The sequence below is a fragment of the Dermacentor variabilis genome, chromosome 8 (genome assembly GCF_050947875.1).
Source record: "Dermacentor variabilis isolate Ectoservices chromosome 8, ASM5094787v1, whole genome shotgun sequence".
Lineage (NCBI taxonomy): Eukaryota > Metazoa > Arthropoda > Arachnida > Ixodida > Ixodidae > Dermacentor > Dermacentor variabilis.
The window spans coordinates 82,837,316-82,909,404 of NC_134575.1; the positions used below are offsets into that span (position 1 = coordinate 82,837,316).

Sequence of the window (72,089 nt, forward strand, 5' to 3'; positions counted from 1 at the left end):
TCAACCGACAGCTGTAGTCGAGTCTCCCAAAAATGAACTCCACTGTGCACCCCATAAATGAAAATAAGTTCATGCCCTTTAGTAATTAGATGCAGGCCGCAGTGAACTTTCTTGTTATTATTGAAGTGTGGGTAAGCTTGCCATAACAAGTCTTGTTGCCCCTTCTTATAGGCACACCCAGTCATATCCGTTGAACTGGAGGACCATATTTTTATTCCTACTGAGCATTATGTTTGCAGATATGATCTTCAAATTATGGCTTGAACAATGGCGCAACCAAAGATGGCGCGGGGGGCACACTGGGCACGTGCTTAGGATGTGTCACAAGGGGTGTTTTCGATACACCATACTAATGACTTACCTATGACATCTGACAATGACCAATATTCTATTTATTAGCAGGAGTGTCTTAACATTGGTGCCAAACGAGAATGAACTGTCGGTTATTTCTTTTTGTTTAAATCTAAAAATTGAAGTTAGTTTAGCAGTTGACTTTTGCAGTCATTTAGATGTTTCGCATGCATTGCCATGCAGTGCCATGACCTTGACTATTTTGATGTTGTTTTAAACCATGTCCTCGTGTTGACTTTTGCGCACGATATTTTTCAGGCAGTCGCTTTGTGTAACGCAAGGAGGGAAGTGCAAGGACCCAAAGATGTCAAAGAGACCAGCCCAGTGCGACTTCACATAGTGCAGAGGAGCGCACGTGAAAGAATCAAAATACATTGCCATGCATGTTGGACGAGAAAACTGGAATGTGGGTATGTTGTGTATAGAATCTAGCTAAATCTCAACAAAATCAAAATAGTGTGTGTCAAACCAAGATGAACATTCTCACGTGCTCAAGGCAGTCATCTTAACATGGTATAGATATTTAATGTCTGTGATGGGGAGGTCGAAATCAAGTATGCTGTCTGGAGACAAACACATAGGAGCAAGCGTCATTGAAAAGTTACGAAATGTGTTTGAAAAAAAGCTGGTTAGTTGTGAGAAGTGACTGCTTTTTGTTTTGCCTCTCAACAGATATATCCATGTGATCAAAAAGTAGTGGTACAATTAAATTGCATATTTGCTTAGTGACATGATACATAGTTGCAATGAACACGGTGCCTGTGTTCACTATAAAAAGCAACAGATCATGCTTGGTTAAGTGCCCAAGTACATTTAAGGCTTTAATAACTTACATTTTACAGCACGGGAATGCAAGGGTGCCAATACAAACCATTGTGATTCGGTATTTTAAATGCTGACATGAAGCAGGCAGATTTTCATGTCTTCCTTTTTATCTATTTTTTGCACCTAATTTTAGAATTATGGCTTCCATTTAGGTTCCAAAAAGGGGAAGCATTGGGGGGAAGAGAATCCCATGTTTAAGAAGTCATTATCGTCTACGTGCATGCTAACGAAACCAGTTCATTAGAACCGCTCGTGCTTCCCAAACCGAAAGCAATGAGCAATTAAGGCCTTTAACTATGTGCACCGTGGTGCACACCTTACGTCTTAGAAGCCGGACAGTCACATGGAATAAAAAATTATTTTAAAAATGTAAATTGTGGTTTCTTCAATCTACTTGCCAACGAAGTATGCTAGTGGAGGTAGAGATGCGTTCAATGCAATGAACGGAGAGCATCTGAGTAGAGCATTTGTTCATCAATTGGCGGATGTAAGCACATATTGTTAAGCAAAAGCCCCTTAGTTTCATGGCTTCCGTAGACATAATTATTGTGGACTTAAGATAGAGTGCACAGTGAGGTGATGTAATAATCTTCCTAGACACATATGTACTTGTTTTGAGACGAAGATTCTGCGAAGTGCAATCATTTTTCTTACTTTAACACATCTTAACCACTTCTGTAGGAAAAAGCATTGGTTCAGGTAGTTGGTTCATTGTGCAAGTATATGTATAGACGCATGCAAAATCCACGTGTATCGAAGGGATATGTGAAACAGGATGCTGCCATTTTCAATTTATGTATTTCTTCTTTTTTCTCTTTTTCGTGCATTTCTCTGCCTGTACTTATGCTTATGTCGCCTTTGATGCGTCAAATTCATCACATATGATTTTCGGTTGACATCTGAAACCATGTTAAACTTTAGTTAGATTGCATATTCAATGAGTCACAATAATTGATCATGTAATTATGCAAGCTGCTCATCAGAAGTACAGCATTCTTATCCTAATGGCAATAGAAAGCCGCCATATATGACAAGACGTTTCATGCGCAAGATTTTAATGCCAATGCTACTTGCAGTTTTATGCCCATTTGCTACATACTAGGTAATATTTTTATTATGATTTTATATTTTCTTAGAAAGTGTAACTGATGAAACCCAACAGCACCAGGAAAATACTTTTGTGAGGAGGCCAACCGAATAGGAAATATAATACGCCTCTGTACCTGTTTGAGACGGGGCAGGTTATTGTTGCAGAACCACGACAAGAAACTTAGAAACAATGGGGTGCAGCCCATACATGAATAACTTTATGTTAGCAAAGCTAGCTAGACCTGCGGCCTCACATGAGGATATACAACACATTTCTCATTGCACTGTGCTCTCAGTCAGGAACATCCATACGCTGTACAGGACGTTATGAAACGAGCTGCTGTCTTAGAATATGGCATACAAAACAAGTTTCTTGCCCAATTTACCTATATTTCCGGATCCGTGCTTAGCCGCTCAAGCGGTAGCCTCTACCATATAAGTGCACGCGTTTTGTGCCAGAAATGCGTTTGCTGGCCAGTAATGTGGCGCACATTTCTCTTCGATCACAGTGTCACTACTTCGTGAGCTTGCGCACTTTTGTTCTATGTTCACCATTCTATTGTACGCTTTATTTTTGAAAAGTAGGATCCAATTCCAATTAAAGGACATTTTTACTCTGTAATACTGATAAAGCTTTAGACAATATACCTACGTTTTATTACAAGATATGCTCTAAAGTTTATGGGCATCATTGTAATCTGATTTTGTGTATTTGTCAGTATGTTTCTCAAATTATTATTCAGTTTGTCTTGTGATTGATCAATAAAGATTTTGACCTTTTAAGAGAGAAAATGTTTCATTTGACTAACTTGGCGACTACAGATTACATCCCATTGACTAAGCATAATTACAGGAGCTGCTTATGAAATATTCCCCACATGTAAGTATTGCGAATGCGAATCCCTTCAAACGTGACTATGGATCTACATCGTACTTTCACACTATTCGGAAGAGTACTAGCACTCTGTTCTGAAGGAGTACAAGCCCTCTGTTTGGGGGAGTAGAAACACTCGGCTTGGAGGAGTAGAAGGACTTGGTTTGGAGGTGTAGAAGCACTCGGTCGGGGGGTACTATTACTCCTGTAGGGAGAGTATTAGCACTCTGCGGAATAGCACTGGCCCTCCATGTGGGGGGACTGTTCGCACTTTGCGGAAGAGTACTAGCACTCCCTTGCGGTGGAGTAACAAAAGTCTGTCGGGAGGAGTTGACCTACTCTTTCTCAAAGAGGGTCGATCTACTCTCGAAAAGAGAGTGAAACATGGCACAAGCAGATACTCCCTCAAAGAGAGTGCCCGGAACTCTCTTTGCTTCAAGAGTGTAGGAATGTAGAAAATATGGATGAAAACAGAAACTAAAGTGGGCAAAAAGTTAACTCGTCGCCGTTGAGCACCGAACCCACAACCTACTATATGTGCACTCAAAATGTGCTACGGCGACCGCTATCATTTGTTCACTAAATGGGTATTTATGTGTTGCTTATATTTCCTAGGAGTGTAAGTCAGTGCCACTTACAGACAAGGTGGGCGGATGTGGAGCCCCCTCTTCCGCCCGGTCACGTCACGTGACACCTGATCTTAGGAGGGCAGGCAAGTGGCTAATGAACTCTCGCATGCTACCTAATTACATAAAGGGTGCAAGATTCGACATACTCGCAATTAATAAACGTGAGAATGAAGGGAACTGAGGGTTTCGATGTTTCAATCATGACAAAGTAAAGCCAGCAGGTAATGAGGCCAAGAAAGATATCGGGGAAATTAACTTTTAGGTTGTAGTGTAGAAAATATTGAAGAAAATGAAAATTAAATTGGATGAAAAACATACCTTGTCGGGGGTGGGAGCCGAACCCACAACTTCCACATTGTGCGTGTGTTGGTGCAACAATTGAACTACGGCGACGGCTATAAGGAGGTTGCGATTCGGCCCCTACTGGTGACAAGTCATTTTTTCATTAACTTTGCTTTCCCTCTTTTTCATTATTTTGTACATCCCAGTTTAATACCACCGTTAATTTCGCTGATGCCTACATTGTGTGTTGCCTTTATGTTGTCAGTATGTACAAAATCGAGCCCCTCAGTTCGTCTTCATAGCTTCTCATCAAGCAAGAAATACAATATACTTATTACTAGGTTACGTCTTTTGCGTATGAGTTAGCAATAATTACATTGGAAACAATTTTGTTATTCATTCACATACCTGGTCTACATGATCTAAACACGAAATGGGAAAACTAAGTGTACTGCAGTAAATTTTTACTCTTAACTAAATCACTGTTAAGAAGAGCATGACATCAGTATAAGTCAACGAAATATCACGTGAACATAGAAAAATCCCAATATTATATCGTAAATATAAAGAACATTTTTCATTTAGTTTACAATTGTTGACTACATAGTATCCTAAAGGAAATTTTGAAGTTAAAGTGTGTGCATCGAGGTTTTAGAATCTAACATCCGGTGCTCTTGCATACTATTTCTCAGACATGGGGTAATATATATATATATATATATATATATATATATATATATATATATATATATATATATATATATATATATATATATATGCAAGCGAACATAGTGATGCTCTTGCCGTCTGCTAAAATGTTTGCTGATGGTGCCATTAAGGCCTGGTACCTTTCAAAAGTCTATAACAATACAACTATATATTGCGAAGCAGCTGTTAAGTCTCAACGGTTTATTTCGCAGCTCGCGCGCTGAAGACGATGACACTGGCCGTGATGATTACACAGATGAAGAAGATGAAGGGGTAATGTAATGCTCACACAGTTTCCCCCGCGCGTGGAAGCGGCCCACTTGGCCGCTGGTTATGGCGGGAAGCGCCCTATGAAAGACTTTAAACGCGAGACATGCACGATCTCTGTGACACGGCAGCGGCCGTCCAAAGGCGGAACAACTGCAGTGACACGATAGTTAGCTGACGAAGTCTGTTCTCGAACAATGTAGGGCCCGATAAAACGGGACTGAAATTTCTCGCACAATCCAGGAGCGCGAACTGGGGTCCACACTAACACTTCGTCTCCAGGGTGGAAGGAAACGATATGGTGAGATACATCACAGCGAATTTTGCGTTCTTGTTGACTGGCGTCGGTGTTGAGGCGGGCACGTTGGGGACACCGGGCAATGCTCGAAACGAACTGCTCAAACACTGATGGGGACGAAGGCACGGGGACACCGAAGCAAGAAACGCCGGGGATAGTGATCGGTTGGTGACCGTACACAAGGTAAAAGGGCGAATACTCCGTAGTACGTTGGACGGCCGTGTTGTTTGCGAAAGTGATGAATGGTAGAATGACATCCCAATTGGTGTGGTCAGGGTTGATGCGCTTTGATATCATGCCGGACAGCGTGAGATGAAAGCGCTCTGTGAGACCATTAGTTTGAGGGCGGTAGCTGGTAGTCGTTTTATGGATTGTAATGGACACACGGAGAACATCGTCGAGAAGTTTAGACAGAAAGTTCCCGCTGTGGTCACTCAAAAGCACACGTAGTGCTCCTTGCTGTGAGAGGATGGCTTCCAAGAAAAAGGCTGCAACCTCTCTGCGGATCCCGAAGACAGTGGGCCTGTTTCAGTGTAACGTGTCAAGTGGTCTAAAGCTGTGACGATCCATCGTTTACCGCGAGTAAGTAAGGATAGCGCTCTATAGAGGTCGATACCAATGACTGAGAAAGGAGCTTCAGCACATGGGACAAGTTGGAGCAGTCTAGCCGGAGGTGAGGTCAGTCGTTTGCGGTGTTGGCAGAGCGAACAGCAAGCCATGTATTTCGCTACGTTGGTTGCAAGTCCAGGCCGAGACAAGTGGCTGCGAATTCCCTCATACGTTTTGTGGAAACCAGAGTGACCGGCAGTGGGATCGTCGTGAAAGGTCTCCAGTATCTGGGCCCGAAGGAGATCGGGGAACTACAGGAACCCAACGGTGATCGAATTTTCAATCTTGAAGTTATTGAACTGGCGACGGAGCCGAGCGTAAGGTATGCCAGATGATCCGCGAATACGTTCCATAACGGAGTGGCAGTAGGAATCATTACGTTGGCCAGAGGCAAACTTATGAGAATTGCTGGATGGGAGCCGGCCGAGAGCTGCGAGCGAAGGGAATACAGGCGACGTGCCCGGCCGTTTCCCCACGGAAGGTGGTAAGCAAGCAGCGTTTGAAGATGATGGTAGGCGACAACGAGAGAGAGCATCGGCATCTTGGTGTTTCTTTCCAGACTTCTAGGTGACGTCGAAGTCATTTCTTGTAAACGAAGTATCCAACGACCACGACGTCCCGTTAAATTTTGTAGCGTCGCTAACCAGCACAAGGCGTGGTGATCAGTAACGACCGCAAAGTGGCGGCCGTGCAGATAAGGCCGAAATTTTTGGGTGGACCAAACAACGGTGAGACAATCTTGCTCGGTAATCGTATAATTTTTCTCTGCAGCTGTTAGCGTGCGAATTGCGTATGCAACCACACGTTCTTCCGAATTTTGATGACGGTGCAGAAGAAGAGCGCTACTAGTGGTCCAGGTGGAGGTCCGCTGGCGCCAGTACGTAGAAGAGTGGGTGCGGTGTTGTGGAAATGACAAAGCACAGGTGAGGACGTCAGGACACGCTTCAGGGCTTCAAAAGCAGTTGGGCATTCGTCCGACCATACGTAGGGAGCTGCAGAAGGAAGGAGTTCATAGAGTGGTGCTGCAGTGGTGGCAAAGTTACGTATGAAGCGCCGGCAATACGAAGCTAGGCCAAGGAAGCTACGCAAGTCTTTGGGGCGTTGAGGCCTGGGGAAGCAGAGGACAGCGGTAATCTTATCATGGTCGGTACGAAGGCCCTCCTTGCTGACAAGGTTTCCAAGCAATTTAATGGTTTTGCTGGCAAAGTGGCACTTCTTGTATTGAGCGGAAGGCCAGCAGCTGAGACGCATGTCTGGATTTCGTCGAAGAGCAGCAAGTGCTGATGGAAGGTCGACGAAAATGAGATGATGTCGTCAAAGTAGTATAAGCAAGTCTTCCACTTTAGGCACGGTAGTACGGTGTCAGTCATCCGCTGAAATGTGGCGGGAGCACTACACAGGCCCAAAGGCATTACGTTAACTTCGTAAAGTCCATAGGGTGTGCCAAAGGCTGTTTGCTCTTTGTCTGCTTCGTGCATGGGGATCTGCCAGTATCCGGAGCGTGATCAAGGCTGCAGAAACACCCCCTGCCTTGTAATGTATCTAACGCATCATCGATTCTGGGCAGTGGATATACATATTTGCGGGTTATTTTTTTTTCCAGACAGGGTAGTCTACGCAAAACCGCAATGATCCGTCTTACGCACCAAAATGACAGCTGACGACCAAGGGCTTGAGGATGTGTGGATTATGCTACGTTTCAGCATGTCGGCAACGTCGGTATCTATGATTTGGCGTTCAGCGGAAGAAACTCGATATTGCCGCCGGCGCACGATGGAAGTTCCATGTGTGTGTATGCCATGAGCCGTCGCACAAGTCTGTCCAGAAGAGGAGAGTGGACTTCGAAGCAGTCTTTATACGTGGATAAAAACACCACTAACTCCCCAGTCTGCTTTGGCGTTAGATGGGAGCTGATGGTATTAGCGAGAACAGAACCAGGGACGGTATCTATAGCTGTGGATCGTTGTGAAACAGCAGTAGTCGAGATGAGCACAGAGACAGGCCGAGTGTCCAAGACGCACATGAGAACGGCGCCTTTAGAAAGCAGGACTGGCTAAATGGTTGTGTGGAGTACAGCCAAAGTGGCCGTGCCGTTGGAGAAGCGAACAAGGCTGGGTGCCGGAGCAATCCTTTCGGGTAAGCAACGGGCTGACGGTACAACTAAAACGTCACCGTCGGTGATGTCAGAGTGAACTACAAGGCCAGGGGGCACGATACAGTCGTCAGCAGTTCGTAAGCGAAGGCGCGGTTCGTGTACGTCGTCGGAATTGTCGGTCTCTGTCGAGTTAACGACGCGTTGACGGCACGAGATGAAAGAAGACGCCGAAGAGAGAACGTCCTACCCTAGTATAAGCATCTGAGCACAGGAAGTCCACACTGCCAACTGGATATGGTGGCATATCCCGTCGATCGAAACTCTAACGGTGCATCGCGCCGATGGCCGTATCCCCAACATTATTTGCACCACGAAGAAGAGCTCCACTGCAAGATGTAGTAACTTTGCGTAGACGAGAGCACAAGCCAGCGTGAATAAGAGAAATAGCTGCTCCCGTATCAATCAATGCTAGGGCTGGTGCACCTTCTACACACATGAATGAAGTATTGGCCGGGCACGATGGGGGAATGGTAGTCTGCGAGCCATGCAGCTTTTCCTCCAAAAAGTGCACCATACAGTTTTGCGATAGGTAGTCGGGAGTGCGAGTGGCTTGTTGCAGGGGTGATATCCGGCGTCGGAGAGGGGAGGGTGAGCGGGCGCCCTGGACGGTTGTTGCGAGGCGCATCGGGAGGTGGAGAAAGTAAGCGCGGGGAGAGCTTGCGCTGGTAAGGACTCGGAGGAAGCAGCCAGTCTCTCTCATAAATATCATAGCCACGGCGTTCGTATTGTTGTCTTAATCGGCAAAAACGCGATATGTGCCCGTGAATACCACAATAATAACAAATGGGGCGCAGCATACGCCAGGTAGTGGAAAATGCTCCGGCAGGCCGATGGGGTGGTAGAGTCGCCAGGTGGTTGGGGGCAGTACCGGGAGCAGGAGGCGCTGTCGGAACGAACACTGGTTGCATACCCGCAACCTGAGCATACGAGGTGGATGGCGAAGGAGCGCCACAGCTCGCAGCGCCGGTCATGGAGGACAGCTCCTCTTTGATGATGTCACGCAGGTCAGGAACCGAAGGCTGAGGCTGGAGAACGGGAGGACTGAGCAGGCCACGCGCTTGGAGCTCTTCTCGTATGAGAGTCCGAATCAGCATACGCAGGTCCGTATCCGACTGAGGAGGCGCGTCACCAGCGACAGGTTGTAAACGGGTGGCCTTTAGTGCGTGCAGGTGTTGGTAAGTCGCAATCACGTTGTTCAAGTAGCTGAGGAGTTCTATAGAGATTTATACAGTACCAGTCGCACCCACGACGATAATGGAAGAGAGAATAGTCTAGAGGAATTTGAAATCCCACAAGTAACGCTCGAAGAAGTAAAGAAAGCCTTGGGAGCTATGCAAAGGGGGAAGGCTGCTGGGGAGGATAAGGTAACAGCAGATTTGTTGAAGGATGGTGGGCAGATTGTTCTACAAAAACTTGCCACCCTGTATACGCAATGCCTCATGACCTCGAGAGTACCGGAATCTTGGAAGAACGCTACCATAATCCTAATCCATAAGAAAGGGGGCGCCAAAGACGTGAAAAATTATAGACCGATCAGCTTCTTGTCCGTTGCCTACAAACTATTTACTAAGGTAATCGCAAATAGAATCAGGAACACCTTGGACTTCTGTGAAGCAAAGGACGAGGCAGGATTCCGTAAAGGTTGATGAACAATAGACCATATTCAGACTATCAATCAGGCGATAGAGAAATGTTCGGAATATAAACTACCCTTATATATAACGTTCATTGATTACGAGAAAGCTTTTGATTCAGTCGAAACCTCAGCAGTCTTGGAGGCATTACGGAATCAGGGTGTAGACCAGCCGTATGTAAAAATACTGAAATATATCTGTAGCGGCTCCACAGCCACCGTAGTCATCCATAAAGAAAGCAACAAAATCCCAAATAAAAAAAGGTGTCAGGCAGGGAGATACGATCTCTCCAGTACTATTCGCAGCGTGTTTATAGCAGGTATTCAGAGACCTGGACTGGGAAGAATTGGGGATAAATGTTAATGGAGAATACCTTAGGAACTTGCGATTCACTGATGATATTGCCTTGCTTAGTAACTCAAGAGACCAATTTCAATGCATCCTCACTAACCTGGAGAGGCAAAGCTGAAGTGCGGGTCTAAAAATTTATCTGCAGAAAACTAAAGCAATGTTTAAGCCTCAGAAGAGAACAGCAGTTTACGATAGTAACGAAGCACTGGAAATGGCAAGGGAATACATCTACTTAGGGCAGGTAGTGACCACGGATCCGGATCATGAGGCTGAAATTATGAGAAAAATAAGAATGGGCTGGGGTGCGTTTGCCAGACATCCTGAAATCATGAAGAGTAGGTTGCCACTATCCCTGAAGAGGAAACTGTACAACAGCTGTGTCTTACCAGTACTCACGTATGGGGCAGAAACCTGGAGGTTTACGAAAAGGGTTCTGCTTAAATTGATGACGATACAACGAGGTATAAAAAGAAGAATGATCGGTGCAACGTTAAGGGATAAGAAATAAGCAGATTGGGTGAGGGAACAACCGCGGGTTAATCACATCTTAGTTGAAATCAAGAAAAAGAAAGGGGGGGGGCATGGGCAGGACATGTAATGAGGAGGGAAGATAACAAATGGTCATTAAGGGTTACGGACTGGATTCGAAGGGAAGGGATGCGTAGCAGGGCGCGGCAGAAAGTTAGGTGGGCGGATGACATTAAGAAGTTTGCAGGGAAAACATGGCCACAATTAGTACATTACTGTGGTTGGTGGGCAGGACATGTAAAGAGGAGAGAAGATAACCGATGGCCATTAAGGGTTACGGACTGGATTCCAAGGGAAGGGAAGCGTAGCAGGGGGCGGCAGAAAGTTAGGTGGGCGGATGAGATTAAGAAGTCTGCGGGGACGGCATGGCCACAATTAGTACATGACCGGGGCTGTTGGAGAAATATGGGAGAGGCCTTTGCCCAGCAGTGAGCGTAACCAGGCTGATGATGATGATGATGATGATGATGATGATAATGATGATGATGATGATGATGATGATGATGATGATGATGATGATGATGATGATGATGATGATGATGATGTGGTAGTTGGAGAAGTATGGGAGAGGCCTTTGCCCTGCAGTGGCCGTAACCAGGCTGATGATGATGATGAGGTAAGTTTTCTGCTGGGTGCAATAATTAGGATTTATGTTTTATCCGATAACGAAGGATCCTACGCATACAGTCAAATCGGCACAGTCCTACGGCTACTCAAAATAAAGATATGCGGCCAGCCTAATAAAATGCAAATTAAATATGTGTTTACGTGCCGAAACCACCACCTGACTAAGAGGCACACAATGGGGGGACATCGAATTATTTTGACCACCTGTGGATCCTTAACGCGCGCGCGATGCGCGGGCTTTCAAGCGTTTCTCCTCCGCTGAAATGCGGCAGATGCGAGTGGTCAATCTTAAGGTGCTTTGCGCATTTTTATCCGCATAAGAATTTCGAATATTACCACCTCATATGGCGGCCATCAAGTAATCTCTGAATCGCTGTACACGCCTAAAATGCGGCCAGCTTCTTACCTTTTCGTCGGCTTTCTTCAATAAAATTGCTCACGCCGCTGCGCGAAGTTCTGCCAGTTTTCATCGGATGTATCAGCGAGACCTTGGGCACGGGAAGTTGTGTGTCCACTTCAAGAAACACTCCACATTGGCCCGTGATCAGAGCTGCTCCCTTAACATTATCAAATTTTCTTCAACACACTACGGCTTAATTGTTCGCGCTTCTTGAGTTAGCGCCTCTTGTGTGGCGCCGTCCTTGTCATCCCCATTTACCTTGCATGGATTCATGATGTTCCCAGCATGGAATTGAAAAATAACGAGCCAACAGCTCTAGTTGCCGCTATTGTAAATACAGTAGAAGTTGAAAATGCTTGTCCTCTACCTTCTCTTCCATAATGCTGTATACTTTCTCATATTCCGTCCGCTTTTTGTTGCACCCCTCTGCACCCCTGTGTGTGTCAGCTGCATTGCGAGCCGTCAGCACATGCGCTCTAAGCGACGCCTCCGCGTCAGGTCGCGTCCAATGGTGGAAAAACTGGCGGATATTTCTCGGAAGGTTGTTTCTTAAACAGACACCGATTGGTACAATAAAGGTTCTCTCAATCTCTCATACCTGAAATAGTGCGCGCTTGTCATATGCGTTCCGCCAGGGCTGACGCATTAGTGCCGCCACGATCTGTGCAAGCCAGCTGAGAGTAAACGTCAGGTGGTTGAGCGGATGTTTTGTGCTCACTTCAATAACGCCTCCCCATAGGCCGGAGAAAAAAAAAGATGTTGAGCTGTTCAAATTTATGGAAACGAAGTGTATTCACGATTAAGCGTGACTACAATGACGTGTCACGCCCACTAGTTCATGTGCAATCATAATATCCCATGCGCGTCCTATGAATATGCAGTGTTATGTACAGTAATAGGTGGCCATGAAGCTAATACATGTATACCTGGAGTTCATATTTTCTTTTCACCTCTCGAAAAAGTTTCAAGCTGTTTTCATCGTCTCTACTACGGTCACTTGTTCAACGTTGTTCAGCTGTTAGCCACCAACGGTGCGCCGCGAGAATTCTCCTTGTTCATTATATATGTCCACTAGAAATAGTAGACCATTATTGGTCTAGTATTGACGAGCCCATTCTAGCCTTCCCAATCTAGTTTTTGACGAGGTCGAATATTACGCCATTATTTTTCCACTTTGTTCTTGGCTCGAAGCAAAGAAATTTGCTGAGTATGGAGGTGGGTGAGAGCGGAAGAGGTGGAAAGAGATATTCCCCTTTCTTGCCTGCACCTTTCCAGTACCTTTTCCTTTAAGGTGACTACACGTCAGTATTTGGACGGGGCGCGTCCCGCATTTACCGCTTAGTGCCGCTATCCCAAGGCTTACGTGTCGGACATTCCTTTGTCGTGTTTTGGCCTCTCCGTGTCCCAAGTTGAACCGAAATGCCTGCCATTTGGAGGTAAATGCGCTTTCCCCTTTCTTAAGTGTCGCGTCGCCACCTACGAAAATACTAGAAACGCAAAAGGCAAACCGAAACACTGCAGGAATTCAGGGAGTGGCACATACGGCGGTATAAATGTTAAGAATGCCAATGGTGTGTTTCGCCTCTGCGTGATTGGTGTGAATGGCGCCTTTACTGAGGAAATCACGATTCCGATTAATCGCGCGAACACAGTCCTCCGAGGCGAAGCACCGAATGCAATAGCAAATTATTAGAAAGCTGTACGAAGTTAGGATTCTAGTTTTTCCAGCATAAAATGTTGTAAACGTTCGCTTGCTAACTAAACTAACAATGATCGAATGTGTAAGGCGTGACTGAATGAGGGAGTAGCAAGAAACAGACACACAGAGGCAGCGCTGTCTCTGTGTGTCTGCATCTTTCTACGTCCTCGTTCAGTCGCGCTTACACATTCTGTCAAGGATTCAGTCCAACTAGCTGGCGAACGTCTTTTAACCAAATTACCCAGCAAGGTGTCCCGTGCGCACAGGTAAACATGAACACATCTCGCTGTCAAAATTCGGGAGTGAGTGAGGAATAGCGGCAGCAGCAAGCGAATTGACCCTCATGCATCTTCGCTTCAACGCGAACGAAATGTCAAAAGCGGAGTGTATACCAAGCTACCGGCATTACACACACTCTGCAAACATTGCACATCGCTTTCAAGATGAGGCCCGCGTGGGCGCGCACTTTGGCCACGTCGCAGATTGCTTTCAAGACACACGAGCTCCGGCAACGCGTCCCTACTGCATCCGCCAAAGGTGTCTACTGAGGTGTCCACTATTCGCGTGAACAACGCCGCAGTAGTCGCCGCGGTTGTCTCCAATCTGTACCTAGCGGCCGGCGAGGAGGACATCGAGGCACCCTATCAGCCACCGGAGAAGAATGCCCCTCCTCCCTCGCCTGACCCCCTTGCCTCGCGCGCTAAAGTAGGGGCCACGCATCCGGTCCGAGTGCAGCGCGGTTGAGGTGTCCTCTGCTGAGAGACAGTAACTGCGCTGCACTTTACCCCAACCTTTCCTGCCCATCAACAAGAATCTCCTTCTCATACGGTCCGCGTTCCTCGCTCGCGCACGAGAGATTGTACTGCATTCGCCAGCTCACCTTCCCACGCATTCACTCATACGGGACCTCACGGCGCCTCCGACGGCGTCGGCAGGAATGGCCCTGGAGTGTCCATATGGTTGATAAATTATACATTGGAGACAAATTGAGCAAAGGAAGAAAACGGGGTACTTGGAGTATTACACCGAATCAGGGTGACGTTGTGGGTTGAGCGAATGTACACTGGCAGCACGAGGCCTATTACAATTCGGAACAGTGCATCGTAGAATTAGTGGAGCAAGGCCATCGTTAATGTCATCCAGCTCAATCTCCATATGCATTTTACGTGTATGCTTCAAAGCATTAGACAAGGAATTAGAAAGCGAGAAACGCCGGTGGCGTTTTGAGAGCATGACGTCGTTCGTTTTCTCTTCAGTAATGGAAGAAGAACCAAGAGGAAAGACCTTCAATGTTAGTTGTCGAATCACCGCGAAACAAGTTCGATTGTATGATGCCCAGATTGCGCCGCTTGCTTACAAAGGCAAGGCACATAAAGTCCACAGCACAATAGGGTAGTAATATTCCTGCGGTATAAAAAGCACAAGAAAGCTCCTTTTACTACTCTGAGCTTCAGATGTTTCGAGATAATGGGACAATATAATCGCGTAGTGAGGTCACGTCACACATGGGGTATTTTTTTAGCCTATACAGAATATCTAAATATCGTTGGTAGCGGATAAGCTGAGTTTAGTTCTTGAGCTTCGTTGCTTGAAGCAGCGGACATTAGCGTCACGAAAGAATGAGAAGCACACTGGTCTAACAAAGTTTATCGAGTAAGTTTGTTAAATTACTAATTCACGGCACACATTACCATGTTAGAATTGTAGGTGGCGAATATGCTACGCAAAACAACTTCCCAAAAAATTCTGAGAGCGCTACTGCTTCCAGGTATACGCCAACAAACATCTGGTAAAAATTATTTATTGTTCAGCCTATACTTCCTTTAGCATTATATTCCCCTAAAAGTAATATTCGCCTCCACGAGAGATCCAGCTCAAGCACTAACGATTATGTTTTCGGTAGCAGGCTATTTTTTTAAATATTCTGCATATTAAAGGAAAGAAAAAAGAGGAATCACCTGGAATATTTCACCATGCAGAAACACATGTAGTCGATCTGCGCTTCACACGATCCACTGTACGATTCCACGCGCAGGTTTGAGAGGCAGTCTTGACCTAACTGCTAGCAGCGTTCGACTTGCGTGTTCGTCCTCCGTGGCTTCTCAATCCATGTCGTTGCTGCGCCGTGTGCTGATGGTCCTGCTGCTTGCTGTGCAGGGCGGCGTACTGGCTGCTTGGTACATTGTCAAGTGCGGGCAGGTGTGCGGCGACGACTTTAATGTCAAGTGTGAGGCCGGATGTAACTGCGTCTACTACAAAGGCCTCTCTGTGGGCGCCTGTCGGCGGTCATCCATGCCCAGCGACAACATACTGGATTATGGTATATCGTTCTTCTGAGGGCCCACCGCCCTTTAACTCAAAGTAACTGTGACTAATAACGTCGAATCCCGCCATCCCTAACATCGTTATTCACACGCAAGCACGAATTTTTAAAATCAAAAATCGCACCTTGATATAAGTACACGGGTGCTTTGCACTTAGCCCCCATTGAAATTTGGCCGCCGTGACCGGGATTTGATCCCGCAACTCGCGCTTAGCAGCGCGACACCATAGCCACTAAGGAACCACGGCGGTTCGCATCGTTGCATATTATGATGGGAATGCATGTCGGGCGGCTGTCTTCTTTTTTTTTTCTTGGCAAAATGAGTCCGACGTTGTATTTTACATGTTTTTTTATTTACCAGGTATGCTTTGCGGTACTTTCCTCTGCATCGCTTTTGCATTGTCAATTATCTTCGTCTAACAGGTCTCGCTCATTTACACGCTTGTTCATTACCACTTTGTTGTGTCCTCGCGCAACAGCTACATATTACCTGTGTGCGTTTTTCTCTCAGCCTTTCTTCTTTTAAACAGCGTCGTGTTCACTTTTTAAATATTGCGAATAAAAATGTCCGACATTCGTCCGACGAAATGTCTGACGCTCATTTGTTCACGAGCAAAAAGCGAACCTTTCCCAGCCCCATATGTGCGGTCTGCTCTAATGCCGTCTAGCAAGAGGATATTATTTAATGAAGCACTACACTGGCCAAAATTAAACAAATTAATGTGCGATTACTTTCTTAAAAACTTGCTCAGAAATTTCTACATGAGTTACATAATATTTTTGGGTCTCATTATGGTTCTGACTGGCTTTGCAGTGTCATGCATATGCTGCTGCAGGCCACATCTTAGACATTTATTTAAGACTGTTTCACTTGGTTGGCTATTGATCCCAGTTTATTAGTAATGAGAACTGTATTGCTTTCATAGTGATTCTTTGCTGACTGATGCATTTGAATTTTCCACAAGACGATAACAAAAATGGATGAAATTTTAACTTTTTCTTGCTAACCTGCCATGTGCTTTTTGACAAGTTTACTATGGATTCTTTGTTAGCCTATGTTGTCTTTTCACAGTAGTCTTCTTGAGAACTAGCCGTAGTCGTGTGTTCTTACAGCAAGAGTGTTTGACACAATTTGAAAAGCGGCTCGACACTGCCATCGAAAAGTGAAACGGCTTACATGGGTTACTTATCTTACTCTATTTGCAAGAATGCTGCACCACGCACTAAGGGTAACTTGACGCACACTACTGGAGTCATCTGACTCATCTAGAATAGTTAATGGACTCCGACAGCTTCAGAGTCTTGTAACCCTTTTGAGAGGGTATAGACGAATACCACAACAGAGTATGTGTGACTATTGTGTGCGGAGTCACGTAAACAACTTGTATCGAGCACAGATAGTCTCGGGACTCTCTGCCAAAAGGGAGTTCGGGAGTCTCCCACAAACTCTCTCGTATACGTGACGAGTCCAGACTCTTCGGAAAGAGTAAGGGATACTCTTTTTTTTCTTAGTGTGAACTGCCTATGCTTTGTTCTGTGTCTTTACAATGTCGGATTTCGCAAAAGAATGTTTCGGTTCTTGCGCCCTTTCTTCAGGGAGCGGTGTGCTAGTTGGGGAAGAATGTCTGCCATGTAGAGTGAGAAAATTTGGTGGCAATTCTAGCCACCCATCACCAAGGCCAACAGAGAGAAGCTGCAGGGTTAGATAAATATATGCAAGCGCCACCAATGCATTGCCGTTACAACGTAATTTAACATACCCAAAATTGGATAACTACACCAAGTTAACACTTGCTGCCAAGAAATTCGCAAGTGAAAAGTGAAAACAACGCAGAAAGATGAGCACGCGACACTTAATGAAAAACAGAAACAGAAGAAGAGGGAGGGAGAAGGTGACTGCCGGTTTCTTCCTGGTGGATCACTCTGGAGGTGCCGTCTATGAGAAGTAGTGGCCAAGGAGGTGTATTGCCTCCGCAAAGGGGCCCTAAATTTCCAAACACTCCGCATCGGTTCAACACCGAGAATCCTTCTTTCTACACTCATGGAAAACACCAAACATGGAAACCAGTAAATGCCTGCATGCGCATGCGCCCCTGCAGGCTACCCGCCATACTGGTTAAAATAAGACGCAGCATAAATGCTTTTAATCTTCTCTAGGCTGTATTAATAGCGACACATCCTACGCAGAAAAATTGGAGGACGCTTAAGCTTCTCCTTTAAGAGTGGAACGCGATAGCGTTCAAAGATCCTTGACTGCTTTGCACGCTTCCCGGCAACTGCACGCTATGTAACCGTAATGTTTACCAGGAAACGCTAGCGGCGAACGCTAGGCACGAAGGCTAGCTTTCTGGTATAAACGCGGCCTCTTGCGTGGGCCAATCTCCTCTTACTGTTTTCCACTTTTATTTTTTCAGTCTAAGAAGATCTAACATAAAAAGCATGTGCTATCGGTGCTATCGGTACTTGTCATACTCAAAATTCCGAATAACTCTTTTAACAAATGGAAGACAAGGTATCAGCATATTTAGTGATAGAAGGATTATTGGCTATGTGTGGTACCACATGATCTTTAGCGAAACGACGGTCGACGCACGCGGGACGTCGGATTTTCTGAGACGCGGGACATGTAACGCAATCGCCTTAATAATATCACGAATTCTAGAGCTCGTGGGCATAGCCTCCACAGAGGACACTCGAGGTAGCGCCGAGCGCGCTCTTTCGTGTGCCGCTCTTGTTTAACAACAACGGTTTAAAAGAGTGATGCGTAAGCTGTCGACGCCTTCTCACTGATACGATACACAGAGTGCGAATTCAACGCAGCGAAAGTTGATTGCGAGGCGCTACTTACTTATTTCCCTTATGCCCGCTTCCTAAGCGAAATTGTAGAATGTGATCACTTCGTGCAGTTACACCATATTAGCACAAACTTAAGCTTTCCAAAGAGGCAGCATCGATAAAATGAAGTATTTATTAAGCTGATGGCTTCGATTGCCATTTGCCTGTATGATAAGGCTCTCCCCAAATGTGACGCAAATTCGTTGAAATTTCCACGCCAATTTTCTTGCCAATTTAACATTTGAAATGCGACACAGTGGAATAACATAACCAAGCGAAGCTTATAATGGTTATATCGCGTAATTATAACCTGTAACAATAAAGCTTAAATGGCCACCCGGTCAGCGAGCACCTGTTCATAGTTGTAAAGGAGACGCCGTAGTCTTTCTGCGTGTTGTTATCACAGATGTGCACACAGCAAGATCGTTCTACAACTTTGGTTATTTAAATTTTTACAGCTGAACGTAGCAAAATGTTTTGCGAACGTTGCAACAGTTCAATCCAGCAGGCGGCAGCTTCTAAATAAAGGTAAAAAAATTCAAGATCGACCGTTTCCCAGAAAGTTTTCAGAGCCGCGCAAACCAGAGCTGGCCCGCGCACCCTGTCGCAAAATGACGCCACCACGTGACAATGCGGAGCTGCATGCTACTAAAAAACTCTGTTAATTTTAGTTGCAGGTCCTAACCCGAACAATCTTCAGCATCCGGCGTCCGCTCACGTTCTCGCCTTGGCCCGTTCACGCCTGGCGTCGTTTAAATGAAAGTGAATCGTTGGCTTCATGATAAGGTGCATTCAAAAATACAGTAGTAAGAGTAGCAACAAGCGCACTGATAAACACACCTCTGTTTATTCACATCAGCTATTTGCGAATAGCAGCCACGCATAGAAACTTATGGTTGACTAAATATGGCAGCACCTGAAAGAATGAGGAGAAGCGACTGCGAGTGTTTTAGAAAAAAGTGACTTCGTGCTTCGCGTGCGAGGCTCACCACCGCCAAATTTGGCTGATAAAAAAATTAAATTATGGGGTTTTACGTGCCAAAACCACTTTCTGATTATGATGCACGCCGTAGTGGAGGACTCCGGAGATTTCGATTACCTGGGATTCTTTAACGTGCACCTAAATCTATGTACACGGGTGTTTCGCATTTCGCCCCCATCGAAATGCGGTCGCCATGGCCGGGATTCAATCCCGCGACCTCGTGCTCAGCAGCCAAACACCATAGCCACCGAGCAACCATGGCGGGTAAATTTGGCTGATATGTTGGCAGCTACGAAAGCTGTTTTTCCACCACCACCAAGGCCTCGTTAAGGGACCCTTTTAAAGGCGTGTATGCGAACGATAACGGAATCATTTTGTTCACTATTGTTCACCGTTCCGGCCCTGAATTTTTTCCCTTTCGGCAGAGATCTTTCACTTGACATACTTATAATGAAAAAAAAAAACTCTGAGAAGCATGCTACCAAAAGAAACATCTTAGTTTCACAATTTTTAGCAATGTTACGGATCTGGTGTCAAATCACCCCACAAAGGCTCCATGATGGCCAATGAACATACGATGCTTTGTTAGAAAACATAGAGTTCTCCTACATATTGTATTGCAGCGGGAGAAAAAGGTGGATTTTGTTTTCGTCAGATGTCATATTGGCCCGTGTAATGTTTAAACAATGGAATAGATAGACCAAAAACATGTCCTTATCACAGCTGAGAATACCCTCTGTTCTAAGTAGCAGTTCACGCTGAGTTTTTGATATTCGTACGCCAGGCTTCTCGAAGCGACCTTCCGTTTCTTTCTTCGTATAGCGAGTATGTTGGGCGCACGAGATCCATCAGTCTTCTTTGTTTTTAATAGTGAGTATACTACTTACACCAGAATGGTCAATGTTTTTTTTCCATTTTTATATACTTAACAGTCCCGAAGCAGTAAGTATCCCGAAAAACGACAAAAAGGTTATGTTTCTAGGAAACGCTTCGCGAAACACGTGATAGATATTGAATTGACCACTCCTTATCACAATTTCACAACTACTCAGCCCTTGTGGCATTAGATTCGTTCATGGCAAAACAAGCAATCATTTAGACACGAAAATGACTTCGATCACATTTTTTGCTTCAGCTGCTATTCATTTTATCTTTGTTGTACAATATATGCATAATGCCAGATGCACAAGTTGTTCGACGCTGATGACGTCTTCAAGTGAAACGATAAGTCTTGCTGCTACTCAGGATTTTCTTAGCTTCTTTTTTCCACAGAACAGTATCGATGCGCAGTATCGATACGCAGTATCGAACAGTATCGATGCAGTATCACTTTCCGCAGTATCGACGCGCGAGGTCGCCTTGTCGAACAATTCCTTTTTTCTTCTGGTGCGTGCCTTCTGAAAAAGAAGGAACCCACATATTACTGTCTGCAAACACAACCTTTTCCTCAATTGATCTCAGCAAAGTTTCCCCGTCTATAGTGCCTGAACTCGATTGGGAAGTTATGAACACTCCTTACGGGAACGACCACTTCCCCATGCTGCTAAGAACATATAAAGAAAACGAATATCTACCACATGCTCCTAGGTGGTAGATCGATACAGCCGGCTGGGAGAATTTCCGGACTCTAACTAGTATCTCATGGAATGATATGGTTTCTTTAGGAATTCATGCTGCTGTGCAGTATTTTACAGCCTTCATTATAGATGCTGCATCTACATGCATATCAGAAGTAAATGGCTTGGCATGTAAACGGCGTGTCCCGTGGTGGAGCGACGATTTTAGGATCGCTTGTAAGAAACAAAACAACGCGTGGGGGTTGCTACACGCCTTTCCCACTGCGGAGAATCTTATCAACCTTAAAGAAGTAAAATCCCAAGGCAGGTGAAACCGCCGACGGGCCAGAAGAGAGAGTTGGCAGAAGTTTTTATCGGGTATCAACTCGAATACATATGAGGCGAAAGTCTGGAACAGGGTTAATAGGATAAGAGGGCGACAAATATACTCCCACCCTTTGGTAAACACACAAGGCGATACCCTGCAAGACCAGGCAGGTTCACTTGGGGAGCATTTTGAGAGCGTGTCAAGTTCAACCAATTATTCACGGTCTTTTCTCAAATATAAACAAATAGAAGAACGTAAGCCATTCCCAAGAAAAAGTCGAGAGAAAGAGCCTTACAACCGTCCCTTTAGTATTGCCGAGCTGAGAGCTGCCTTGATCACATGCAAGAGCTCTGCGCCAGGACCTGATAGAATTATATACGACATAATTAGGAACGTACACACTGATACACAACTGACTTTACTTGCACTTTTCAACACTATTTGGGCTGCTGGATATCTTCCCCATGAATGGAAAGAAGCGACTGTAATTCCCATTCTGAAGCAAGGTAAAGATCCTTCGTTGGCGTCAAGTTACCACCCGATAGCCCTCACAAGTTGCATTTGTAAGCTGTTTGAGAAAATGATTCATCGGCGACTCATACATTTTCTGTAATTAAACCAAATGCTTAATCCCTTTCAGTGAGGCTTCCGAGAAGGGCGGTCAACAACCAATCCCCTTGTGCGCAATGAGGGAAACATTCGCGCCGCCTTCCTACATAAACAATATTTCCTATCCGTATTCCTCGATATGGAGAAGGCGTACGACACAACGTGGCGCTGCGGAATCTTGAGAGATTTGTCGGGAATGGGCATCCGTGGCAATATGCTCGCCCAAATAGAAAGCTATTTGTCCAACCGTACATTCCGCGTGAAAGTCGGGAGTGTACTTTCACGTCCATTTATACAGGAAACTGGTGTACCCCAAGGAGGTGTGCTCAGCTGTACCCTCTTTATACTTAAGATGAACACACTCCACGCTTCGTTACAAGCAGTTACATTTTATTCCATCTACGTATATGCCATACAAATAGGTTTTAAATCCTATAACCTTGCAGTGTGCGAAGGACAAGTACACCAAGGATTGAACAAGATATTTAAGTGGGCAGACGAAAATGGGTTTAAAGTCAACCTCCACAAAAGTTTTTGTGTTCTTTTTACAAGAAAGAGCAGCCTGGTTCCTGACCCGAGCGTGGAACTATGTGGAGAGCAAATACCTGTCAAGAAAGAGCACAAATTTCTAGGTGTAATACTTGACAGTAAGCTTGCTTTCATCTCGCACAGAAAATATCTCAAAACTAAATGTCTAAAAACAATGAACTTGCTGAAAATGCTATCTCACACAACATGGGGTAGCAACAGGAAATGTCTTCTGAATATTTACAAGAGCCTCGTTCAATCACGGCTAGGCTATGGTGCCATAGTATACAACTCTGCCGCCCCGAGGACACTGAAAATGTTGGATCCCGTCCACCACCTCGATATCCGTCTGGCGACAGGCGCATTCAGAACTAGCCCGATTGAAGGGTTATATGTAGAATCGAATGAGGGGTCACTCCATATGCAGAGATCATATATCAACTTCACATATTTTCTTAAAATGCACTCTACTCTTGATCATCCGTGTTCTAAAACCAGTAGTAATTTGACGTACACTGCCCTTTACCACAATCGACCTTCAGTGAGAAGATCTTGCTCACTGCGCGTGAGGAATCTTAACGTGGAAACTGATATCCCACTCTTCGAACACCGCTTTATGCCTCCAGCGAAGTATCTACCTCCGTGGGAGTGGCAGGTGATTGAATGTGATATATCTTTTGTAAGGCTTACAAAACATGCACCAGAACTCGAACTTTGGATGCGTTTCCATGAACTCCAATCGAAGTATTCTTGTCCTCAATTTTACACCGATGCATCAAGATCGCATGTTGGCGTGTCTTACGCGGCTGTTGGCTCCTCTTTTTCTGAATCAGGTTTATTGAACCCCCATACCAATATATTTACCGCAGAAGCCTATGCAGTACTGTCTGCGGTTAAACACATAAAGAAATTAGGACTAGAAAAAGCAATTATATTTACGGACTCGTTAAGTGTCGTAAAAGCGCTCATGTCCTTAAGAAAACACAAAAATCCTGTTCTTATTCAGCTTTACTCGTGTATGTGCAATATTTATTCAGCTCGTAGACATGTAATATAATGCTGGGCTCCTGGCCATAGATGCATCGAAGGTAATGTGCTGGCCGACCAAATGGCCACATCAATTACATCGCAAGCTATCAATCCTACCACTGCTACACCTATCACAGATCTCAAGCCTTTTTTGCGAACTAAACTGCGAAGACACTGGCAACGCTCGTGGGACAGCGAAACAAATAATAAGCTCCATCTGCTTAAGCCAAAGTTAGGCTTCTGGCCCTCCATTACTAAATCGCGAAGAGTTGACGTCCTATTCTGCCGACTCAGTATAGGACACATATATGGTACTCACAATTTTCTCTTGACTGGCAATGAACCTCTAACCTGTGGTAGATGTGGTGAGCGGCTCACGGTCCTACACGTCCTCGTGGAGTGTCGGGAAGCCGAAAGAGAAAGAAGGGAACACTTTCCTCTAGCATACCCGTATTGTCTCCCTCTCTATCCTGCTATGTTTATTGGTAAAGAAACCCTTTTTACCTCCAAAGCTGTCCTAGGTTTTTTAAAAGAGGCGGTCTTGCATGTTAATAGCCCAAAGGTTTTGTAGCGCATCTTCTCTACAGAGGATGCTGCTGCGATAGTGGTCCTTTTTTAGCACGCCCCTTCAGGTCCTTGCGCTTCAAGGACTCTTTTATGGCAGTAGTGCTTTTAGGAAGTTTTTTTAGCCGGTGATCAATTTGAGCACATTGCAATTCTTATCACAAGGTAACTTTCGCGTCCTTGGCACCCTTCATAGTCATTGTCATTATTTTATTACATGTCTTCTAACGTCTTTTAGGCCCCTTTACAGCCCTGTCCAATCCTATGTTCGTAATTTATAGCTCCGCATTGAACACATTCACACTGGCCTGGCGCTCTTTGGTCCTATTTAGCCCTTGCGCAACAAAAGGCTACACTCATCATCTCATTTCTCCGAGATATTTTAATGCCTCGTCCAAGAAACGCTTGATTTGTGACATATCTGAGCACGTGGCTGAGTAGGTGCCACAATAGAGGCTTACTATCATCACCACCCATTCCGCCCAAAATTCAAGTGCGTGGATTGATTCTTCTAAAAGGGTAAAAATGCTTTCCGTTATAGGTATTGCCTCTTTTCATGGTGATAATGATGCGAGAATGAAAATGTGAAGCCTCGCAATGCTCTCACGCTAACCTTCCCTGCTATGTTAGCTGTCATGTCAAGAACGTTTGCTAACTGTTAGTACCATCACTGACATATCACTGACAACCTCCTAGTCCGACCATGAGCACGGCTGCGACCTTATACTAATTACAGGGCATTTTAAACTTATGTTTGGGATTAGTGACCATGTCCTCACGGACGCCGATGGGGCGTGACTAAGCGACCAGTTTACAGGAACTTCCTACATCAACGCGAAACCGATCAACTCGAAAATGGAAACGAGCGGGTACTTACCTATCGTCAGATAAAACAAAAAAATCGCAGTTCCCCCCGAAAGGCGAAGCACCGAATGCGATAGCAAATTATTAGAAAGCTGTACGAATTAAGGATTGTAGTTAATCGACCATAAAAATTTGTGAGCGTTCGCTTACTAACTAAATTAACAATCATAGAATGTGTAAGGCGTGGCTCAACGAGGAAGTAGGAAGAAACAGAAACACAGAGACAGCGCTGTCTTTTTGTGTCTGCTTCTTTGTACGTCCTCGTTCAGTCGCGCTTACACATTCTGTCAAGGATTCAAACCAACCAGCCGGCCAACGTCTTTTAACCAAATTAACCCAGCAAGGTGTCACGTGCGCACATGTAAACATGAACACATCTGGCAGGATGAGCGCGGAAACTCGCTGTCAAAATTCTCGAGTGAGTGAGGAATGGCGGCAGCAGCAAGCGAATTGACCCTCACGCATCTCTCGCTTCAACTGGAACGAAACGTCGAAAGCAGAGTGCATAGGAAGCTACCGGCATTACGCACACTCTGCAAACATTGCAGCTCTCTTTGAAGATGAGGCCCGCGTGGGCGCGCACGTTGGCCACGTCGCAGATCGCTTTCGAGACACGCGAGCTCCGGCAACGCGTCCCTACAGCATCCGCCAAAGGCGTCCACTGAGGCTTCCGGGATTCGCGTGGCCAACGCCGTAGTAGTCAGCGCGGTTCTCTCCACTCTGTACCTAGCCGCCGGCGAGAAGGACATCGAGGCACCCTATCAGCCACAGGAGAAGAATGCCCCTCCTACCTCGCTTGACCACCTTGCCTCACGCGCTAAAGTAGGGGCCACGCATCTGGTCCGCGTTCCTCGCTCCCGCACGCGAGATATTACCGCTTTCGCCCGCTCATCTTCACGCGCTTTCACTCACACGGGACATCATGGCGACGCTGAGGTCCCGTAAGATGGAGATACAATAGAGAGAAATTATAAAAATTATACAATGGACAGAAATTGAACAAACGAAGAAAACGGGGCTACCTGGAGTACAACACCGAATCAGGGTGACTTTGTGCGTTGAGGGAATGTACTAGGCAGCACGAGCCCTATTACAATTCGGAACAGTGCAGCGTAGAATTATTGGAACTTGCTTAGCGGCTATGATGTTGGGCTGCTGAGCACGAGGTCGCGGGATCGGATCCCCGAAACGGCGGCCTCATTTCGATGGGGGCGAAATGCGAAAACACCCATGTGCTTAGATTTAGGTGCACGTTAAAGAACCCCAGGCCGTCCAAATTTCCGGAGTCCTCCACTACGGCGTGCCTCACCATCAGGAGGCGGTTTTGGCACGTAAAACGCTATAATTTAATAATGGGAACAAGAGGATTGTTAATATCGTCCAGGTCAGTCTCCATATGCATTTTACGTGTACACTTGAAAGCATTATAGACAGTTTTAGGAAGCGAGAAACGGCGGTGACGTTTTGAGTGCATGACGTCGTTCGTTTTCTCCTCAGTAATGGAAGAAGAAGCAACAGGAAAGAACATCAATGTTAGTTGTCGAATCACCGAGCAACAATTTCGATTGTATGATGCCCAGATTGCGTCGCTTGCATACAAAAGCAAGGCACATAACGTCTACAGCACAATGGGGTAGTATTATTCTTGCGGTAAAAAGCACAAAAAAGTTCCTTTTACTACTCTGAGCTTCAGGTGTTTCCAGATAATGGGACAATATAATGGCGTAGTGATGTCCCGTCACATACATATGGAATGTTTCTTAGCCTATACAGAATATTTAAATGTCGTTCGTAACGGATAAGCTGATTTTAGTTCTTGAGCTTGCTTGCTTGAAGCGGCGGACATTAGCTTCACGAAAGAATGAGAAGCACACTGGACTAACAAATTTTATCGAGTAAGTTTGTTAAATTAATAATTCACGGCACACATTAGCATTTTATAGTTGTAGGTGACCAATATACTAAGCAAAACAACTTCCAAGAAATTCTGAGAGCGCTACTGCTTCTAGGTATACGCCAACAAACTTGTGGTAAAAATTATCTATTGTTCAACCTACACTTATTTTAGCATTATTCTCTATGAGATTAATGTTCGTCCCTATGAGCAATCCAGCTCAAGCGCTAACGATTTCGTTTTCGGTAGCAGGCCATTTTTTAAAAATTCTGCGTTTAAAAAAAAAAAGAAAGAGAGAAATCACCTGGTATATTTCACCACGCAGAAACACATGCAGTCGGTCTGCACTTCACATGATCGACTATACGATTCCACGCGCAGGTCTTGAGACGCAGTCTTGACCTAACTGCTAGCAGCGTTCGACTTGCGTGCTCGTCCTCCTTGGCTTCTCAATCCATGTCGTTGCTGCGCCGTGTGCTGACGGTCCTGCTGCTGGCGGGGCACGGCGGCTTGCTGGCCGAGCTCTACATTGCCAAATGCGAGGATGCGTGCGGCGGCAGCGTTAATGTCATGTGTGAGGTCGGATGTAACTGCGTCTTCTACCAGGGCCTCACTGTGGGCGTCTGCCGGTCAGCCTTGTCCAACGACAACATACTGTATTATGGTATGCCGTTCTTCTAAGGGCCTACCGCCCTTTAACTCAATGTAACTAAGTAACTTTGACCAATAACGTAGAATCCCGCCATTCCTAACTTCGTTCTTCACTCGCAATCACGCGTTTTTAAATTTAAAAAGCACACCTTGTTACAAGTAGACGGGTGCTTCGCACTTAGCCCCCATTGAAATGCGGCCGCCTTGACCGGGATTTGATCCCGCAACTCGCGCTTAGCAGCGCAACACCAAAGCCACTAAGCAACCACGGCGGGTCGCATCCTTGCATTTTATGATGGGAATGCATGTCGGGCGGCGGTCTTCTTTCTTTTTTATCAAAATGAGTCCGAAGTTGAATTTACATGTTTGTTTACTTACCAGGTATGTTTGGGGCAATTTGCATTGTTAATTATCTTCGTCTAACAGATCGCGCTTATTTGCATGCTTGTTCATTACAACTTTGTTGTGTCCTCACGCAACAGCTAGATCTTATCTGTGTGCGTTTTTCTCTCAGCCTTTCTTGTTTTTCATGCGTCGTGTTTGCTTTTTCAAAATTGCGAATAAAGATGTCCGACATTCGTATTCGATCACTTCTCCAGTTTAATTTTTGTAGCACAGCTGTATTCCTAGATAGTCACCGACCGATAATTTTTTTTAATTTGCCCGTGGTACTACCGCTTCCGCCATATTATGTATCTATGAACGTCACCAATACTTCCGATGCCTTACTTTGCCTCGCTCGATTATCACCTAGAATATGAACCGGCGCGTGTGACGTCACAAATGTTGCGGACCTGCGCAGATTTGCCGCCAATAAATTGTACCTACGTACCCCACGACGTTTGCATCAAAATTTCACCGCTGTAAAAATGCCGCACAACTCATACAAAGAAAGCTCTACTTACGTCGCCAGATGCCAACGAACTGACGCTTGTTAGGACTAGCTACATTAAAAATTTACTGAACGGGTGGCAGGTGGGCAGCTGTCATGCAAATCTCCTCGTTAGTAAGTTTGGAGCAGCAATTACTTCCGTAAATCTGACATGAGATAAGCTTCAGGGTGTATCGGTAACGTTGGGAATCGAGATATATCGTCCGCCGATGATGACGTGCTCCAAGTACCTCAATCTACAATGTTGTTTGCTCACTTTGCAGACGGAACGACCGAAAGCACTTTTGCACGCAGTAAGTTTCGAAATCATTTCGCGAAATACGCTCTATCATGATGGTTTCGTAGAGTTCTATGCATTAGCAAGGTGTCACGCTGATGTGCTCGCATTGGCGCACCGCGAGCAAAAAGCGAACCTTAACCAAGCACCATATATGCGGTTTGCTCTAACACGGTCTCGCAAGAGGATATTATTTAATGCAGCTCTACACTGTTCAAAATTAAGCAACGTAATTTGCGAGAACATTCTAAAAAGCTTGCCGAGTAATTTGCCGCTTAACGTCGTTATTTTTTTTTAATGTCCGAGCATTGCGACGTTTCAGCGGTCTCTCTCAAAATCTCTCCGCAACTGTATGCACCCTCATTGTTGACCCTGTGCACGATGTTTTATAATCGTAGGATGGAGGTTACTGAAAGACAACCCCACCACAAGACGTAGGGGTGTTGTAGCACACGAGAACACTGTAAAATAAATGACACTTGTAAAATTGAACAAGGGTGCGAATCTGGCTATATAGAAAGGACAGATTTACACCCGCCATTCTATTGCAATGGTGTAAATTATTTTAGTGTGCATAAAACACAGGCGAAGCTGGGAGCAGCTGCGCTTTGATCTCGGTTTTAAAAATCAGACTGATTTCTCTTTTACGGCCGCAATAAGCTACATCGACGGGTGTTAGTGCTACTATTGGTTCTCTTAGCGTTGCTTTGTCGCAGAGCAATGGTTGTCTTGCACCTTCCGATCTAACGTTCTGGAAATTCTCTAGAGACTGCGCTGGCTTCCCGCCCATACTCCAGTTTTTCTATTTACAATGTGTCTCGAATTGTGTGAGATGTCTTCTGTAACGTTGTCGCTTGAAATCACCAATGCCGAAAGGCTTAACTTTGAAACAGATGCAATCAAAGGCGATAATTCGTGCCCTTCACCTTTCGTAGTGCATTTGTCGTGGATAAGAACACTTTGTAAGGACAGTGCACAAATGGGCTGGTGGGGCCCAAACATAGGTTGCTTCGTTTTATGGTGTTAAATTTGAAGAAAAGTACCAGGAAAAATCAGTTTTGTTTTGAATAACTGGCACTTGAACCGGGCAGAAATCTGTGGTTTTCTTTTTCAGCAGCCTAAATTGGGAGATTTTTCTTTTAATATTCGCAAACCGCTAGCACAAGCAGTGGATGTTTTTGGTCAGAAGCGTTCTTTAAGCAATCATAATTACTCTCGCGTTGCTGTAGCGTAGCGCCTAGGGTAGCGCGGCCGAGCACGAGGTCGCGGAATCAAACCTCGGCCGCGGCAGCTGCATTTCAATGGAAGAGAAATGCAAGATCGTCCATGTCCCGGACATTGCGGCAACGTTAAGAATCCCCTGTTGGTAAAATCTCGGAGGCCCCCACTACGGCGTGCTTCACGATTTTGGCACGTAATACCCCAGAGTTCATTTCCACTGACCAATAAGACTTAAAGGGACATTTAATGTTAGAACAGCGCCTCTCCATTCATGGGAGGAACTCATCTCTACAAATTCTCTTAGTCGGACATTGTTAATATATTTGAAACAAACCATGTTAACAAAAACAACAAGTACAGGTGGGCTTGGACATCTCTGTTTTGTTATCTGCTATTGAATAAGAAAGAGAAAAGTAAGAAAAAGGTAGTGCATACGGGCAGGCTTCGCAGAGATGGACGCTTTTTCTAGTTAGAGAAGCCCTTGTTAACTTACATTTTCTCATGCATTGACAGCATTTCTGTGGCCGTCTGTATTGCCTTCCATCGTCGTCTGTTGTCCTATTATAGTCGATTCCAATATACGTTCTTCCAAGAAAGGAATATAACACCTACGCGGATGGACTACCAACTTCATGGCGAGCCAACGTCCTTGAAAATACCTTCTCAACCTCATTTAGCAATGAAGAGCAGTGTTACTTTTCGGCGTGATATGCTTCCTAGCGCCTTGCCGCCACTTGCAGTTATCGGACCTGTGGAAAATGCGACGTGACGCATCACTGTCTCGTTCATGCAATCGAGGCTCCTAAAAAAGCAACAAGCTTTCGGTCATTAGGGGCCTCCAGGCACCGAAAGAAATATAGTCGCCGGTTTGCTCTTGACCGCGAAGCGAAAACGAGGTTCAAATCATATTGATAAAATAACAATAACAGATATTCTCCATTCAAATTATCCCACAATGTGGACAGTATTACTTAGTTTGGCAACAGCTGATTTTTTCATTATTCCTCAACGAAAGGTCAGACTTAGCGGAGCAATTGGGATTAACTAGCTTTTTGTAAGTTTTCATCGGGGGTACAAAGATTCGTAATTTTTCTTTCCTGTCCGAAAACAAAGACCTTCATACGTGCACAGCCTAATCGGTACACTCTTACGCCTTCAGAAGAAAGTAAATAGGATGTCAGTCTTATCAAACTCAAATTATATTCAGGGTGTTATGTGCCAAAACCACCATCAGATTAAGAGGCACACCACCACCTGTGCATGCTTAACGTGCATGTAATGCACAGGTGTTCATGCGTTTTGTCCTCAATGAAATGTGCAGCCGCGGACAGTTAGTCTCATGGTGTGTGCAGTGCGTTTTTAACCGCATAAAAATGTGCTTACTACCACCTTTTGCAGTGGGCACCACGTAAGCACTGTAATGCTGTAGATGCCCAAAGTATGGGCAGTTTCCCGATTTCTCCCCGGCTTTCTCCAATAAAATTTTAACACAATAGCGCTAGGGGTCACGCGTCGCAGAAAATCCGGTGTCGGCGTTCGCCGTCGGCGGCGTTCACCGTCAGAAAAAAAAAGAAACTTCTGAACCAAGCCCCTCCACGTGGCGCAGCGGCGTTACTGATTGAATTGAATTTCTCCAAGTTAAATGCGTCAAAAAATTTGCACGAAGTCCGACACACACTCAACCTATAACGTCGGATAGTAACTTGAATGAGAACATGATATAAATTATCGAGAAAACATAATTCTGTTGCGCTGTAACTCAAACACAAAGCGCTCTTTCCTTGCTTACGGGGGTGTGAGCCACTGATGAGCCGATGCTAGCTGCCTCTGCCTTAAACAGGTATGAACCATTGCTCTGCCCTACACAGCCGCAGGGATTGGCGCAACGTTGATTTTGTATCGGGCCCCGCCTGCTTCTGCTGTCCGTCGTACACGCAAAACTGTACCTAGCTCGTCTTCGCAGCGGTCGCTCGACAGAAGCTCCTAGACTGAGGGCAGCCGACCATTGCGATAGAGGACGGAGAAAACAGTCGGTGAAGACCTCCGGGGAAAGCGCAAGGAGGAAGATTCGTCTGAAGAATCCGCCCCAGGAGCAGAAGAACACAATTACTAGAGCTCAATAAAGTTTCCATTCACTCATTCACTCTATCGGTACTCGTGTTGCATATTATTGGGTGCTCGTGGCGGTGTCAACGGGGCCCGATACAGCTATAGGATTACACTCACAAAACCAAAGCGTAAGCGTGCTCCAATTTTAAAGCATGATATAGTTTTAGGTCCCGCTGTCGGCGACCTTCAAGTTAACTTGAGCGAACACCCACAGCCTTTATCCGAGCACTCTACTAAGAACATCCGGGCAGTTTGTGAGAACAAAACGAAATCGTGAGCGCAACCGGTCAAAGCTCTTCAAAGTGTGGTTTCTGACCTCAAACCCTTTGTACAGGACCCCAAGTACACTTGTTACTGGCCTAAGAAGTAACAATATACATTGCTTCCGGGTTATTACGAATGTTTGTTCACGATATATCTCATGCCGTAATGTCTGTTAAGTTGAAGTTTTATTTGTCATTTCGAATAGCGACGCTCAAAAGGCCGATACAAGGCACCGTACACTAAACTCACCCCTTTTGCCGCTGAGCGTACCGCGAGTTCCGCGGACCTTCTACATGCACTTCTACCCATCGCTGCCATTTAGCGCTTTACGGTGTTGCCCTGTTGAGCACGAGTTCACGGGATCAAAGCCTAGACGCGGTGACCGCATATTAATGGATGTGATGTGCAAATACGCCCATGCCCCATGCATTTGGGGCACGTTAATGATCATCTTCCGGTCAAAATTATTGCGGAGTTTGTCCGCACGGCGTGCCTCAATTACATTTTGGTTTTCGCACGTAAAACCACGGAGTACAATTCATTCTTCTAGCTATAGGCAGTACGCTCTGTCTCCACGGCGTCTTCCGCCGTCTGTCGTGCAGCCTTCAGCCGGTTTTTTTTTCTTTCTAGCTGGACAGCGTCCATATGGACCTGTGCCCAGTTTGGCGTGGGGCGGTGTGGTATGGTAGGGTATGCCGTTGAGAACATGCACTACAAGTGTTTTAAGATTGTGGCTATTATCATCGCCAACCAGTCTGCTTTTGGGGTTGCAATTTCATGCTTACTTCGGCTATCAATTTCGGGAGAGGGAGAATTTTTTTTCTTTCCACTCTCCTAATAGATGCACACTCACGCTTATCAATACGTGCCTTGCGAAGTCTTTCAGTATGCATCCGAAATATCAGCAGGCGCGCCTCCTTGGTAGAACCAGGCGCGCGAATTTTTATGTTCACTACAAGAACCCCTCGACACTGGCCCCAAGATCAGCCCCCATAAACTTGCTAGGCGCTCCTTCTATACACAATGACTTACTGAAACGAGCCTCTTGAAGTAGTGTCTCTTGTGCGGCCACCCCAGTTGTTCCCACTTGCCAGCATGCGTTCATGACGTCCTCTGCAGCGCAACGAAAACGACTCAGTCAAGTACTCAAATTGCCGCTACTGTAGACAGAGTACACCTTGAAAACGGTTCTCTTTTTTATTTTCTTCCAGAACGCTGTATACTTTTCCCATTTGTCTCCCTTTTGTAGAAGCCCACTTCACTGCCCCATTTTAATGCGTCAGCTTCACTTACGGGTCATCACCACATACGAGCAAGGCTGCGCGTCCGCGTCAGCTCAAGTCTAGTTGTGAAACAAAGTGACAAATTTTGCTGGACAAAAGGCTGCTTACAAATAAGCAAATTTTTACAAGAAAACATTTCTCTACCTGTCTTCCCTGAAATAGCGCCCGCCTGTTACATGCATCTCGCTTGGGCTGACGCATTAGTGCGGTCCAGATCTGGGCAAGGCAGATAAGAGTAAGCGCCAAGTAGTTTGGTGGAGGCTGTGGGATTAATTCAAGAACGGAGGCGTTCTTCTCCGATCTTGTCCGTTCTTGTCTTTCACAGGCCCGTGAAAAAAACAGATGGCGAAGTCTTCAAATTTCTGGAATTGAAGAGTATTCACAATTAAGCATGACCACAATGACCTATCATACCTGCTGGCTCATGAGCACTCATAATATGCCCTGCGCAACATTAGGAATATCGAGAGTTATGTGCGCTAATAGGCGTTAATGTAGATTCTGGAAATACATGCATAGGAGTTATTACTTTCTTGTCGTCCTTCTAAAATTTTGCAAGTTCTTTATTTCTCCTATACTACGACCAATTGTGGGCCGTTCTTCATCTGCTACCCACCACTGGTGCGGGATCTAGAATTCTCCTCATCCCCCAGTTCTGCGTACCAGAAATACTGGGCCATTTTTTTTTCGGTATGAGACTCGAGCTAACAAGGTCATGTCGCATACCGGTAATTTCGCTAATTTGTTCTTGGCTCTCAGCAATGTCATATTGTGATTACGGAGCTGCGGTGTGGGGCAAGGGGTGCAGAGGGATATCCTTTCTTTTTTTGTTACTAAAACCTTCCTAGTAAATATTCTTCTACGGTGACGAGAGGTCTGGATTAGGACGGGGCACGTCCCGCTTTTACCGTTACTCCCGCTTTCCCACGGCTTAACTGCGGACGTTCGTTTGTCCCGCTGTGGCCTCTCCGTACCCCGCGTTGAACCGAAATGCTTGCCATGTGGTGCCACATGGGCTTTCGCCTTTCTTATGTATAGCGGTGCCACCTTCGATAAGACTCGCAAGGCAGGCGGCAAAGCGAGAGACTGCCAGAAGTGAGGCATCGGTACTTGCGTTCTGAAAGCAAACAGTTTGATTTTCCCTCACGTGATAGGTTGGAATGGTGCTCTTTCTGGCGAAAGCGCGATTCTGATCAATCACCCGATCGCCCTCCTGCTGGAACACACGTTGGCTTATAGGCTTTTGTCGATCCAGCTACAATCAACTACTCTATGCGTTGGCCAACGAGCTGTAGCCATGTCTAGCGTACATGAGCACGCCGCCTCCATGTATTCTTACTTGCCATGCACACGGTGTTGGAAGCACGTAAAATACTGCCTAAACGCACGTGAAACGCTATTGATTAGATTTTGGAACTTTCTAGCTGCCTATAATCAAAACATTGTTGAAGTGTTTTCTATACATCATTGATGTTCTCTATACCCCCTCCCCTTTCCCAGTTCCCCGTCCCGCTTTGGCCTCCCTGAAATATGGTCACAATACGTTTATAGTATTCTTTGTCTGAGAAATAAAAGCTTTCTTGATCTCTTTTGGCTGTTTTCAGTGTTTGCTGGCAGTCGGAATGCCAAAAAAAAAGAAAAAAATGTTTCGTTGGCTCTTTCGTTCATTCGCTTGTTTGTTTGTTTGCTCGCTCGTTTGACTTTTATTAGTTTGACAATCATCATAGATAGTTTCTACGCAATTTTTTGTCTCATCAATGGAACGCTTGATTTGTGACCTATCTGCAGTAGTGGGTACGTACCCTATTTGAGAAGCATTGTCATCACCTCCATTCCAGACACATCTTTAAGTGCCCGCAGTGATTCTTCGAAGTCGTTAATTTCGCTTCCCGTGGTAAGTGTTGCCTCTTTCCATGGCGATAATCATGCGAGGCTGAAACTGTGAAACCTCACGATTCTCCCAAGACCAGTCTCCCTGCTATGTTAGCTCGCACCTTAAAGGGGCTCTGAACCACCCCTCGGGATTGGTGAATGGCTAAGCGCACTGTGGCTTGCTAAGAACAACCACGTTTCACGTATGTTTAGCGCGTCGTAGGCACCAAAGGCGGAAGTCGTGGCGTCTACGTGAACACCCAAAATGAAATTCGAAATGTGCGCCCCGGTGACATTGTTGCGGCCACGTAGTGCAAGGCATTGAAGAAGGAACGGGAGCACAGCGGATGCCATGTTTGATTGGTAATAACTCCGCTTCGGCTGAACGCACTGATGTACTTTTAACGGAAAAGTATTCTTGAAATAGCCTATTTTCACTTCAAGTGCCTTTCCCCACTTCGATGAAAACTCAGTGCCCTGCCTCTCTGTGAACAAGGTTGACCAGCGAAGTGGTGTATGGGCGCCCCTTAATGTAGAACTGCACCTCAGCCGCGGGTCAACCTGGCATTGCAATCTCTACGTGATGAGAAAATTTAAGGGGGTTGCTTACGCCACCTCCGCCGCGGGTCGTTTCGGCATTACTCAACGTTCGGAATCTGCCCACGTATAGGGATTGCTTAATGTGTGCTCTACCTACGCTTGGGTCGGCCCTTTATTGCACAATCTTCGCTATCAGCCAACGTATGAAAAATTCTTGATCAGCGCGCGGATGCGATCCACCAGATCACTGCATTAGGCAGTTTCGCTGTACAAGTGGTTCGGCCCCCTTTAAGAATTTTGCACTACCACTGGCACTAGTGTTGACCATGTCGCCGACAAGCTCCTCGTTCAATAATGAGCAAGGGTTCAATGCTATAATTATTGGAGCGCATTTAAAAGTTCTGTTTCGATTTAGTGACCATGCCCTCGCGAAGACCGACGGGGCGTGGGTTACTGACTGGTTTACAAGTGCGTCCTTCATACACGTGCACCAGATCAACTGGCTAATGGAAATGAGTGGGAAGCTTGCCTTTCGACAGCAAGCCAATCAGAGAGAGAGAGCAACCAAATAAAAGAGGGCTACTTCGAGCATAACACATTTCCTGGCGACTTTGTGCTTTGAGCGAATGTACGCGGACAACACGTGTCATATTACACTTCGAAACAGTGCGTCTTAGAATTTTTTGAACAACAGGCTTGGTAATGTTATACAGCTTACGCTTTATATGCTTATCACGTGTATACTTCCAAGCACTGGAGATAGTTTTGGAAAGCGATAAATGTCGGTGATGTTTACAATAGCTATCGTTCGTTTTCTTTTGAATACAGGTAGAAGAAACAGGAAGGAACTTCAATGTCAGGCGTCAAATCTCAGCGAAACAAGTTCGCTTGTATGATGCCTAGAATGCACCGCATTCACACAAAGGCAGGGCGCCTTACGTAATGATTCCTACAGGGTAGTATTATTTTTCCGTTAAAGAAGCACATAAAGCCCCCTTTGATTGTGCTGAGCTTCAGGGGTTCGGATATTATTGGACGATATAATTGCCTATTGATGTCGCGTTACAAACCTATGGGATGTTTAATTTCTTTTATTATTTCGTTTAAATATGTTTAAAGTAACTATGGAATAAATATTGATGTTTGTATATTTATTTAAAGTTGAAATGTCGCTGGTGGCACATACGCTAATGTTAGTTCTTGAGCTGGACTACTTGATACGCTGGACCTACCTACAGGAAAAACTGAGATGCATACACGACTAATTAGAAAAATTTTCCTGGTTACCTTGTTAACTAAATAAATGAGGGCACACAATGCAATTTAGGAATTGTAGGTGATGAGTATGCTACTCAAATCCGCTCGCAAGACATTCTGTGTACGGTACCGCTTCCAGATATGCGCCAACAAAGTTGGAGTAAAAAGTCAGTAATATTCGAGTTTCATTTCTTTATGAATATGCCGTTTCATACATTGAAGCATAATATTATTTGGGGTGTCCATCTATTTTATCGCAGCTATTTAGAATGATTATCTGGAAACTGACGTCATATTGAACAGGCGTCCTTCATTGGACACACGTTGCACACTCGTCACCCACGATTTGTAAAAATCAACATGTGCCAAACAGTGAATACTGAAATCAGTTGTTTTTGTTAATAGGTCAATTATGCATTTCATCACCTCTAAAAGTAACGTTGAGAAATCTATGAGCAATCCAGTTCAAGGACGAAAGAATACGCTATTTGTCACAGGAGATTTTTTCAAATCCTGCATAGTCAGCAAAAAAGAAAAGGAGGAATCTTACGGTGTAATTAAAGTATTCTTATATAGGGCAGGAGAAAGCGGTCTTCGCGAACACCAGAAAGACGTGCAGTAAACTGAATAATGTCGTAAAGAGAGCGAAATCAGAGTATTGCATTTAAAATTCTTAATTCTTCCGGTAATTCAAGAGTGATATCAGAGCCATTCGGGGAAATAACAAACAAATCTACAAGGGATAGTAGGCTACAATTGAAGAAACCTGAGGCCTCCGACAATGAGATCTCAAACTTCTTTAACCAGTTTCTTACCGTGGGTACTTCCCCAAAAGTATGTTCTCATATACTTTGCGAAAGTTATATCGATGGAAACTCATTTCCATCAGTGTTGCTATCTCCACCAGATCGACGCTAAATGCAGCAAGTTATTGTGCCCCTAAAAGGCAACTGTGCCTGTGGTCCGCATCAAGTGTAAGAGAAACCTCGGAAAGCTGGGAGTTACAGTTTCAGTTCCACTGGCACACACCTGAAACCTGAAGATGATGACAGCCAAGTTTCGAAACAAAATAAGAGGCGCTAGAACTATCTCACGTCAATAAAAAAGAAGCAAGGTTCCTAAATGCTCCCAATATAACAGCAAAGGAGGAATACGTATTTTGTAAGAATAAATTTGTAGAGACAGCCTTCCTTGCGATTAAAAAAGTTCTTCTTAAGAATGTAGAAAATAATCTCTCCACCAAAGTTGTCTTATCAGATTTTAAAAGGTTGACTGTGTAAAACAGGAGCTTCTTTTTCGTAAGCTGCCCTTTTACGGTATCCCTGGTGTATTGTTGTATTTAGTAAAAAAGTAATTTACGGGCAAGTCCCAGTTCGCAGGAAATAATAACGTTAAATGGGACGCTACCCATATAAATACGGACTACCTCATGGGTCTGTCCCTGGACCTGTACTTTCTTTATTTTCATAATTAATGGTGTCAATATTGAAGGAAGTAAAAATATGCTACTATACACTAAGATGAAACACGAATGAAATCTTTACAGAGGGGAATATGTGGCTAGAAAATCAAAGCTTCTGGTTACACGCGAATGAGCTTCAAATCAATGCCAAAAAAAAACACACAGTACGTGCTATTCAAAGCAAAAGGAACTACAAATCTACCAACTTAACCTTTGCAATTTCAGGGAACACCACTTCAACAGACAAGAATAATCCGATTTTTGGTTGACGCATTTCATGAGAAGCTTTCATGGATGCCCCATGGATGTCGACTCATTAAGATGTGACGTCTCTAAACCCAATGGGCTTGCATGTAAACCAAGGCACCTCCAGCCGTCAGGCGCTAAGCGACAAATTTAATATGCCCTTGTGCACTCACGTTTCCCATACAGCTATCTGGTGTGGTCTACGATCGCCGAGACAAACTTAACTTCTCTTTTCTTTTTTAGAAAAGCGGGCAATAGGAGCAGTTGGAAACATTCTTTACGCTGAGAGCATAATTCCACATCTTAGTTACCATAACATACCCGCTCTTGTCCCGTCGTCTTGCGAACGAAGCTCACAGACGTCGGACGACAGCGCTCGTTAGCTCTGAAGTCTCTCCCTTTAAAAATCAGCTTCCAGCTACAATAGCCGCACGTGATGTGACTGCACTAATCCTTTAAAACTAACTTGCCGAGGATGACGAGGCCGCCTTTGACGAAGATAGGTCCTCCTATCGAAACGTTCGCCAGTCTTTCTGAGGCACCTTATCCCTGTTTACAAACTATACCACAGTGTGATATACTCCATCTTTCAGCCCCTTTCTCGATTTTTAACTAACCATTTAGAGGAGATACTTCCGCAGTAATATTTCAGAAGTAAGTTAAATATTATTTCCCGAGGTCAAGGTTTGTGTTTTGCGTTGTAGTATAGAGCTCATTTTGCTGTATTATGAGTCTTTTGCTATCGAAAATATGGTACAAGTGTAACATTGCTTTATTTGTGCTCCTTCGTATTTCACTGAAGAGCAGAAAATAATAGCTGTTGTATTTACATTGATGTATGTACCTAATTGTGAATGTATGATGTATACGTATGATGTGAACGCATGAAGGCATAGCCTAGTAGGCCTCTTCTAGGCGTTTTGCTATTCCTCCCTAGAAAATTTGTGTAAATTGCCTAGGGAGCTGAAGGAACTATATATATATATATATATATATATATATATATATATATATATATAAATTGTCTTGAATAAAGAAATGGTGAATGCATGAATTTAGCGATGCAGCGATATCTGTACTCGATTTGGGCTTGACTTGATTCTCTGTAGGCTTCCACGTGCAGGTCTTGATAGGGGTGGTTGACCTAACGGCCGTCGGTCTTCGACTTCCGTCTTCGTCCACGATGGCTTCTCACTCCATGTCGTTGGTGTGCCGTCTGCTGGTGGTCCTGCTGCTGGCGGGGCATGGTAGGGTACTGGCCATGATCAACTCTGAAGGCCTGGCGGGGTGCGGCGATCACTGCGGCGGCTTCTTTCAAGTCATGTGCGGGGCCGAGTGTAACTGCGTCTTCTACAAGGCCAGCACCTATGGCGTATGCCGGCCATCAATATTCAACGAGACTGAGCTGGATTATGGTATACCGCATCTGTGACGGGCTACTACCCTTTAACTACAGATAACTTTGAATGACGTCATTCCTATGTCCTTTTTTTCACTCACGAACACAGATTTTTAAAATTAAAGCTTTCAAAAAATTCTGATACAATTACAGGGGTGTTTTTAGATTTCGCTCCAATCGAAATGCGGCCTCCGTGGCGGGGATTTGATCCCTCGACGTCGCGCTTAGCAGCCCAACATCAAAGTCACTAAGCTACCAGGGCGGGTCGCATTCTTGGAGTTTGTGATCCGAATACACGCCACCCTGCTGCCTTACCACAGGATGGTAAGAACTCGAATTAGCCTAGACCTGAGGAGGGAACGGAAGAAACTGGTACATAAGAAGCCGATCAGTGAGTTAGCGGTAAGAGGGAAAATAGAGGAATTCCAGATGAAGCTACGGAACAGGTATTCAGCTTTTACTCAGGAAGAGGACCTTAGTGCTGATGCAATAAACGACAATCTTGTGGGCATCATTAAGGAGTGTGCAATGGAAGTTGGTGGTAACTCCGTTAGGCAGGATACCAGCAAACTATCGCAGGAGACGAAAGATCTGATCAAGAAACGCCAATGTATGAAAGCATCTAACCCTACAGCTAGAATAGAACTTGCAGAACTTTCGAAGTTAATCAACAAGCGTAAGACAGCTGACATAAGGAAGTATAATATGGATAGAATTGAACATGCTCTCAGGAACGGAGGAAGCCTAAAAACAGTGAAGAAGAAACTAGGAATTGGCAAGAATCAGATGTATGCGTTAAGAGACAAAGCCGGCAATATCATTACTAATATGGATGAGATAGTTCGAGTGGCTGAGGAGTTCTATAGAGATTTATACAGTACCAGTGGCATCCACGACGATAATGGAAGAGAAAATAGTCTAGAGGAATTCGAAATCCCGAAGGTAACGCCGGAAGAAGTAAAGAAAGCCATAGGAGATATGCAAAGGGGGAAGGCAGCTGGGGAGGATCAGGTAACAGCAGATTTGTTGAAGGATGGTGGACAGATTGTTCTAGAGAAACTGGCCACCCTGTATACGCAATGCCTCATGACCTCGAGCGTACCGGAATCTTGGTAGAAGGCTAACATAATCCTAATCCATAAGAAAGGGGACGCCAAAGACTTGAAAAATTATAGACCGATCAGCTTACTGTCCGTTGCCTACAAAGTATTTACTAAGGTAATTGCAAATAGAATCAGGAACACCTTAGACTTCTGTCAACCAAAGGACCATGCAGGATTCCGCAAAGGCTACTCAACAATAGACCATATCCACACTATCAATCAAGTGATAGAGAAATGTGCAGAATATAACCAACCCTTATATATAGCTTTCATTGATTACGAGAAAGCGTTTGATTCAGTCGAAACCTCAGCAGTCATGGAGGCATTACGGAATCAGGGTGTAGATGAGCCATATGTAAAAATACTGGAAGATATCTATAGCGGCTCCACAGCCACCGTAGTCCTCCAAAAAGCAAGCAACAAAATCCGAATAAAGAAAGGCGTCAGGCAGGGAGATACGATATCTCCAATGCTATTCACAGCGTGTTTGCAGGAGGTATTCAGAGACCTGGATTGGGAAGAATTGGGGATAAAAGTTAATGGAGAATACCTTAGTAACTTGCGATTCGCTGATGATATTGCCTTGCTTAGTAACTCAGGGGACCGATTGCAATGCATGCTCACTGACCTGGAGAGGCAAAGCAGAAGAGTGGGTCTAAAAATTAATCTGCAGAAAACTAAAGTAATGCTTAACAGTCTCGGGAGAGAACAGCAACTTACAATAGGCAGCAAGGCACTGGAAGTCGTAAGGGAATACATCTACTTAGGGCAGGTAGTGACGGCGGATCCGGATCATGAGACGGAAATAATCAGAAGAATAAGAATGGGCTGGGGTGCGTTTGGTAGGCATTCCCAAATCATGAACAGCAGGTTGTCATTATCCCTCAAGAGAAAAGTATATAATAGCTGTGCCTTACCAGTACTCACCTACGGGGCAGAAACCTGGAGGCTTACTAAAAGGGTTCTACTCAAATTGAGGACGACACAACGAGCTATGGAAAGAAGTATGATAGGTGTAACGTTAAGGGATAAGAAAAGAGCAGATTGGGTGAGGGAACAAACGCGATTTAATGACATGTTAGTTGAAATCAAGAAAAAGAAATGGGCATGGGCAGGACATGTAATGAGGAGGGAAGATAACCGATGGTCATTAAGGGTTACGGACTGGATCCCAAGGGAAGGGAAGCGTAGCAGGGGGCGGCAGAAAGTTAGGTGGGCGGATGAGATTAAGAAGTTTGCAGGGACGGCATGGCCACAATTAGTACATGACCGGGGTTGTTGGAGAAGTATGGGAGAGGCCTTTGCCCTGCAGTGGGCGTAACCAGGCTGATGATGATGATGATGATGATGGTGGTGATGATGATGATGCCCTATTTCTTCGTGAAAAAATTCAGCAGTTGTGTTTTATTTTCGTTTTTGATTGCCAGATTTCTTTTCGCGGCAATTTCCAACGAATCGCATTTGCATTGTCCAATATCTTCGTTTTTCAGATCGCGCTTGTTTGCTCGCTTTTTCATAATTTTGTTGTGACCTCGCGCAAGAGCTAGGTGTTATGTCTGTGTCTGTTTGGCTAATCCGTTGTTTCTCGTAGAGCCTGTAGGCCCTTTACTTTATATCTTGTGAATAAAAAAATCTAAGCCCCTTTCTTAAAGAAAGATTGTTCAACGCGAAGCTTTCCCCTACTCAAACTGAATCAAAGTCAATGTCCATAGCCAACGATGCTATGCATATGCGATTTGATTTCTTGTCTAGAAATGTATTTTAAAGGGAAAGCTTTACTGGCCGCGATCTTCCGATTTCACAGTGACCGTGCTCCGAGGAGGCACATGACGTCACACCGCGTTCCTCGTCACACCGAATTCCTTGTCGTTGCGTTAGCCTCCGCTCGCTTTGCCAGCTGCATCGCATACCTGATAACAGGTCGGAGGATTAAAAAGGAGAGCTCGCGTGCGCCGCAACCACAGTTGAGGCGGCACTATGGACGGCGACAATTCTGATAAGAAGGAGGAGGCCTGGAATCGACATCGGAACGACATGAAGAGGAAACGAATCGCCCAGGCAATAGACGAACTGTGCGCCGAATGATTGGCTAAGCGCCGCAAGATAGCTAGACAATTAGACTAACCTGGACTTGCAATCAAGATTAACCAAGGCTAGCCATGCTATTCCACGTATATACTGGCATAGCCGAGCTAAGCCACTGCCAATTTTTTTTAGCCTTCAAGTTGGATGAAGTTAAATTTCGCTAAGTTTGCATAACCTTTATTTTAGATCATGTAGCCATTGATTACACGCACACACTTACAGTTTTACGGATGACTCTACGCTTGGACAGTATTGCCTTGTGATCGTTGTGATGGACGGTCGCAGGATCTGCGATCGTAACGTGACACAGCCTGCTTACAAACGCGAGTTCAATGCAGAAACGTCGTAGCGTCGTGGGCCTCTCTAGCGTCTTCAGTTTCACAGAGTATCGACCTAGGGTGCAACTCGGAGTCCATTTGCCGTGCTTTTTCGCCACATCGATGTGAAGCTCATCGCATACGAGGATCGGTGTATTATTTGGCTTTGAGTTTTCATCGTTGTGTCCGAGTCACAACCGCTTGTGTTCGGTCTCATGTACGTGCACGCTGACGATGATGTGCAGATATACACAGTTCGTCTGGATAGCGTGGCGTTCAACAATCTTTCTTCAAGAAAGTAGCTTCGACTTTTTTTTTCCAGGTCCTAAAACGAGCCCTTGTTCACGCACACTTGCTGTCTGTGATAGGCCGGAAAGCTCAGGTAATCGTGACAGGAGTGTTGTCATGCCTAGCAGCAGCAACTTACCCTTCCAGTGAACATTCTGCGCATGAGCTACTCTTGCTGTGCTCGTCGCTTCGGGCCGTTATCAGGCACCAACCGGCCGGCCAGTCGACGCCGGCGTGGCACTGAAGGTGGATTTAGAATGGCGACGAAGGCAAGGCCCAAAAGCGGTTCAGCGCGACTGCAGCATAGCCACAGGCTGGGGGGTAAATACTCGTTTAAAGAAATATGACTAGAAATTGGAATACTTTGCATGAACAGAAAGGCAATAAATCTTTTAGAATCCTATTTCATGATAAGGTAAATATTGTTTTCAAGACAATACGCCAAATAAGTTTTTCCAACACTCTTGTTGCAACCCCTGTTGATGAGAGTGAGGTGCATTGGCAGCGCGGCCTGGCAGGCCTTGTTTCGGTTCCTGGGCCAACAGTGGCGGGAGCTTACGAAGCGATTTCTTATCGCCAGCCGTCTGCGACGGCATGCCTGGGAACCTGTATAAATTGGGCTCGCTGGTCTCAAAATACCCCTTTTGCGAAGTTTTTGTCGTCTTTGCTCGTCCCTTCTCTGTCACCGTTTTGTACGATTTGCACACTGCTGTAGCGCTGCGGCAGATTTCTTGCTCCTGCCGTTTCCTTCGGCGTGCGGCTGGTGCGAAGTCTTTTTGCGTTGTTGTATCACGCTTCACTCTGTTTGAAGCGCTTAGCGTTTCATTTCAAGATGAGCTTGCGGCATGTGAAGAAAACATTGAAGAAACTATGCTCGGTGGCACATTGCGACTGCGTGGATTGTACCGTTGGTGTCTCCGCTGCACCGCTTCCCACTGTACTTTCACAGGTGAGTTTTGTCAGTGTCATCTGCTCTAGGTATACGCAATAGACCGCGATATGCTTTGGTCGGGCTGCGCGCGCCTGCTTCATAGCTGTAGCCATTTCGTGTGTACTTGGCTTCATGTTGTCGGGGATATTTATGTAAACACATAGGGCAAGAACTTGCGCTCCTCAGGTGTGCGTAAGAGGTCTACTATAGAGAAAGAAATATAACAAGCGGAAACACTCGGCGAAAAGCGGCAACGGGAAATACGTCACGCTATAGTATTAACGCCGACCGTTTGCTGCCGCGAGCATAGAAAAAAAATCTGAAATGAGTTTAACAGAAATTGTTTTTTTTTATTCCTTCCCGGCAAAGTAAAAATATCTGCGTATAAATTAAACAAACCTTGCGGATTACTTCCGTTGCCTAGCGACAGGCGAATCGGCGAATGACGAGCCGGTGCATGCGTTATTCGTCAGACACACAGCTCAAGCGAGTTACACCGGCCGCGCATCTGAGCGTTGGCGTGTTCGGTCACCCGTCTGCCTGTTTTTCTGTTTTTGGATTTAGCCTCGTTTGGAGGGCTGCCGGCGAATTCTTGCCTTCCTTCTGAACTTCGGCATCGCTCCACTGCACTATTGGACCACGGCAAGGTGTGAAACTTTGTTCGACAGTCTGCGAAGCATTTTAAGCAATTAAGCTTGCGGCACGGCAACTAGGCTCTACTTGTGGCGCAGCTAACGAAAAACAGCGCGGCCGTCGTGGCCTACCTAATTTGAATTGATGAATCGTTCTGGGAGATGTTTGAGACGCTTTCTACGAGCCCCAATATTGTTTTAACTTATTTCGGTAGCTTCTTAGCATGGTTGGCCAACAGGGTGCTTTGAGGCTGTTTCGCGTGTACTGAATCTTACTGCGACAAGTTTTGGCGCATTCTCTGACCCTCAATATTATTGTGACTAATTTCGTTACTTTTGGGGGTACTTTTCAAGCGCAGTGGGCACGCCTGGCACTGTGATGCTGTTAGCGGAAAGCTGCTCGGCCGTGGTGCGCAGTTATGTTTTGCGGTTTAATGCACAGGCAATTCCATGGCGCTTTCTCTGACGCCCAACATTGCTGAAAACTATTTCCGGTACTTTGTTTTGTTACTTATGAGGCACGCTCGCCGCGCCTGTCCTGACGCCGCGATGAGGTCGCGGTGACAAAGTTGGCGCGTACTGAATCTTATTGCGACAGGTTTGTGACAATTTTTACGGTCCCGTAACAATTTAAGTCTTCTTTCCGTAATCACGCTTATCGAAAACGCCACGAGCAGTTGCCAAGAGTGACAACACGGGAGCGTGTTGCTTGCGCCGGCAGAACGCGCAAAATATAACGCTAAGGGACTCAAGCGCCAGGAACCTGTAACTCAAAAATTGTCTTCTGAACAACTTAAGAAGTGCTTTGAATTTGTCTTTAGTGCGTGTAGAAGGAATTCTGCGAGCGTCCAGCATGGTCTGGTTCAAAGGCCGTGGTGTTGTGGCCACGTCTGTGTATTCGTAGCGTACTATCGCGTTGATAGTAGCCAGGTTTATGGAAGCGCGCAGTAGCCCGTGTATTCGCACTAATAAAGTGCAGGAAATAAGATCTTGGAACAGGGGAATTCGCGGAAATAGATTGTTATCGTGGTATGTACGGTATTGTTTGGGATGTGTCGGCAATTTTCGACGCCGCGGTATGTAAAAGCGAACTCTTTTTGTTGGTAATGCCACCAATTCACCACTTTCGCACGCTTCGCCTCTATACGAATGTGCTTGCATGTTGATACCAAAACGATACATGCTTGTAATTTCATTTTTTCAGCTGACGTCGTCTGGCGGAGCTTCCTACCGGTGCTTACTTGGTGCCATAACGTTGGATGAATGCACAAGAAACCCGCAACGAGCATTTATATAAAATATCTCCTCATTTCACAAGGCGTCTTGCGCTTCTTAAAATTGCACGTGACACATATTCCATGGAGGCTTCTAAAGTTCGTTCGCATTCAATTTTTCTTAAAAATGATTTCGCACGAATACCACATGCGGTAGAGCAGTAGAAGCAAAGAAAAAGCGCAGCCGGCGTGAGGCGTACCATCTAGCATTCAAAACGCACGCGCATAAAACAGAAACCGGAAGTGTGGTTCAAGTATTAGCGCCGATGGTTTGGTGCGCTGCAGTCAATTGGGCCTCTGGGCTTTATGGGAGTGTCCGCTCTTGTTGTATTTCTTTCTGTATCGGTCTACCATCTGTCTTATTTACAGTGAGTTTCGTGCAACTGACTGTCAGCAACGTGAACTTGATACCGGGATCTCGGGAGCAACCACGCGCCTGCTACTAACCGCAAGGCCAATTTAGGACCAACTGCTCTGCCTGACAGCTCTGAGCACGGTATTATTTGATTTTCGAACTCAGTGAAGCCAATTTGTGGATCCCCTCGGCACCGGGAGTACCGAAACTCGGCCACGTCTATGCGCACGACCTTGAGGGCGCCTTGACTCAATGCGCTCAGCAGGAGTATTGCCTACCTCCTACATTTTAAATCCTAATTTTAAAGGCACTTTGCTGCTTCACTCTCGTGACTCTTTGAGCATAGAAAATCAGCTAGCCGCGTGATATGGGGACGAGGTTAACCGCACTCTGAGGAGCAAAGGCTTGGCGCGACAATTTACTGCCATAGTTCAGATATAGTGCACTGCAGTTAGCAGTCGAAGGAATCATGGCGTTTGGAGTACTTGGTATTCATTCTTGTGCAGCTATATAACGAGCGTACTGTATCATATCCAGGTGCAAAACATGGGTGCAATTCTGCCGCAACGTCAACCTGGAGAAGGCGCTATGGCAGCTGCGAGACCTGATGGTTTGTTCCATGCCCTTCCAACCGTCTCCGCATCTGCGGTCAGGATGGCTGTGCCACAGTGCTTTGCCTACTCATGCAACCATTGACAGTATATATTTTCAATGCACCCTTTGAGATATACACCGCTCTTGAAATGCCGACTTCTGTCAAGAAATGATATTTTTTACCTTTTTTTGTAACTGTACACACTCCAGCGCCTACTGTAAAAAAAATATTGCACAAAATATTCAAAAATAGGTGCCTAACGAATCCCGGTGGTAAACAGAATTTTATTTCATAAGATAAGCATTTATTTCAAGAATAATGTCATATCTTAACCGCATTCTGTGCAAGGTAGTGTTGTTTGCAAATTATTAGCCGTGAAATTACCGACTTTTCTGTTCTCTTAGCAATAATATTGCTATTTCACACACCTCAGGCGAACGCCATAGCCACATGGACTGTGCACCATCTTCCTATGATAGCTTCTGTCTCAGGTGAGCCTGCTGCCAGGGGGTACATCCACAGCGAGTCGTCCCAGTCGCTACAACTATTTCAAGAAAGTGTGTTATTTTGAATATGTTCCTTGACTCTGTGCTGTGTAGACTCAGATGGTGCCAGTTCTACGGCGAACAAAGCTGGTTCCACGCCAGTGGCTTGATGATGGTTCAGTGTAAGTTTTACTTCAGCTTGCGGAGCTTGGTTAGTTGTTCGGTCTCTCGCTTCCCTTTCACAACTGCGGTGTCACTGTATGTTGTGCTCTTTATTCTGTGGTCGCAGCTGACCACACGTATGCACAACCATTCTCTGAAGCAAACACTTCATCTCTGGAACCTGACACAGCAGGCGAGGTTAAAGCATTGTAAGCGAGTGCTGCTCTGTCGCCAGTAACTCCGCTCGGCACTTCGATTCTTACTTTTGAAGGTTAGTAATTGTGAGACTTTCATATTACTGCCCACGTTTTTACGTTACAAGATTATATGGAGCTATGACTAAACCAGACGCAGCAACTTAATGCTCTTCTGTCGATTCTCTACCCTTCATGTTTTCACCAGCACCATCAAGCAAAGGCGGTCTCTTCAGAAACTTCGAACCAAGCCTAGATGGCTCCGTGACCACGACAAGAGGCTACAAGGACTGCTGCTTCAACGCCACCTCATGAACACCACTGTCGAACTGGTAGAGAGCCTGCGTGAGCATTTAACTCCCGCTGTTGCTGCTTTTCTCGAAGCTCAGCTGAAGATGCGTAATGTCAGCCGTTTAACCATCGATAACACAGCCAAAAGAAAGCCTTTCTTTAGCTTTATCCTTCCACAGTCCAAAAGAATACATATACTGTAGGACACTATTAAGATTTCCATCTGGTAGGTCTCTGCAGCGGTGGCCTACTGCTGAGAATTGGGTTTTACACTGAAGTTTTTGATTTGATCAGCAAACGAGCAGAATCTTTTCCAAGGCTAGACAGAGCTTGCACAGTAATGTTTGATGAGGTGCATGTCGCCAAGGAGCTGTCATATAGCCCAGTGTCCGAAAGATTTAAAGGCCCTGAAGAGTTCATTACAACACAAGGTCCCAATCTCGCTACCAAGGCCCTTGTTACTGAAATACTAAGCGCCAAACAGACGACACAAGAAGAGACACGGACGAGTGCTTAGTACTGGCGCTTAGTACTTCAGTAACATGCACCAGCTAGCCCAACAAAAAGTTCTGCTCGGACAAGGCCCTTGTGTTCATGTTTAAAGGAATATGCACGCCGTCAAAGCAGCCTCTTGACTATTTCTTTCCAGATAACGCAGCACCTGCGAATGTTCTGCATGACGTTCTTTTCGAATGCCACAAAATGCTGGTTGGAGCTGGATTGCAACCTGTGGCTGTGGTTTTTGACCAAGGGAACCAAAATGTTTTTTTTTCGGTGCTTTGAACTCCTGAAAAGGCGCACCTAACTGTCAGCGGTGAACCAATTTTCTTTATTTTTGATCAGCCACATTCGCTCAAATGTTTACGTAATACGTTGTTCAAATACGACTTCAATGTAGGCAATGACACAATTAAAAGCTCTTGCATATGACAGATTAATTACAGGGATTGACAAATGCAAATTCCTTCCGTTCCCAAGCTCAGTGCCCGGCGCTTTAATTTGTCGTTTTCTTGTAATATGTCGGTGAAACTCTCAGCACAAGTATTCAGTAATCATTGCGCTGTTGCATTGTGCACGCATGTAACGTACCGGTAATTGCCTGCAGAGGATATCCACACGGCCAGGTTTGAGAGGATTGACAGGCTCTTTGACAGTCCAAATATTTCACAGAAGCGGGGAAAGTCTCCGTATGCATCTGTAATGCGTACAGAATCAGTGCATAAAGAGGTTTTGGAGGGGTGCATTGCAGTTTTCGAGAATATCAAAGTTCTAGGCTGTGCACGCCACCCTCTTTTCATCCGTAGCTTCTGCCAAACTATGAAGGCTTTGCGGCTGTTATAGAACCACCTCGCCTCTCGCGATTGTTTGACTTACCTCCTTACCAGGCACCTGATCCAGGATACGCTTGAAAACACCTCTGCAATAGTTATATGCTACAACTATGCAACAACAATAGCTATGCAATAGTCAAAATCTGGAACGAACAGCAACTTTTCTTGCAGGTAGTTATAGGCGGAATTTAGACATCTTTTAATAAGCAACCTTTTCCAACTGTCGGAAAGCAGCAACTGCGCTGAAGACATGTCTAGTATTCTGGCCACTCTCCCAGGTTGTTTTTTCTAAATTTGCTCCTTCTCTCTGTACACCTAGCACATCTTTGCCAGTTGCAGTAGAAGTTCTTCCTTATGATTATACATCTTCAGTGGTAGATAACATCGTCTATTTTGCGGGCTGGCTTGCCTATAAGTTTATTAATGGTCCCAGGTGTGCTACAGGGTCGCAAGAGTGTGAGTTGAGGAAAGAGAACGCAGTCTTTACCGATCAAATTCAAGTTCTCTTTTACTTGAGTGTAAAAAAAAATCTCGAGAATCTGACTTTGGGAGTCTGCTAGTTGCTGCACCTACCTTTGTAGCATTCATCAATGCTTGCGAGCAGCTTTTTGTGGCATCTGCCTCAGATATTGTGGGAAAAGAACAGGTAGGGCATGATCAGTGGCAAGGTAGAAAAATCTCTAACTGTGCGTGGTGATGATATTTATGATGGTTTGTTTGCCCTGTTCGTCAGGGTGAGGCTGCATGAGCTTGCGCGCAGAAAAAAATATTGAACTCCACAGTGAAACCAGTTAACGGAAAGCTACAAAACCAGCACTGAGGCTACGCAATTGAAAAGTATGCAATCCCCCAGGTAATGGCTGCATGTCTTGTGAAGTTGCGAGCTGTTTACCGGTGTGTGCAACAAACCTGTGTAGGCTGGTTTAAGGGCTGGAAATGGCTTTTCTGGTTCACAGCCTCGCTATATTCTATATTATTTCGTTTTTATGTATTCTGCTTTGCTGCGACGCGACATGGTTGCTCGCGGGGACAATGGTTTAACACTGCGGCATCTTTCATCCTTCATTTCACTATGTCACTCTTTTACGATACTTTGGTGCAATGTACAGCCTTTTCAAATGTCCCATATGTCCTAGAGTGCTACTGTATAAAACTCAATTCCAATAAATCGAATGCCTGCCGAAGGAGCTCCTCTCGGCAATGGATTCAACTGGTTTCCGTGATGTTGGGGTCAATCTTTCCACATTCCCGCCCCCTGCGTTTCCGTGCTGACAGGTATAACTAAATCAACCGCGTCTTCATAACTACGACTCAGCACCATTGGCTACAAAGCCACCGTTAAACAGGCTTGCCGCGTCTTCGAGTTTTTAGCAGGATCTTTTGCAGGACAATGAGATGACAGAAAAAAACACAGAACAGCATTTGAGCTTTACCTTGTTATATTGTAACGTACGGTACGGTGATATATGATTTACTGCCATGTGAATGTACTTGCATTTGACTGGAAGGTGTACATCTTGTACGCTCTAGTGGGATTAGAATTGCTTCAATACTCTTGTTACCGACGAGAAGCAGGTCTGGAGGTTGTACGCCGGCTCAGTGTATGGTGTAATGCTAATGCGTTGAGCAGCTTTGTTGATGCTAAAACTGGCTTTAACATTGCCTTGCAGGTGTAAGCATAGCTGCTTTATTCCTCCAGATGAAGAAATGGAATGCGAAGAGTAATCCCGCTGCCTTATGCTACATGTATATCTTGATGCACCTACTTATTTCACATCATTTTTGCCTCAATTGAAGCTGTCGTTGCGTTGTTTTTCATACATTTCAATTTCCTACCTGGCGATGTTGGTGGCAGTTCAGGGCTTTTTCCTATCTGCACTGTGACCATTGGGAGGATTAGCCAGCTTAAACAGTGCTACTGTTCTTGCTGCCTGTGACATGCAACTTCTGGTGTGCTTTATCACTGTGTTTGTTTGGTTGATGTAATAAATCATAAAAATGAAAACCACGCTTGCCGCACACTCTATCGCGAGCTCTGCACTTGAGCCAGTGCTTTGTGGGTCGTACCTTGCTTTACTCGGAGACAAAGTACTTGCACGAGTACTTGCGCTACGAATTATGCATGCTTAGCCCGTGTCTGCAAGCGTTGCTGCCTTTCTATGCTGCCTTCTTTGCCAGTTACTTTCATTGGGTTCACAATTGCGCATAAACGCATAAACAAGTACTTAGCCAGCAGGAACTCGAGCACATCTGACTGGCAAACGTTGGCGCCCACTGAAAGGAGGCAACATTCAATACGGATTCAAAAATAAGGATTCTATAAAAAGGACTGGCTTATAATTCGCGCCAAAGCATTCGTAACTGTGACGTAAATCGACGTTACGAATACGTAAGCATGTCCCCCAGCATCCAGGGGCACTCGGGTGCCTATGAGCCCCAATTCTTTGGACGAATATGTGTCTATGGAGCCTTCGCTACCAGTGTACATCCACCTTCTGGCACTGCGAATGCAAATTGTAGCGTTCTACGCAGATGAATAATTTGGCTTTCCTGCAGTGCGTCTTCGGCGCTCACGGACGAATCAGTGGGACAGAGAACGCTTCGCTTTAAAACGTCGGGCATTCTTATCCTGTGACTTCTCCAGTTTTATACTTGTAGCACTGCTTGTGTTTGTACATTGGCACCGACCGATGTTTAAAGCGAAGCTTCCTATGTCTCACTCATTCGTCCGTGAGTACCAAAAACGCACTGCAGGAAAGCTAACTTACACATCTCCACAGGGCACTACAGTTGCCATTCGCAGTAGCGTGCCAGTGTCGAGTGGCCGGCCGGTCAGTGCCTGATAACGGCACGAAGCTACGCGGTCTGTAAGAGAAGCGCATGCGTCCAAAGCTCACTGGAAGCGGAAGTTGCGTCTGCTAGGCATGACACCACCCCTGTCACGAAAAACTGAGCTTCCCTGCTTATTGGAGACAGCAAGTCAGTTGAATTGTTGAACGCCACCCTAACCAGGCAAACTGTATATATCTCCATTGCTTTAAGCGCGCCACGCAATGCATTTGCGGCCGTCACGATGGGTATGCTGCGGGTGCAGCGCATGGCAGATGGGGCTGAAGAGGCGCAAATGTGAGAGCGCGATCGTGTTCATAAGGCAAATCCCGTGCATCGGAAACGGCGTGCTGAAGCCATGTGAACGACGCTAGTGGAGTCGAGATGCCTACTGGTCCTGTGATCCCCAGCGTGTACTTCAGACCGAACACGGCTCGTTGTGACGCCGAACTGTTCAGGCAAAAATGATGAAGACCTTAAAGCGGCATACATGCCGACACTCGTGTGCGTTGACTCTAGCATTGATGTTGCGGAAGAGCACGGAAAATGCATTTAGAGCTTCATGCTAGATCGCTACTCCTTGAAACTGAAAAAGCTACAGAGACCAACGACGCAACACCGTTCCTGAAATAATCTCACGTTTGCAAGCAGGCTGTGTCACGTTACGCTGGCGTAGCCTCTTAGTGACTACCGCAGTGATCACAATGCGGCACTTGGCAAGTGTAGAATCGTCCTTGAAAGTGTAAGTGTGTGAGCGTAATCAACGGCTACATGAACTAAAATAAAGGCCATGCAGCTTAACCAAATGTGTCTTCATTCCACTTCAACGCTCAAAAAAGAATCCTAAACAAGCAATCAATTCATTTATACATATGATCAGATCGCCCAGCATTTCTTGGGCTCGTTGCGTGGTAGTTGATATTGATTCAGTTTCCATTTAGGGAAAGCTTCACGTTCAACCATCTTTAAGAAAGGGGCTCTGATATCTTTCTTTCTTTGGCTTTCCCTTGGTACTGCCGCTACCTCCATATTACGAATTTCTGAACGTCACCAATATTTTTGATGTTTTACTTTGCCTCGCTCAGTTATTTGTTAGAATATGGATTGGGGCGCGCAATTTGACGCAAGCGCAGCGGCTCTGCACATGTTTGCCGCCAGTAAATTGCCCTTACGTGTCCCACGCAGTTGGCATTAAAATTTCAGATGTTTAAGAATGCCTGGCAACAGCTACAAAGAAAGATAAACTTTCTTCGCCAGATAACGAATTGACGCCTGTTCTGACTAACGGTATAGTAAGGCTTTGGCGAACATCTGCAGAATGAGTGGCAGGGAACGAGACAGGTTCCTTGGGTGATCTGCTCTGCCCTGCCTCGAGCTCCTGTAAAGTTTGTGCACTCTCCAGACGGAGCGGCGAAAGCACGTATGCACGCAGAAAGTCTCGAACTGATTCCACACAACACACTCTATTACGACGGTGTCGGACAGTTCCGGGCTTTGCCAATGTGACGTGCACGTGTTCGTGATTGCGCACGGGGAGCGAAAGCGAACCCTCCCCCAGCCCCACTCTACGCTGCCGGCGCTACCACGGCCTTACAAGCCGACATTACTTAACGATACACGACAGTGTGCGAAATTAAGGAAACCAATCTGTCATTTGATCCATAAGAAAGCTTCAGAGTTTAATTTACTGCGTAAGAGCGTTTTTCTTTGTTTGTTTGAATATCGGGCCATTGGGAGGTTCGAACGGCCTCCTGCAAGTCAAAGAATGTGTCGACAACTGCATACACCATAAATGTAGACCCTGTGAACGATATTCTCTATTCACAGGCGCGAGTTTATTGAGAGACAATTCCACAACACAACGCAGGCTTTTTTTTAGCATAGCACGCGCAAAGACAGTAATATAAGTGGCACTTGTAAAAATGAACAAGGGCGAAAAATAATGGCCAAGTATCATCGGCAGATTTACATCCCTGATTCAGTTACAAGGGTGCAAGTTATTTCACAGTGCATAAAACCCCGCCGAATCGCCCTGCAGCCGGGCCCAGTTATCAGCTGGGAAAAGCAAAGTGGCTTCCTCCTTTGCTGACAATAAGCTAGATCACATTGGGAACAGTTTTTTGTGACTGTACTCGCGCCTATGAACTCAAAACTTAGGTGTGTCAAATTGGATGGTAACTTGGAATAGAGGCACTTTCAATGTTGACTCTGTGCTTGTGTTGAAAAGCGAACTGAAGTTGACTTTGCGTACTAACTTCATCATGCGTTTAATGAAAGACTACATAACTGCGGAAACGTGAAAACAAACTTCTGTTACACACCTGCTCAGTCTACAATTTCAGGATATCGGGTCCCCTAGGTCTTTTTTACCGCATATGCAAGCAGCCATTTCTGTAGCTAGTCCAGCAACTTCATAAAAATACCGATAACTATAGCAATACGGGATATGTGTATTATTAAGCATGTTTCGGTGTAGCGATAGCACTAAAATAAACTAAAAATTGTTGATGAGATTTAACAGTGAGAGGATAGGCGTGCCTATAGGCACGCTTTGTTTGCAACATATGTTCTTGTTGCAAGACTGCAGCATGTAAAGGATACGCTCTGAGCGACAAGGCCAGGTAACTGTCCAAAAACACCTCCAAAATATCCACGCAGCCAGTCGAAATTTCTCATGCTTTTCGAAGCCACTTGCTTCTTCTTAAGCACACCATCGGGCACCACCAATTTGTTGCAGCCCATAGTGTCTGATAGACCGCCGATGTCATCTTAATGTTATGCTTAACGATATGAAGAAGCGGCAATGTACTGTAGTCACATCAATTCCCCACTGTCAAGGCTATGTGTAACATGCTGGCAATTTATTTCTTTAATGTGCTTGAAGAAAGCCTATTACTGCTCCAAAATGAATTTTGGATGATTCAAAAGCTGCTCCGAAACGGAATAGGCCAGTAAAGTCGCATAGCCTCGGCATTTTGCCTTCTTGATATTTTTGTAACGTGAAAAGGCAGAACATTAGTTTTGTAACGGGGCTTGCTGGTTAATGATGGGCTATTTTCGAACATGAAAACCACAATAACCAACAAGCGTGCCAAGGCGTATGGTAGTGTGCTCGCTCACGGATACTATGGTCTCACGTTTAAATCTATTTTGCGCGGAAGCGATCGAAGCAGATCTCGACGGCTCAAATAACGGCTTACCTGGTATATTAACATGGTTTAAGGCATTATCTCTGTCTCTTCCGTGGAGTTAGTGCTGGTCTATGTAGCCAAATTGCAGCGGAAAAGGAGACACAGGAGAAAGCATAAGTAAATGCAGAGGGCGGCGGCACTCCAAAGAGGAAAGCAAGGCGGGATCTAAGAACGCGTTCACAGGTCACGTGACATAACAAATAGGAGAGGCGGGGAGCAGAGGTAGCGGAGGCGACGGCCGAAGTTTTGCCAGAGTACAACAGCACAAATTCCCAATACCCAGCGCTCCCACTTCGCGTCAAAGAGATTTATTGAACTATGCCACATGCACGTTGACCCAAGTTAGTCGGATGGTTGGCTCAGTAACTTGTTCCCTCTGCAAAACAACCCCATGAGCACAACATTTGACTGTGGAAATCCTAGCCAGCGATCGAAGTTGGCGGCTAAACGGTTAGAGACAAAGATTGATAGTCAGAGGGACAGTCGTAGGAAAGTTGAGAATGCTAATTGAAATAATAGTATTCGCTTAGCAACGCTGTGGACTTAGTGCACAGAGTTCATCCATGTGTCTATCAAGTCATAAAGGAGCTTCCACGTTGTTTGACACATATTACAAATAGAGCTATAGAAACATCTGTACCACACTCAACTTATCGAGCTTGAGATAAGGTAAGCATTTGGTCAATAGGTCGAAAGACACGTTTATATTTATTGAAAACATTCTACGACTTCGCGATACAGAGCATGACACAAGACGCACATATCTCCAATTGCGTGAACCACTTTGTTTTAATAAGAGAAACTTCCAAGCTAATCGATTGATCGCATAAACGAGAAGAAAGGGGGTTAACCGACGGGCCCGATTTTTATTAGTCATGTCATAAGAAGCCAACAAACACTGACAACAAGTACTACATTGGGGAAAAAACTTGTGCTTAATGAAATGAAATAAAGAAACGATAAATTAATGGAAAATAAAGTGGATGAACAAAACAACTTGCCGCAGGTGGGAACCGAACCCACAACTTTCGTATTTCGCGAAGGCAGCCCACAACTTCGCATTCCACTTTAATTTCTATTAATTTATCGTTTCTTTACTTCCCTTTATTAAGTACAAGTAATTTCCCCTATGTCGTTCTTGGTGTCAGTGTTTGTTGGCTTCTTATGAAATGATCGCATACAATATTATAAAGCTACTTCCTCCGTCTCCCTTACATATAATCGAAAATTCTATGAAGATATATTTCCCAGAGGTAAAGAAGGAAATACAGCAGAATAACTAGGCGCAAGTTTCCGGTTTAGTGATTTGCCTTTTGTAGTTGTGGAAATTCAGGAACGGCCTGCAAAACCGACGCGCGAGCTGGGATCTGGGCTGAGTGCAGGTAGAGGGTGGAGGTGCGATCACCTATTCTTCAAAGCAGGCTGTACAGCAATACGGCCACTTTAATGAATCTTCCGTCCGCACCGAGCGTCCGATACCACATGATTTTTCATAGGCGGAGCACCTGCACGGAAACAGTCAGTGACATTTGATCCCTGAGAGTGCAACAAAGAACCATATTACATACCTGGGAAGCTTTAACAAAGGATATATTGACTATACAGCTTGCCTAAGGGTCCATGGTGAGTGATAACAATGATCATTGAAAATGCGCTCTTTACATGTACCAAAGGTCTCACTTCAAAAGACTTATTTGTTGTCCGTATCAATATAAACACACGGTGATGCAAATGAATAATGCTACAAGCGATAAGTATATCGCCGAAGTATTAAACTAACTATGCTCATAATCGGCGATATTATTGTGTGCACCTGCGTACAAGTATCGTTGCGTGTTTGTTTTTGCTGTGTTTGAATTGTATTTGAACATTTTTTTTCTTAGTGAAAGTTTTCCTTTTTTATGTACCACCATTCCTTTGGTTGACCAAACGCAGATCAATTATTGTACATGAGTTACTTCATAAACAATATTCTGTAGAAGAATAGAACTAGAAAACATAATACTACGGAAAGTTGACGTATGTCCTTTTTTGTAGAATAACTATTAAATACCATACTAAGTCTACTGGTTCAAAACAAGATTTCCTTGTAAATTCAGACAACCTCCATGCACCCTTGCCCTGTAAAACTTCTAAGAACCTTCCAGCCAAAGCGCAGAGGCACGCTGTAGCGCATAGCAGCACACATTTTTAAGCAGCCGGTTAACGCCATCTAGCAGCTATTTCATGTCTAAGCACGACACGCCAGACCCGAACTGTTAGGTTTAGTCGCATTTATAGAAGAGTGCGCGGACGAAGTAGCTGGCGAGATGAATTTATGTCCTGGCGTACAACTAATTTAGTAAACCATTAGGGAACAAACGACGCAGACAGATGCTGCACCTAGTAGAGCAATATAAAGTTCCCCTGTTCGCGGCTTAAATTTGCGCACAGTACACTAGGACATTTAGTGGGTTTCATTATATAGGTGCATGAGAGAGAGAGAGAGAGAGAGAGAGAGAAAATCTTTATTGATGGTAAACTAGAGATGGGTGGCCGGGGGGGCGGGGGGGGGCATGTTCAATCCAGGACTGCACTAGCCACCGTCACGTACAGGGCATGGTCGGGGAGGCTCAATTGAGTCTCGGTGAGCCCGAGTGAGGATCGCTGCCCGGGGCTCCTTAAATAAATGTTAGGACTTTAGCCCCCAATACTTCCTTCATGTGCAATGTATCTCAAATAAAAATACTCGCACGCTCTTTTAGTCCTACCACCTATTGTATAAAACCCGAGGTGAACTACCTTTTGCGATATACACACCATCAGACTGCTTCATATAACCCTTTCATAACACAACCTCTCACGGTAGCCTTCATTCTGAAAAGGGACACGTTCCAGGCCCTAAACGATAGCAACGTAATATTTCCGTCAACCACAGACGAATGCCCCTCCTATTTTCATCAAATATTTATGTAATTCACCTCGGCAAGATGACGATAACGTCACCCAGACAGCACACTGTTATGGTCAAAACGTGTCATCTATGAGGCGTGTAAACTGCGGCGCTCCAGTCTTGCGCTTCTCGATTAACACGCTGTGCCACCTAGCGCTGCCCCAATGAAGTACACGCGTGGGGCGTGCGTAAATGTATATTCAGACAAAATTCTCTGAGTATTTATCTGACAGCGGCTCGATACCACCGAGCTCCGGTTACAATTTCAAGGATTTTTCTTGTTATTTAAAAGCGGTACATAAGCAGAACACACTGAATGACAAAAAGTGACTGCAATGGCTCTTTAAATAGCGGCACATTTAAGTGGAGCATACTGAGCCACAAAGCTTTGCTTCAAAAAGTTACATTAAAGAGGGCCACTTGCCCAGTGTCCAAATTTCTGCAAGTGCTTCGAGGTTCGAGCGGCTTATTTGTGACATTCTAATACAATTTCTTCCACAACATCCAAGTGCGTTTCACCTGATCAAGCAGTTGGCGGCCATGCCTGCTTCGGGCAAACATCGGCACTCACGTGGTGTTCGTTGTCCCCGAATAAGATAATCAGAAAAAATCCAAGTTCTACACCATCCGACGTCGTACTTTCCTACATCATATCACAATAATTCTAAAAAGCCAACTCCTGCCGACAGAGCTTCATGTCTTTGAATCCTCACATCATTTAATACGATGCCAACATGGACACCAAAGACAGCATAGGAGAGATTACTTGTACCGAATAAATGAATTAACGAAATGATAAGTGAGTAGAAATTGAAATAGGAGAAAGAACAACTGGGCCACAGATGGAGCACAAGCCGACGTCTTCGCATTACGCGTGCGATGCTCTCACCATTTGAGCTGTCACAGCGCCATTTTCACTTGTACTTCCTGAGCTATTTGTCTTTATCTACTAGAAATGAAGCGGACACTGTTAGCCAGCACCACCACTCATGGCTCTGACGGCGTAGGTGGAACTTCTTTGCCGGAGGTGTCACGGGTGTTTGCGTGAAGCAAACTGGTTAATAAGCTTCCACATGCTAGCTTAAGGCATCAATGCTGTAGGATTCGAGGCCTCGCTACGTAATTAACGAGAGCAAAGGAAACTGAAGGGGCCACTGTAGGCAGGGTGCATATTGTGTGGTATGGGAGGGATGAGGAACGTGTCTGGGAGATCCGGAACATGGGGGACCTTGGCTCCTGTCTGCGTAAGGTAATGAACGTTAAAGGTGCGGAGGATATGCTGCCCGGTCTTTGTTTGTGAGAGCCGCTCGTAGTGTGCGGTGCGCTGGGCCTCAATTAGCTCATCAAGTGCTATGCAGGCCCACTTTTGTTAACTTCTGATTCACCGTCGACTGATGAACGCGCAGGGCTTACATGTATGCCCTTTTTTATAATGATGTTAATCTTGTGTTTTTCAACATTAGAGAAGCATAGGAAGGATGTAACGTACCAGATGCGGTTGATAATAAAGACTTGTACTGATCGTGTCACGTGCTTTCGGTCGCAACGCCAGAGTTGAGCCTTCCCATTTGTGTAGCGTGGTTGTTGAGGCGTTGGGCAGTATCTGTGTTTTACGGTTGCGTTGCCCAGGTCTCGCAGGCTACGCACACAAACTATAGGGTGTCCTTTGACCTCCAGCCTGATGGGGTGCATGTACTTCTAAGTCGTTGTGCGTTGCGTAACCGGACCTAGGATGAGTAATTCTGATTTAGCAGGCAAACACGAAAGTCCTTGTGCCTCGACGTACCATACAACCGTGTTGATTGCTTATTACAGGGTCTCTTGTATTTCTCCATCACTGCCTCCAGCATTCCAGATGGTAATGTCATCCGCGTGTAGGCAGTGATGGAGGCGTGGGATGGCCGACAGCTGCGATGGGAGCCCCAGGAGCATAGGAGAGAGGACGAACCCTTGTAGTGTGCCTTGCTTACCAGCTGCATAACCTCCCCCTATTGTCAACCTGGCAATGCGGTTGAAAACGGAGTCTTTAATGTAACGATAGGTTTTGTACCCCCGTTTAGTTGCAAGAGAGCCTCGAGAATAGCAAAGTGCTTGAAGTTATCGAAGGCTTTAGTAAGGTCTAGGCCGAGTATGGCCCTTGCGTCCAGTTTAGGTCTCTGCCATGCATCAACAACCTGGTGCTGATGTTGAAGCAGGGCATCCTGTTTGGACAGCGGTGGACAGAAACCGATCATGCTGTGCCTTAACTTGTCTTCCTTATCGATGTATTCAGTAAGCTTAGCAAGAACGACATGCTCCACGACCTTTCTTCCGCATGAGGTGAGGGGCTCATAATCTGAAGTTATCTTAAGAAGTAGCACTTGGAATTCGGTCTCAGGAAAAGTATTGAATTTTTACAGATTACTTGCAGATCCTGTGTGTAGGAATTGCATAAATGCCTAGCCATTACGAGGATCTAGACGAACATTCTTGTGGCTGAATAGAAGGTTCAATTTGCGGACAAACCAAGCGTTACTGATATTTCCCCCATCGTTTGAGTATCGCGGAATTTTCCCTACATACCTCAATTATGGTTAACAAGAACAGCGGCAAGAGACAACGTCAAGTTATTAAGGAGCACAACGACGACATGAAGTTTGCTGACTTTTCTTCGACTAGCACTATGGTTCACTTACTAAAAAACAGAAATGAATAACAAAATCACTATAAACAGCTGTACTACCTCCAGTTCTCAAAGCTGTACATTAAATAGTAAACCTAAAATGTTCGTTTTCTTACAGGGGGACCGAAGGTGCGCTGACACTTGACGTCGCTCATTCACTCACCTCCAGTGTTATTGTCGCCTAAGGCAAACCACTTTCTTTTTATTTAGAATAACACCAACATTGTATTGCAGGCAACGATCTAACGCATGGCATTAGCTTGAATGTCTGACGCTTAGCTACGGCTTAAAAATATGGATGTTCTTAAGGGTCCCGACAATAGACCTACGAGTTTCCTTCTCACTGGTAATGGAAGCCTGTAGAAGACAATTTCGTAGTACTGTCCGAAACGACCTGCGCAATGTTTGCAACACAGGTTCTAGAGTTCTGAATAATTTAGGGTTTTGAATTAGTGACAATTTGACACTTGCTGCGAACACTACGCGGCGCCTGCTCAATCTGATTTCCGAATTCAGCGGAAGACGATATCAAAACGGACGCTTCTGTGTCCACTTCAGACTCATTTCTCAAGTTTACTCTCCATTGACTTAGGCTTTGCTGCACATTTATCGATTGCCTGCAAGAACAAGTACTAGTTTTCGATGGTGGCCGCTTTTGGTATGTGCTCACGCTTTTCTTTCAGCACAAAATCGGAAGCTCGTTACCAAAACATAAACATAGTGTGTTTTGATGTAATTTCATACAGTGAAGGCGTGATTTTCGTTTAGCTTTGTTGATATGTAGCGCCCTCGTGCATTCACATGTGTATGGAGTCCCTGTGAATAGCCCTCAGTTTATATCCGTAATATCAGCAACTGGATTCGCGCTGTAAGTTATAAGATGGAGCAAAGTAAACTAAATTTGGCGTTTTTACCTGAGAATATTTTAATAAAAGAGGATATTTATCTATGTCATGATTACGTAAGTACCTAAGATACCTGTGGAGAATAGTAACACCGATAGGAACGGTGTTTGCCGATTCGCAGTTAGAATAGGTATACAACGTTCAAATATACCAATTTCGCCCTCTTGGGCTAACGCACAACATACTGTACCATGTACATAGAAAGCTGGTTCTTTGTTATCGCGAGGGATGGGCTAACTTATGTAAAAAGTAATCTATTATTTTGGTGTTGTAAATATTTTGGCATGTGCGAAAGTAAACATGCCTTGTTAGTCCTTTAAAAGTCGGAAGTCTCAAGACCCATGCCCAGAGTTTCCATTTACAAAGTTACGCTACCTTCCGGTTTTATACCATTACGGCTAGAGGTGGCGTTTGGCCCAGGAATATACCAAGCCCATCGACGAGTACGTGCGGTAGAAGGAGTAACGAAAAAAGGGTATAATTGACATTAGTTACACGGCTCCAGTTACGGAAACCCACTCTGTGCAGGAACAAGATAAACGTCCGCGTTCAAATCTAGACACGTAGGCCTCCCTGCAGGAAATTCACCACGTTTAATACCGCGTTTTCCCTAGGCGACGGAACTACCGAGTCTGATGACTGCATCGCCGCCGGTAAAAATAATAAATCAGTTGCAATGCAACGCCCATGCTGTCGCAATGCTCCGCAGCTCCCGCACCTCCAAAGCGTCCGCGCTAGCAAACCATAAAATAGGGGACAGAATATCAACCTGCGAATGCACGGTCGGCGCCGGTCTTCGGTGGCATTTGACATGGGCTGTTTTCATCATTAGCTAAGGGTGTCAGTAGTAGTGGGGAGTGTGTCTTTTCTGCAACAGCCAGCTGTAGGTGTCAACGCTGCATTGACTTGTTCGTAGACGCTGATGGATAGGTGGGGGTTAGCCTCGAGCCAAACTCTAATTAATGCATCCGGCCATGTTGGAACGTCACAATGCTCTTTCCGTTTCTTTACAAATACGTATATGTATATATATATATATATATATATATATATATATATATATATATATATATATATATATATATATATATATATATATATATATCAAGAAAAAGAAATGGGCATCGGCAGGGCATGTAACGCGGAGGGTAGATAAGCGCTGGTCATTAAGGGTTAAGGACTGCATTCCAAAATAATGGAAGCGTAGCAGGGGGCGGCAGAAAGTTAGGTGACAGGATGACATTAAGAAGTTTGCAGGGACAACATGGCCACAATTAGCACATGACCGGAGCAGCTGGAGAAGTATGGGAGAGGCCTTTGTCCTGCAGTGGGCGTAGCCAAATTGATGATGATGATGATGCCGATATACATTGTGGAGATGAGCTTGCACACGGTTTACTCTACGAGCGAGCGGCAGGAAAGGGCACGACGCCCCTCCACTCCGCAACCCACAAAGCCGCTACGGCAGGGTTCGTCGACTCTCGGACACGGCGCACTGAATCACAGGTGTGTTCACCCAAGATGCAGCACAGTGGACAGTCACGTCGACTGCGCGCTAAGGCTCACCGCAAAACTGATGGAGTTCGCGCGTCCACTGTGCTAGGGCTAAGCGGGTAGCGGTGTAGCAAACACGAGAACGAGGAGTAGTGGGATCGAAGGTTCCACGTAACCACCATGTTGCGGGCCTGTGAGTGTCTGACACCGGTATGCAGCACTGGGCGGAAGAAAGCTCGGTATAAACGGCGACCGCGGGCCACATCGCGGGAAGCCAATCGGGGCATCTTGTATTAATGGGGTTACAGCGCTATAAACGCACGGACATCAGAAGTAGAAGTGAACACGGCTCGTCCCACTGACACTTGCACGCATGGTGACTCGATCCCGAGAGGGAGAGGCATGGTTTACGCGGCGAATTACCTCCGGCGTGCTAGCCGTACCCGCCATGTTGCTGTTACGGCGGCAGTTCCAGGAGGTCGAGCTAAACACAACGCGCGAGTTGGTGGACGAGGCGCGAGAAGCCACTTCGATCCCTGCAATGTATATACTAACAGGGTCTTCAGAAAAACTGTGTATTTCCTTAAAGTACAAGACTGAACACGGGAGCGTCACAAATACGTCTTTGTTGGTATGCCTGCGTTAACTACATGAGCCTTTACACGATAACAGAAATTAATCACCTTTATGACTTGTTCACCATGCTGCAAAGTCAGGATGAAATTCTGAAAACGTTCAATTCCGAAGTTGTAAAAACGTTCGATGCTCTCTAAACGCATGAAGGATTTTTTTCGGAATGAAATTATTTAAAGCCTGCGATGAGAAACCACTTCTTCACCAGAAGTATATCCGCCTAAAAGAAACGTAATATTTACCCTACGACTGTGAGAGTCCGTCCGCTGGAGCTGCATTCAGCAATAATGCAAGGATCTTTAAGTGCCAAACTTTTTCCTTGTGGAATCTTCTGTCCGTAGGCTACGCATCCATCTGTTCGTAATATAATGAATAATTAATCGTGCATTTAAAGGTCCAAAGCAACTAAAGAGCAAATATTGTGACAGAGCCCATTTGAACGCTACTGATGACGCATACATAAATAAATATGCACGTGCAGTTACCCTAAGTAGGAACGATAGCAATTTTATAAGAATACCAGTGACTTCTTTTCGTGAGCGCCACCATAGAGCATAGGCAATGACAATTTAAGCTGTCGTTAAGCTCCCTTGGTCGAAAGCTACATTTTGTATACCCCGTACACACGTGGCGGCAATTGCTGGTGTTCGTCAGTCCGGTCACGCGGTTTCCTTAAGAGGAAGCTTTAGCTCGGGCCCAACTCCGACGCGGCCTATTCAAATACATGTAAAACGCAAAAACGTTTTCATGAGGTAACCCCTGGACCGATATTGATGAAATTTGTTGCATCTGAAATAGAACGTTAAATTCTAGTGACTGTTTGAAGCGGAATTTCGATTTAGGGCTTCAATTTTCTTAAAACGATTTTCAAATATTTGGCCTTTTGAAAAAAACAGAAGCATGAAGTTTACAAATTCATAGCTCTGTATCAAGAACTGATATCGCGGTTCTGTAAACGGCATCCATTAGATCATTTAAAGCGGACAAATTCAATATGTCATTTTACATCTTACTTGAATTTGTTACGTTGGTTACAACGGTTTTGCAAAAGTTGTATTTCCCTATGACTAAATTTTTTTATATTCAGGTGTAACATATCAATTTTGTCCGCTTTTGATGTACTATTAGATGCAAATCACAGAATTGTATTATCATTTTTAGTGGTTGAGTTACAAAGTTGTAAACTTGATAGTTTCGTTTTTTGAAGATTTTCGATTTTTGCCAATTTTTGATAAAAAATTGACGACATAACTCAAAAATTCGAAACCAACACGCACTAGATTTCGAGTTTTCCTTTTAAGTGCAACAAACCTTGTCAAATTTGGTGCAGTGGTTGCCGAGAAAAACGAATTTTCCTTTTAGATGCATTTAGATAGGAGCACTCGAGCTAAAGCTTCCTCTTAAGGTCGCAAGGCCGCTTTGGCATTACAAACAGACCTGCGAAACATAGTGAAGTGATTTATGTCGACGTGACAGGAATCTCCGGTGGAGTTGATGCAAACTTAGCGCCCTGCGCTGTCTGTGCGCAGGTGTTCGAGCCTACGATTTCATCAATGTGGTCTTTCTGCTACGCGCTGGCTATGATTTCAAGCTGTGGCTTAGCAGCAGTGAGTAGTCAAAAGACGCACTGGACGATCGCAACAACGTGGCTAGCATTGTGCTACCACATTAGTGGTGCGGCCTGCTTTGACAGGTATTCCATTGTTCAATTCTGGAGTTTTACTTGGCGAAACCGTGATTTAGCTATGATGCACGCCGTAGTGGGGGCCTCCGGATTAATTATGATCACCTAGAAATATTTAACGTGCCTTCTTCGACAAACCTTCCAATTGTTATATATAGATACTTTGCGCGACTATGTCGTTTATTTAACTCGATTTCCGCCCAATAACATAGCATTGGTTATTAACGACAGTATACCGTACAGTGTGAATCAATGTTTTCCAGGGGTCGAGCAGGCGGCTACGGGTTGCATTATAAGTTTGCATTGGCTAATCCTAGAAAATGCTGTATTTATTGGTTGTGATTGCTCGCAAACATTTTGTCTCCTCTAGCAACGCAAACATCACAGATCATTATCTCTGTAATAATCATGACGTTCTTCCAACGGTCACTGAGACTTCACACGTGAAAGTAGAGTTTATAGAGTGGAAATGCTGTCTTGACTTCAGACCTCAGATGGGAGACACATGTTGCGGACATTACGGTATCCGCGCTACGTGCGATAAAGATGTACGTAAAAAAGATGTAAAACAATGGCACCCTCAAAGCTACTTGCATATACCACCTTCATAAGACCAGAACCGCGTTAAATGTGCTACCACGGTTGGTTCCCTCATTCGATCACTAGTATCACAAAATTGAGCCGGTACAGCCAAATGCCATAGGATTTAGTAGTGTCGTTTGCTTCGCCAGTTGGTGCATGGCTAACGTGAACTGTCCATTTCTTTTTAGCTGTGCTCGCGTCCGTACTTGCTGGAACCCCTTATACGTTCGCCATAGGATTTGTTCATAGCAAATATAAACGCACGGACACTACCGCTGGCCTTCAGGCTTCTTCTGTCATGAGTACTGTCCGCTAGGACAAACCGCGCATGCATCAAGAATTTGCACCGACTGCTGCATGGCAGCTGTGAGATAGATGTCAGATGTACGATTGTCACACTCACGCTTGACTCGTCCGCAGCATAAATGCAGATAAACGGAATACTTTTTAAGCAACCTCTTCTTTGGGCAATCGTTTTTCGCACTTGCAATACGCTTATGGAATACTTTGAATCAAGGCGTCACGGACGCCGAAAGAGTGCCCCCTTTCAGCCCGTAATTACAAACACATCCAACCTGTAGCAGCCCCGCCCTTGCCATACACCCTCACTCATCTGAACGCTGGTTCTGTTTTCTTCGATTCCTGCACTAACACGAGGCATTTTTCTGATCCTAATATTTGCTCGTGGTGAGCGGTCAAATGTGTACCAGTTTTCTTAGGGTAAGCGAATGCTTATGCTACTGCGCATTACTTCGTTCTTGGACTGCCACTTGTTAGCCACTGTAGTTCGTAGTTCATTGGCTTTTCTGTTGTAAAAGATTCCAATGCTGTGCGTGCCTGCGTTTCGCCTTTTATTTTTTCAGTATTATTTTCTGTAATTTGCATATGTGCATAATTGATACGGTGTTGATTTTCTTTGCTCGGCAAACTGGCTGTAATCTTTTTCTGTGATTGTGCTTCATTTCGTGTGCGCCGAATGTATGTTTCTAAAATGATAATTTCAACTCGTGTGTGATATTTGCTTTTAGGGCCCTGTCTAGAACCTAAGTTATTCTCGATTAATCTTTTTTTATTTTTTGAATTGTTATCGTGTATGCACAATACATTTGATTGCAAACTGTTAAACATTATTACAATATTGACCTTCACGGCTCGAAAAACTGCTTAGACCACATTTTTGGCTTTAATGCTGCCCTGGCGGATGTGCCTCACTTCCTTTTCCTTAATGCTTTTTGGTGTGTGTGTACGTGTGTGTCTACACAGCTGGCGTGTTTTCAAAATATTGATTCATGTTTCTTTAAAACATAATTAACCTTTTTGTAATGCCCTTCTGCTATGCTCTCAACTGAGAACGGCAGTATTTAAGAAAAATAAATGAATAAACGGTGTGTTTTGCATTCTGCGCTCCATTGAAACAAATAAATGCTTGGTTTCATATTGAGTCTTTGCACGAGAGATCATGACTGTTGATCAGGACTGCCCCATGACCCGCCTTATGACGTCAGTAGGTTCAAAATATGTTCCGGATTTCCCGAAGGTGAGCTACGTGCCACATTTTGTAATTTTATGGGTGAGGTAATATTTTTTTCCTATGCTAGGCTGCGGTATCGCATTGATGGACAATGCAGCATATTTTATGATAAAATTTCCGTACAGTGCAATAAAATCTCAATTGTGGTAATAAAGACTATCAACAGGTATAAGTACACTTACCTTTGCTGTATTGTATAGGGCAGTCAACCTCATCTGGTTCTCGCATTCGGGCAAGGGTCGTGCGTACGACAGTGCTTGCGAAAAATAAAATATTCACTGCAAATAGTGAAACCTTCATGCTAGCCTTCGTGCCGACCGTCTTGTGTACCTGGTAAGACGGGATCGTATAAACGTTGTATCAGAAGTTAAAGTAATAAGCGTAATAAGTGAAGAAAGAAAACAACCGCTGTCATAGCCATTTTTTCAACTAACACATTAGCTTTGAGAAATGCGTAATAAAGAAAATCCAGTCAAACTTTCAGAAGTGATACCATGGTTCACGCACGTTTAGTTTATATTTCTCACGAGCTGCTCATATGATATTCGTGAAGTTTGGATGTACCAGAATACAGTGCCTTAACGAGCCGTATTCATTTGCCACTGAGAGCTACTACATAACAAACGGTGTCATATAAGAATGTTAGCTGAATGCCTTAAAGTTTTCTCTTTAGCCTCGGGATATTCGAGGCCAGTTTTAATGCAACCTATCTGGCCACACTAATATCACTGGGTGTAGAAGAAACATTTCGACTGTAGCGGTATTTGTAGAGTCTTAGTGCAAGACTCACAGTATGATTTATTCTCATACAGTGTTATTATATTATGGGTTAAGTTTCTGCTCACAGCTTTTTACTGTAACATAGGCTTAGTAAAGGTCCACGCACACATCAGAGTAAAGCTGTTTGACAAGATGGCTGACAGCAATCATTCAGGAAGCTGGCTTTATTTGATTTCCACAGTCGGTGTTAACCCTGGAATTTTTTCCACTTTTATGGGCTAGAAGAGGCGACCACGTGATGCCCTTTAAACCCTTTGGAGATAACCTAGGTCGGCAGCGGTCTTAGGATACCCTGAAGGGAATGTGTATGCATGGCTGAGCAAGATATAGGTCCACTTCACCTTTAGAAAGATTGGTTAAATGCCCCGCACAAGATAAAATTGGAAAAGAATCCGAAACGTCCTTGCCTGTTAGTTTACTTTCGCATATCGAAAACAGTAGATCATTCAACATAAATTTTGAGTCTTGATTGAAGTACTACACACAGAGTTTAAAGTCACCATTGTCACAGGATTTCTTTTTCGTTTCGCAATGCACTTCAGGAACGCAAGCAAGGAAACCGCCACTCATATATGTGTGGTTAATTATTGTATTGTAACGAGAACAAATGCATGAAAGTCGTCCATATGTGACTTTTTAGAAGGTTCCACAAGTTATGTCTATCACATCCATATTTTGATGTGGCGGAATGGTCCGCGGGCACTAATAGTGTGTTGACTTCACACGCGTCATTAAGGTAATAATGATAAGAATACAGCATTACTAAATTGAAAACATGGCAGTGAAAACTTCATGTTCTGAAAATGAGCTGCTTACGTTTTCGGTAGACCCCTATGCTGGAAATGTGAAGTACGGCGGCAGATCAATTCTGTTCACTCTTGTGTATTCACTCTAGCTCTATTTGGCGACGCCGCTGAACGGGAATCGTCAATAAGGCACGTTAAACACGTCAGCACACTAAGCGCTTGTGATACATCTGCTGCACCTGTCTTTATTTTCCTTTTCTCTGTCTGAACACCCGTGGAAGGCCGAGCCACGTTTCAGATATAAAATTCATTTACACTAAAGATGAAAGGTTGGCCTGAGCATTTGCATGGTCTGATGTGCATTCGCTAGCCTTTTATGTCAAGGTGAAATAAATGGAACAGGGATGATCATGAAGAAAAAATGCCACATGTATGTAGTGACCATCCGTCACTTCGATGTCCCTGCCGTAGGCTTCATTGCCACCGTCCGAACCGAAGCAGCTGTCCGAATGGGGCGTTACCATTGCCACTGCGCAAACTTGCTTTTACTTTTGAATGTAGCCTCACGACTCTCCGTTCTCATCCTGTGAAAACGTGTATTACTTGCCTCCGCCAAACCGAGCTCCCAAAAAGTGGTGAGCAAGGACATTTATGCTTTTTTTCGAACACTAGCCATGGACGACGCTGCTCCTACTGCTACTGAAAGAGAGGACGCCACGATTCCGTCTCCTTTCATGGCCGCAGAGCTTCAGCTTCCGGATTTTGGCACACGAATTGTCGAGTTTGCTTTAGGCAAGCAGAAGTTCGTTTTCAGTTGCGCCGCATCACATCACAGGCAGCAAGGTGCATATACGTCATCGCCGCGCTACCGTCCCACATTGGAATGTACAATTGTGTTTGTGTAACGTCTCAGACAATATAATATTTTAAATGTGAACTATCAATTAAATTCTAAATGTTGACATTCAGGAAAAGATCTATTACCACTACCTCCTGCCCCGTACGAAACACCAAAAGACAACTGGCTTAATGTACAGAATATCGCTTTGTCACTATCTCTCCCTTTTCATTCCTGTATCATCTTTCCCTAGTGCAGGATATCAAACCAGACGTGTGTTTGGTTAACCTTCCTGCGTTACTTCTCTTCTGTTTCTGTCCCTTTTTTTTGTCTAGTCCACCTTAGTGGGCGAGCGCAATACATCAGGGAAGATCATGTAATCAGAAAAGGTGATCGATACAATTTCACTGTATGTCCACGTTGTTTTAATTTGCAAGTAGCAGCTTTCGACAGCATTTTTTTTATAGCGGTGTTCCGAATATTGTTTTTTTAAGCTTAGAATCATCGCGCCATTTTTTTTTATTTACTCATTCCCCGTACTGGGTTTGAGCCACAGCTTTGATGCGTAACAACAATAGGATGGTAGTGTTTACTGTTGCTGCTGACGCTGTAAGGAAGTTCAGAGCCAAACGGGCTCATATATATGCGTACGTATAGATACATACATATGCGAAGCTGTGATATACTACTCGCGAGAACAAGTCAGGAGTAACGAATCACTGAAACCATCAACAAAGGAACATGTAGAATCTGCTTTCACCTAAGTGCGTACACCGCTTCCAGTGCATTCCTAAACACTTTACTACCAGACGCCCTCCTTAAATATTCAGGCAAATCCCTCTTCTGTGACTATGTTCCAAGTCAGCGCCGTTTCGATTACATTTCCGGGTGTTTATGTTTATCAGTGTGGTGTATGCGCAATCTGCTA

At 44.9% G+C, this 72,089-nt stretch overlaps 1 protein-coding gene across 1 annotated transcript; it reads left to right on the forward strand.

Annotated features, from left to right (window-relative positions):
- Positions 1-14,907: 14,907 nt before the first annotated feature.
- Positions 14,908-32,004, forward strand: LOC142591142 (uncharacterized). Its single transcript, XM_075703518.1, has 5 exons — positions 14,908-14,979; positions 15,484-15,646; positions 27,220-27,502; positions 28,645-28,674; positions 31,843-32,004. Exons 2-5 carry the CDS (start codon positions 15,545-15,547, stop codon positions 31,869-31,871), a joined length of 444 nt encoding a protein of 147 aa, XP_075559633.1. The 5' UTR covers positions 14,908-14,979; positions 15,484-15,544; the 3' UTR covers positions 31,872-32,004.
- The last annotated feature ends 40,085 nt before the right edge of the window (positions 32,005-72,089 follow it).

Coding starts and splice junctions, on each gene's coding strand:
- LOC142591142 (XM_075703518.1), top strand. CDS start 15,545: ATGTCAAGTGTGAGGCCGGATGTAACTGCGTCTACTACAAAGGCCTCT. Junction 27,503..28,644: donor CGACAACATACTGTATTATG/GTATGCCGTTCT, acceptor CTCACTTTGCAG/ACGGAACGACCGAAAGCACT. Junction 28,675..31,842: donor CGAAAGCACTTTTGCACGCA/GTAAGTTTCGAA, acceptor TCGTCTTCGCAG/CGGTCGCTCGACAGAAGCTC.